This window comes from Balaenoptera borealis, assembly GCF_965194805.1.
Source record: "Balaenoptera borealis genome assembly, chromosome: 4".
Taxonomy (NCBI): Eukaryota; Metazoa; Chordata; class Mammalia; order Artiodactyla; family Balaenopteridae; genus Balaenoptera; species Balaenoptera borealis.
Window position 1 is genome coordinate 37,507,555 of NC_138861.1, and position 72,089 is coordinate 37,579,643.

General features: G+C 38.0%; 2 long non-coding RNA genes across 6 annotated transcripts in view; one reads left to right on the forward strand and one right to left on the reverse strand.

The window, feature by feature from the left end:
* The first annotated feature begins 6,814 nt into the window (after window positions 1–6,814).
* On the forward strand, window positions 6,815–21,439 carry LOC309627250. The gene is made up of 3 exons (XR_014243627.1): window positions 6,815–6,924; window positions 7,058–13,888; window positions 13,920–21,439. It is a non-coding gene; the product is annotated as an uncharacterized lncRNA (long non-coding RNA).
* An 11,941-nt stretch (window positions 21,440–33,380) lies between these two features.
* The window catches only part of LOC309627245, a 200,907-nt gene continuing 162,198 nt past the window's right edge, over window positions 33,381–72,089 (reverse strand). For 4 of the 5 annotated variants that reach the window (XR_014243619.1, XR_014243620.1, XR_014243621.1 and 1 more), the window contains one exon: window positions 33,381–36,501. This is a non-coding gene — a long non-coding RNA (uncharacterized lncRNA). The remainder of the gene's footprint in view (window positions 36,502–72,089) is intronic. The other variant, XR_014243622.1, reaches the window with a different exon arrangement.

The window sequence follows — 72,089 nt, forward strand, 5'->3', positions numbered from 1 at the left end:
CTTAGAATTTTAGAAGAGGGCCCATTATTGCCTAAACCTAACAAACCTGCCAGAGCTTCCTCTCTCTTCTTAGTGAATTAAAGAGGGTTTTTAAAAGATCACTATTTTTACAATGTTGTGTCAAAAATAATGATCTTTTAAAAACCTTCTTTAATTGTAAAGCAACTATACTCCAATAAAAATTAATTTAAAAAAAGAAGATCATTATTTTTGTGTTTTCTCTTGCTTCCAGGAGTTTGAAAATGCAGCTCTCTGCTCCACACCCTTCTTATAAAGTCTGTGTTCTAATAAGGAATGACTCTCTCCCTTGCTGTGACTCTTTTCCTTGATTCTCACTTTCATTTTTCCCTGTCATGCCTCAGGTTTCTTTCAAGGGCAATCCCTTTTATTTCCAACCATACTTTGTAGGTCGCTGGGCTCGTTAAGTCCTGGCCTGCATTGGCTTTTCCCAACCAACACTTGCTCTCGGCTCTAACTCCCTGCCATCCCACTGAGCCCCCAGTAAACAGTCAGGCTCCTTCTCCACCTCGGGCTGCTCCACAGTCTTCCTTCCCACGACTCCATCCTCAAGTTCATGGTCAGCATGGAACTTTTCAAGTAACTTAAAAAAAACTCCTGGGCCTCATCTCTCTCTCCTCCATAAGGGATGGTCGGAGCAGAACCAGTTCACATCTTTTAGAGTTGAGATGGGCAGTAAAAGCCTTTGGATTTGCCTGCTGGAAGATTACCACTTCCTTGCGGTGGAGATCCTGTGCTCTTTGGAGAATCTCTAGTGGGGCTGTCACTCTCCGCCAGGTTCAGAGGGTTTTTTTTTTTTTTATTGTCTCTGTCAGTTAGCAGCCCAAGGTTACTGCCAGCTCTCTGTCAGGGCTTTGATTTTTGTCAGCTATGGTCAGGTCCTTTTAGTTATCTGCTATCTTTTCAGCTTTGTTCAGGCTGAGCTCTACTTGTCTACTAATTAGCTCTTTGGAGATTTCTCTTTAAAAACTCACTATCACAGAGGACAGGAACTGTTCAAAAGTTTTGTGCTTCATAGAAATTCCATATTCATCCATATCTCATACAGCCACATTTTTGAAATTAAAAGTGGCAGGTCAGGCCAATTTAAGGTATAGAAGTAACATCGTCTCTAAAGAGAGACCTTCAGGTTCTTGATCAGGTATGGAGATGAGTGACAGGGAAAGGAAAGGGTTTACATCAAAAAAAACACTGAGGGGTACAAATTAAAAAGAAACTATCACTCTGGATAACATATTCACATTTTCTTTATCTTCTGGTGTGCAAATATTGTGCTAGCTGAATATAAAAGTAGCACAACTTTAGGGTACCAAAAAAAAAAAAAAACCACACTGTAATAACATCAAGAGTGGTCTTACATCAAGGAGGGCCCTGAGGATGTCTTTGTTGTCAACTTCAGAAGAAAAGAGAGGAACAGAAGAGGAAACTGGCAGAAGGAATGGATGCCAAAGAGAACTCAAAGGATTAGGTCCGGGTGAAGTGATCGGTATTCGAAAACAGTCTGCCTTCTGGCTCTGATCTAAGGGAATAGGCTGGCAGCCAAGCCAGAGGGCATAGGAGCACAAACACACCTTCAGCACACTGCTTGAGGGTTGCCTCAGTGCCTTAGAAATTGTGCTGGCAATTAGAAAGGAAGCTCTGTAAGAGCAATAGGCAAAAGACTCTATTTCTAGGTAAATTCCGGCTTTTTCCGTAATTCCTAACATGCCTGTCCCATCCACACAAACATACCTTTTCTTTTTTTCTTTTTTTCTTCTCTTTTGTTGGCTCCCTTCTTTGGCTAGGCTCCCAAGTACATTTTCCTTCTGCTAACTTAGTGCTGTTGTAAGTTGCACTTACACTGCATTTACACAATATTAATGCCTGCAAGATGAAAGTAAAAACCTTTGAATATATTAATGCTATAACACAGATGTCTTACTTTTTACTCTCTCTCTCTTTTTTTTTTTTAGCAAGTTGATGTGGCTAATAATGATGCAGATTGTGTTGGATGGATGTGCAGATGAAACAGGGGAATACAGATTAAATAAAAATTTCTTCAAAGCTTACATTTGCTTCATAATTTAACTTCTGGGCTTGTCTCAGTGGTAGTAGGTGTGACCAGGCATCATAACATTGTTCTAAAATATCTTGGCATCACAGAGCCACAATCATCCAAACAGCACTGCTGTACTTCTTCGAAGCCAGGGGGAAAAAAAAGATAGGGAAAATAAAGACTGTCAGCAGCTCCATACAGAGAAACCTGACCCAGATGCTAATGATGGGGGAGCTGAGAGAAATCAGGGACAAAGGTTCTGGGCTTAAGAAGTAATCTGCTTGTATACTGAACTTGGCTTTTTGTAGCTACATTCAAAGCATCAGTAGCCTGATATTGAATGAGGTGTGTGCCAGAGGTGGTCACATACTCACTCTGGAAACATCCATGGAATGACTTTGTCATTGAGCTCTTTTAAACAATGAATAAAAGGGGGTATTGATGACATAAGACCTTGGAGCAGGTGCAATTTCTCTTTCATGTATCTGTTCATTCAAGGAGCATTTCTCAACATGCCACTCTATGCTAGGGACCTTGCTAGGTCCCTAGGATATAACAAAACCCCTCCCCTCAAGGAACTCATAGTCTAGTGGAGAAGACACGTGCAAGCAGAAAACCAATAATATCATCTTTTAAAGGAATGAAGAAGTGCTGTGGGTTCTCCCAGGAAGGAATGGCCCTGTCTGCCAGACCAAATGGGACAAGACTACATCTGAGTTCTGCACCTTTAAGGCATGAGGAGAAACATACCAGCTGGACAGACGTGATGGAGAAGCATGTGTTGAGGCCTGGAGTCATGGATGAGCAGAGCTTTGGGGAGTGATCAGGACATCAGCATGACCAGAGATTAATCTGTATTCAGGGGAAGGCTACGGTTGGGGGACAGAATGATGGGCAATAAGATTAGGGTTTGAAGCAGCCTCTACAAGGCCTCTTATGCTGAGCTAAGGCATTTAGAATTTACACTACAGGCAACAGAAAGGCAACAGAAAGCTTGGGCAAAGGGAAGGGTGACACGATCTGACATCCCTTCTATGATAACTGATAGTTGTAAGGAAGGGACATGGCCCCTCTAGAAGAGACTGTTTATGACGTGTGCAGTTCTCCAGACTGTGATGACAATAGTTAGCTGAAGAAAAAAGGCTGGATTCAAGAGACACTATTGAGAAACTTAGAGGAGCAGAATTGAGCTTCAGCTCAAAATTTCTGCCAGTAACCACATCATCCCTCTGCCCCTCCAGGATGATCTTACAGTTATCTTGCTGTTCCAAGGTAACTTGCTGGGAAGCCCAGACTCCTTTCCAGGTAAAATGCACTCAGCGCATAAGGGTCTAATAAGATACATGAAAAAAATCTCATTCATCTTCCCTCTTACACCTTGAGCTTTGTGAACACAGACAGCAGCCTTATCCCCTTCGTTACCTCTGATGGCATCTAAATAGAACTTTGAAGAGAACACACATTTATGATGTTTTTCCAAATGAATGACTCAAAATGAGTGACAAAACTGGAGTGTAACCCCCTCCTCCCCATCCAGATTGTAAAAAAGCATTGTGTTTGTTTAAAATAGTTGCTAGATTGTAAAATTTATTTTATTTTTTTTTATTTTGAGAGAGGGAAAGTGATCAATTTATTGTAAACAATAAAAAAGCTATGCTCTGGTGCTTTATGGAAATGAGTGCCCACCTCTTTGTAGAAATAAACTAAGTATAGACTAAGTTATTTAGGTAGTGACCTAGAATGCTGATTTCCCAGATTCCCAAGTGATGCACACAGAACAGGTCTATGTGGTTACATGGTAAACATGCTTCAGGGAGTGACTGTCCAGGCCTGGGCTTTTTGGAGGTAGTGAGTTCCTGATGCTATAAGAGAGGAGATCCATTACCTTCTGCTGATGTTACTAAAGAAGCACTAGGTGAACACAGCTGACAGGGACAGTTGGGTAGGTTGGGCACTGCACCAAGACACCCTGCTGAGGGGCAAGTGGCAACTAAAATCTAAGAGTTGTGTCCATCTTGAGGGTTTTTTTTTAAAATCAAGAGCTGGATGGGAGAATGGGATCCTGGACTCAAGGTAAAAGGACTAGAATGAATGGAAAAGCGTATTGCTGGGACCAGTTTCACAGACAATGCCCCAATCATACCTGTCGCCAGTCTGCGTTGTGTGCTTTCAAAATATCTTCCCCATTTCTTTTCTCAGTGGTTTTCGAGTTTCATTTCAACCCTGATGTTTAGACCTTCTCTCTCACACTCAGCTTGGCTGGTACAGCTTTAAAAGAACCTGAAAGGGAACAGGAGCACACAGTGTCTTTAAACACAATTGACACAGCCATCTGTCAGGCGCCAAGGGCATCTGGGAGAGATGCTCTCCATGCTCATCTGGCCAACTGGTCGACTGCGGGACCCTAATAATTACATTATCAAAACCAGAGCATCGTCCACTGCATGAAACTTCAGACATTACTTATGGATGAAATGAGGTCAGAAGAGGTCAGAAAAGACAAGAGATGAGCTGGCCATGACAGCTGTCCAAGCTGCCCTTGAGATGCAACTCACAGCATTAGAGCCAGGGCTGCATCTTCTCTTGGAGAAAAGGTTCTGTCCACCAGATTCGCTGCTGCTGTGGTGTTTCAACCCTGGGGCAAATCTCCCAGGCAAAGCAACCCTCCTGGAGGAGGATGCAGGAAAGGCAAGCAAACACTGCTTTTAAAATATAAAAAGCATTAATCTCATGTTTGTGCCTGTCTAGTGAGCTTTACTGCCAGACTCGGAGCTCCACAAGAGCAGTCATTAGCGTTGTGGCTAGTCCTTAAGCAACTCTCTGAATGAAAGCATGTATCAGGCATGAATTAACAGACAGCTTGACGACAGCAAAAAACAACACATACACCCTGGTGTAGAGAGTTGAGGAGAGAGCTTTTTAGGAACAAGTGTGATAAACATTGTTGTACATGTCTCTTCTTGACTTGTGGTTTTCTCAGGGTATATGCCCACTAGTGGGATTGCTAGGTCATACGGTAGTTCTATTTTTAGTTTTTTAAGGAACCTCCATACTGTTTTCCATAGTGGCTGTATCAATTTACATTCCCACCAACAATGCAAGAGGGTTCCCTTTTCTCCACATCCTCTCCAGCATTATTCTTTGTAGATTTTAAAAACATTTTTATTGCAGTATAATTGTTTTACAATGGTGTCTTAGTTTCTGCTTTATAACAAAGTGAATCAGCTATACATATACATATTTCCCCATATCTCCTCCCTCTTGCGTCTCCCTCCCACACTCCCTATCCCACCCCTCTAGGTGGTCACAAAGCACCGAGCTGATCTCCCTGTGCTATGTGGCTCTTTCCCACTAGCTATCTATTTTACATTTGGTAGCGTATATAAGTCCATGCCACTCTCTCACTTTGTCCCAGCTTACCCTTCCCCTTCCCCGTGTCCTGAAGTCCATTCTCTATGTCTACATCTTTATTCCTATCCTGCACCTAGGTTCTTCAGAAACATTTTTTTTAATTCCATATATATGTGTTAGCATACGGTATTTGTTTTTCTCTTTCTGACTTAACTTAACTCTGTATGACAGACTCTAGATGCATCCATCTCACTACAAATAACTCAATTTTGTTTCTTTTTATGGTTGAGTAATATTCCATTGTATATATGTGCCACATCTTCTTTACCCATTCATCTGTTGATGGACACTTAGGTTGCTTCCATATCCTGGCTATTGTAAATAGAGCTACAATGAACATTGTGGTACATGACTCTTTTTGAAATATGGTTTTCTCAGGGTATATGCCCAGTAGTGGGATTGCTGGGTCATATGGTAGTTCCATTTTTAGGTTTTTAAGGAACTTCCATACTGTTCTCCATAGTGGCTGTATCAATTTACATTCCCACCAACAGTGCAAGAGGGTTCCCTTTTCTCCACACCCTCTCCAGCATTTATTGTTTCTAGATTTTTTGATGATGGTCATTCTGACTGGTGTGAGGTGATAACACATTGTAGCTTTGATTTGCATTTCTCTAATGATTAGTGATGTTGAGCTTCCTTTCATGTGTTTGTTGGCAATCTGTATACCTTCTTTGGAGAAATGTCTATTTAGGTCTTCTGGCTGTTTTTGGATTGTGTTGTTTGTTTTTTTGATATTGAGCTGCATGAGATGCTTGTAAATTTTGGAGATTAATCCTCTGTCAGTTGCTTCATTTGAAAATATTTTCTCCCATTCTGAGGGTTGATTTTCATCTTGTTTATGTTTCCTTTGCTGGGAAAAAGCTTTTAAGTTTCATTAGGTGCCATTTGTTTATTTTTCTTTTTAATTCCATTTCTCTAGGAGGTAGGTCAAAAAGGATCTTGCTGTGATTTATGTCATGGAGTGTTCTGCCTATGTATTCCTCTAAGAGTTTTATAGTGTCTGGCCTTACATATAGGTCTTTAATCTATTTTGAGTTTATTTTTGTGTATGGTGTTAGGAAGTGTTCTAATTTCATTCTTTTACATGTAGCTGTCCAGTTTTCCCAGCACTGCTTATTGAAGAGGCTGTCTTCTCCATTGTATATTCTTGCCTCCTTTATCAAAAATAAGGTGACCACATGTGTGTGGGTTTATCTCTGGGCTTTCTATCCTGTTCCATTGATCTATATTTCTGTTTTGGGGCCAGTACCATACTGTCTTGATTACTGTAGCTTTGTAGTATAGTCTGAAGTCAGGGAGGCTGATTCCTCCAGCTCCGTTTTTTTTTCTCAAGATTGGTTTAGCTATTCGGGGTCTTTTGTGTTTCCATACAAAGTATGAATTTTTTTGTTCTAGTTTTGTGAAAAATGCCATTGGTAGTTTTATAAGGATTGCATTGAATCTGTAGATAGCTTTGGGTAGTATAGTCATTTTCACAATGTTGATTCTTCCAATCCAAGAACATGGTATATCTCTCCATCTGTTTGTATCATCTTTAATTTCTTTCATCAGTGTCATAGTTTTCTGCATACAGGTCTTTTGTCTCCTTAGGTAGGTTTATTCCTAGGTATTTTCTTCTTTTTGTTGCAGTGGTAAATGGGAGTGTTTCCTTAATTTCTCTTTCAGATTTTTTATCATTAGTGTATAGGAATGCAAGAGATTTCTGTGCATTAACTTTGTATCCTGCTACTTTGCCGAATTCATTGATTAGTTCTGGTAGTTTTCTGGTAGCATCTTTAGGATTCTCTATGTATTGTATCATGTCATCTGCAAACAGTGACAGCTTTACTTCTTGTTTTCTGACTTGGTTTCCTTTTATTTGTTTTTCTTTTCTGATTGCTGTGGCTAAAACCTCCAAAACTATGTTGAATAATAGTGGTAAGAGTGGAAAACCTTGTCTTGTTCCTGCTCTTAGAGAAAAAAGTTTCAATTTTTCACCATTGAGAATGATGTTGGTGGTGGGTTTGTCATATACGGCCTTTATTATGTTCAGGTAAGTTCCCTCTATGCCTACTTTCTGGAGGTTTTTTATCATAAATGGGTGTTGAATTTTGTTGAAAGCTTTTTATGCATCTATTGAGAAGATCATATTGTTTCTCTCCTTCAATTTGTTAACATGGTTTATCACATTGATTGATTTGCATATATTGAAGAATCCTTGCATTCCTGGGAAGAACCCCACTTGATCATGGGGTATGATCCTTTTAATGTGCTGTTGGATTCTGTTTGCTAGTATTTTGTTGAGGATTTTTGCATCTATGTTCATCAGTGAGAATGACCTGTAGTTTTCTTTCTTTGTGACATCTTTGTTTGGTTTCGGTATCAGGGTGATGGTGGCCTCGTAGAATGAGTTTGGGAGTGTTCCTCCCTCTGCTATATTTTGGAAGAGTTTGAGAAGGATAGGTGTTAGCACTTCTCTAAATGTTTGATAGAATTTGCCTGTGAAGCCATCTGGTCTTGGACTTTTGTTTGTTGGGAGATTTTTAATCACAGTGTCAATTTCAGTGCTTGTGATTGGTCTGTTTATATTTCCTATTTCTTCCTGGTTCAGACTCGGAAAGTTGTGCTTTTCTAAGAATTTCTCCATTTCCTCCCAGTTGTCCATTTTATTGCCATAGAGTTGCTTGTAGCAATCTCTCATGATCCTTTGTATTTCTGCAGTGTCAGTTGCTACTTCTCCTTTTTCATTTCTAATTCTGTATTTCTGTCCTCTTCCTTTTTTTCTTGATGAGCCTGGCTAATGGTTTATCAATTTTGTTTATCTTCTCAAAGAACCAGCTTTTAGTTTTATTGATCTTCGCTATCGTTTCCTTTATTTCTTTTTCATTTATTTCTGATCTGATCTTTATGGTTTCTTTCCTTCTGCTAACTTTGGGGTTTTTTTGATTTTCTTTCTCTAGTTGCTTTAGGTTTAGGGTTAGGTTATTTATTTAGATGTTTGTTGTTTCTTGAGGTAGGATTTTATTGCTATAAACTTCCCTCTTAGAAATCCTTTTGCTGCATCCCATAGGTTTTGAGTCATCGTGTTTTCACTGTCATTTGTTTCTAGGTATTTTTTGATTTCTTTGATTTCTTCAGTGATCTCTTGGTTATTAAGTAGTGTATTGTTTAGCCTCCATGTTTTTGTATTTTTTACACTTTTTTTCCTGTAATTGATATCTAGTCTCATAGCATTGTGTTTGGAAAAGTTACTTGATAAGATTTCAATTTTCTTAAAATTACCAGTGCTTGATTTGTGACCCAAGATATGATCTATCCTGGAGAATGTTCCATGAGTACTTGAGAAGAGACTGTATTCTGTTGTTTTTGGATGGAATGTCCTATGAATATCAATTAAGTGCATCTTGTTTAGTGTATCATTTAAAGCTTGTGTTTCCTTATTTATTTTCATTTTGGATGAACTGTCCTTTGGTGAAAGTGGGGTGTTAAAATCCCCTACTACGTTTGTGTTACTGTCAATTTCCCCTTTTATGGCTGTTAGCATTTGCCTTATGTATTGAGGTGCTCCCATGTTGGGAAATATTTACAATTGTTATATCTTCTTCTTGGATTGATCCCTTGATCATTATGTAGTGTTGTTCTTTGTCTCTTTTAATAGACTTTACTTTAAAGTCTATTTTGTCTGATATGAGAATTGCTACTCCAGCTTTCTTTTGATTTCCATTTGCATGGAATATCTTTTTCCATCACTTCACTTTCTGTCTGTATGTGTCCCTAGGACTGATGTTGGCCTCTTGTAGACAGCATATATATGTGTCTTGTTTTGGTATACATCCAGCCAGTCTATGTCTTTTTTTGGAGGACTTAATCCATTTACATTTAAGGTAATTATCAATATGTATATTCCCATTACCATGTTCTTAATTGTTTTTTGTTTGTTATTGTAGGTCTTTTCCTTCTCTTGTGTTTCCTGCCTAGAGAAGTTTCTTTAGCATTTGTTGTAAAGCTGGTTTGGTGGTGCTGAATTCTCTTAGCTTTTGCTTATCTGTAAGGGTTTTAATTTCTCTGTTGAAGCTGAATGAGATCTTTGCTGGGTAGAGAAATCTTGGTTGCAGGTTTTTCCCTTTCATCACTTTAAATATGTCTTGCCACTCCCTTCTGGCTTGCAGAGTTTCTGCTGAAGGATCAGCTGTTAACCTTGTGGGGATTCCCTTGTGTGTTATTTGTTGTTTTTTCCCTTGCTGCTTTAATATTTTTTCTTTGTATTTAATTTTTGATAGTTTGATTAATATGTCTTGGTGTGTTTCTTCTTGGATTTATCCTGTATGGGATTCTATGCTTCCTGGACTTGATTCACTATTTCCTTTCCCATATTAGGGAAGTTTTCAACTATAATCTCTTCAAATACTTTCTCCTACCCTTACGTTTTCTCTTCTTCTTCTGGGACCCCTATAATTCGCTTGTTGGTGTGTTTAATGTTGCCCCAGTGGTCTCTAAGACTGTCCTAAATTCTTTTCATTCTTTTTTCTTTATTCTGCTCTGCAATAGTTATTTCCACCCTTTTAGCTTCCAGGTCACTTATCCATTCTTCTGCCTCAGTTATTCTTCTATTGATTCCTTCTAGAGAATTTTTAATTTCATTTATTGTATTGTTCATTATTGTTCATTTGCTCTTTAGTTCTTTTAGGTCCTTGTTAAACGTTTCTTATATTTTCCCCATTGTATTTCCAAGATTTTGGCTCATCTTTACTATGATTACTCTGAATTTTTTTTCAAGTCAGCTGCGTATTTCCTCTTCATTTGTTTGGTCTGGTGGGTTTTTACCTTGCTCCTTCATCTGCTGTGCGTTTCTCTGTCTTCTCATTTTGCTTAACTTACTGTGTTTGGGGTCTCATTTTCGCAGACTGCACATTCGTAGTTCCTGTTGTTTTTGGTGTCTGCCCCCGTTGCCTAAGGTTGGTTCAGTGTGTTGTGTAGGCTTCCTGGCAGACGGGACTAGTGCCTGTTTTCTGGTAGATGAGGCTGGATCTTGTCTTTCTGGTGGGCAGGACTGCATCTGGTGGTGTGTTTTGGGGTGTCTGTGACCTTATTATGATTTTAGGCAGCCTCTCTGCTAATGGGTGTGGTTGTGTTCCTGTCTTGCTAGTTGTTTGGCATGGGGTATCCAGCACTGTAGCTTGCTGGTTGTTGTGTGGAGCTGGGTCTTAGCATTGAGATGGAGATCTCTGGGAAAGCTTTCATCATTTGATATTACATGGAGCTGGGAGGTCTCTGGTGGATCAATGTCCTGAACTCGGCTCTTCCACCTCAGAGGCACAAGCCTGACATCTGGCCAGAGCACAAAGACCCTGTCAGCCACACAGAAGGCAAGGAAGATACCTCAGGAGAAACCAAATCTTCATCATCTTGACCTTTGACTTCATCCTCCAGGACAGTGAAAAAATAAATTTCTGTTGTTTAAGCCACCCAATCTTCTGGTATTTTATTATGGCAACCCTAGAAGACTGGCAGAAGCATCTATGTGCCACCATCTCTGAGGGCTGCTCCCTGCCTTGGCCCCAGCCCAGTAGCCCCTTGACATCAAGGAAGTGGATTACAAAACCCCAGATCTGCTCCAGCTGCTTGCGGGCACCTCAGAGGCCCCAGCGCTGAGTTGGAGCAGTTTGTAGATTCTTTGATGATGGCCATTCTGACCATTGTGAGCTGTTATCTCATTATGGTTTTGATTTGCATTTTAATGATTAGTGATGTTGAGCATCCTTTCACGTGTTTGTTTTCAATCTGTATATCTTCTTTGGAGAATGTCTATTTAGGTCTTCCTCCCATTTTTGGATTGGGTTGTTTGTTTTTTTGATATTGAGCTTTATAAGCCTCATATATTTTGGAGATAAATCCTTTGCCAGTTGCTTCATTTGCAGATATCTTCTCCGATTCTGAGGGTTGTCTTTTCATCTTGTTTATTGTTTCCTGTGTTGTGCAAAAGCTATTTACAATAGCAACCTAAGTGTCCATCAACAGATGAATGGATAAAAAAGATGTGGCACATATATACAATGGAACATTACTTGGCCATAAATAGAAATGAAATGGAGGTATTTATAATGAGGTGGATGGAGTTAGAGTCTGTCATACAGACTGAAGTAAGTCAGAAAGAGAAAAACAAATACCATATGCTAACACATATATATGGAATCTAAAAAAAAAAAAATTGTTCTGATGGATCTAGGGGCAGGACAGGAATAAAGATGCAGACGCAGAGGATGGACTTGAGGACACAGAGAGGGGGAAGGGGAAGCCGGGACGAAATGAGAGAGTAGCATTGACATATATACACTACCAAATGTAAAATAGATAAGTAGTGGGAAGCAGCTGCACAGGGAGATCAGCTCAGTGCTTTGTTGATGACCTAGAGGGGTGGGATAGGGAATGTAGCAGGGAGGTGCAAGAGGGAGGGGATATGGGGATATATGTATACGTATGGCTGATTCACTTTGTTATACAGCAGAAATTAGCACAACATAGTAAAGCTATTATACTCCAATAAAGATGTTAAAAAAAAGAACAGGTGTCATGGATGAAAAAACATTTTAAGTCTATTTCTTTGGTTGTACAGTCAAATAAAAAGATCTACTCCTGTGAGTGATAGTTCACTGTTGTTTACCTAATTTTCTGGAGTAGAAATATGAAGTTAGAAGTTCACTTGGAGAATTACAACAGGATTTACTCTATCTTATATATGAAGACACAAACAAAACCTTAAAACAAAATCATTTCAGTCTTTTATTAATGGCCCCTTACCTAGGGCCAGAAATATTAATAAAAGGAATAGATCTAGATACTTAAATTTATCCTTCATAAAATTTCTTGTTTCTTGCACAAGAAAATAACATACTGAATTGAGAATTTGTCACTTCATTAAGTGTTGCAAAGAACCTTTTCAATTTTACCTGAATGCTGTCCCAATTATAGCCACCACTTAGAAAGAAATACAAATATAATACACACATTCTTTGTGAAAAATATTAATTAATATTAACCTCAAGGAGCTAAAGGTTAAAAAGAGCAGAGTTCCCATTTCCAAGTGTAATAAATCAGTCCAAGTATGAATCAAGGCTGTAAAAACATGTCTAGAGCTTTATACTGTAAACAGTGAGATTAAGAATTTTTCTTTCTGAAGAAGCAAAAAATGCATTTCTAAACTGCAAGCCCTTCTAGCACATTGCTCAATACCAAATGCAGCTTCCTTCTGTTGTGCTTTATGTTAATGTTTTCTTTTCACAGATGAAAGTTTCATTTTAAAAAAAAAGGATAGAGGAATATGTAGATAGTATTGGAGTGATGGCTGGGAGGAATAACAATAGTATGTGGTCTGGGAATTCTCTTCTATGTCACAATCTCTTCCCCTCCTGTGAGTGTAGCAAAATAATTGGCCAACATAATTAAATATGAATCCACATAACTTCAGACTCTGACCGTGGGATCAGTCCTTTGATAGGCTAAAACAGGTGCTTCATCCAGCCCTGTACTCCGAAAGCAAAGTGGAAAACCTGTACTTCCTTTGATTTGTGAAAAGATACACCTGCTGTAAATAAGAAGCACCTACTTGACATTTCCTTAGGAAGACATCTGAAACCTTAGAATGTATTTATCACAAATGTGGTGGTGACATTATAGTTCCTCGGACCCAGTTTTCCCCACCAGCATTCATATATTCTTAAAGGGAAGATGTTTTCAGCTTACTTGGGAGATAGCAATACTATAGAACTAAAATGAAAGAAAGAAAGAAACAAAAAACCATAATGTAATAGTGATCAACGGTTGGAAAATGATTCAATAATATTTACTGAAGACCTGTGATGGGCAGAGCTCTTTACCAGGTACCATGGAAAGGTATAAATAAAATAGCAAATGAGTTACTTTTCTCAAAAGGCCTATAGTCAAATGGAAGAAACATATATAAACAAATGCATGTGAATCTTTAAAAATCACCACATGCAAAACCAAGCACAAGCGAATACACACAAGTTTGTGCAAAGGCACCTCACTGGCAGGCTGATTTCATATGAAATGGTCTCAAAACTTGGGCTGCCAGGCACAGAAACACACCTGCATGACAGTTCTGTCCATAATAGCAACTTAGTAATTTTCTGTCAAAGCATTTATTTACTGTGAGATAAGGTAGTAGTTCTACTGTTTGATAATATGATAAAGATTTAATAAAATTAATCCAATAATTGATTTACACTCTTCTGTTGATTGTCTTGTACAGACTATGAATTTTACTTTAGCTATTAAAAAGCTATTAGAAACACGCCAAGATAGTTTGTAGGTTTTTAACTTGAAATATTTAAAGAATGTACCAGAAAGAAGATAATTTTTTAGGTTAATTGGAAGGAAATGTGACACACCTCTATGCTAATATAGGGATTTTAAATTTACAAGGCAAAAAAAAAAAAAAAAAAAAATTTACTAGGCAAGGAATAAGAAAGCATCTTAACAGATTTCCCCCCCTTACATTAAGAATCACTAATGGAGACTATCATCTTAATTTTATTATCATCTTAACATTTTAGTAGGATAGAGAAAGAAGAAAGTATCTGGTTCTAAGAAATAATTTCTCATAGAAAATTTTAATAGTTACAACCAAATCTCATAAACATTCTAAAGGAATAAGCAGAAGGTCTACCTGAGTACAGAAATACTTGCTGCTATTTTCTGATAAAGATTCAACCCATAAGACAATGATGATACAATCATATACATGGTAGGATTACAGGCAGGAACATGAGTACAGTAAGAAGTTACTGATCTCTATATTTGGGTTAAGAAATTAGGGAGACAAGTTAATTTTTAACAGGATTCACTCTGACTGAACAGCTATACTTACAGCTGTGTAAGTGAATGGTCAAACAAGTTAGTCACAATTGTAACATCTATGAGTTACCACTTATTTTGAAAAGCAGTGTGGTTAGATTTAAATGATAAAAGCATTATTTCAAATGCATCTGTGCCATAAATTACCTGTTTTTCTAGAGTCTTCTTTAACATTTTGATATACAGTCTATGGGCATATTATAAGAAATAGTATGCATCCAGCAGAATCAAAAACGAAGAACAAAACGATCAATAGAGCCCAGATAAAACTGTCATATGTAAATTGTTTATTTAAATTATATTAATCAGAAAATCCATTTAATTGTGATATTTCTGTCAATAGTTTAACAATAATAATAAATATTGATATTTAGAATTATATATATGGCACCCTTGAAGTACCTTCTGAATCATTAGTTTTGGAGATAGCATATATGTCTTTTGTTTGTTTACAGATATTAATTCATACCAAATTGCTATCGGAAAAAAAAGGGTGGGACGTTTGCAATGGTATAGCATAAACACACACACACACAAGATCTCTAAAATAAAAATACATTACTTAGTGTAGTAGAGATAACAATTTAATTTTTAAAAAATCTTTTTTGAAACTGTGAGAATTGTAGAGAAACATGACAAGTGCCATTGGAATGCAGTGCAACAGAAAGGTCCCTGGCCATGGAGTCAGGAAAGTCCAGTTCCAGGAGCAGGGATGGCTTTTTGTGTGTTTCAGTTTCCTCATCTGTACAAAGCCGAAGCCCTTGATCTCTCCCAGTGCTGATCTTCCTGTGCTCCAATTACGGGGTCGGAAAGACTCTTTCTCTGGCACTTCCCACACATCCTGCATGTGGAGCAGAGGCTGAAGATCTTAAAACCAAGCTGAACATAAATGATAAATTAATGGGGGCATTGCTTAGTGAGTGGTCTTAAATAAACCAAAGAGCAAAAATTTCTGAGATTGGAATACTAAGAGTCAGTTCCCCAAACCATGCTATCTTCATCATTTCATCTGCACCGAAAGCAACATTCACTGTAAACTCATGCATAAAAAATGCATTTTGTTTTAATTAACTTTGAACATGGTAATATGCGAATTTATACAAGTCAAAATTTATTTGCTCATACATTTATAAATCCTGACCTGTGACACATTTTTCATGCTCAATTAGACATTTCTGTTAGATAATCTGTTCTAAAATATGGAACCTTTCAATATTTTTAGAAACTACTTTAGTTATCTTCCAAAGATATTACAAGATGGTGGGAGCAAGGGAAGAAGGGAACCTTAGCCATTTTTATAAAACTGGCAAAACAGAACAGTTTGTAGATTGCCTCACGTTTGACAGGTGTTTGCATTGGGCACAATAGGAATTCCGCCCAGCCCAGTAAACACCGGGGAGCTGAGCTTGAAATGTTGGAGGAAGTTGGGTCCAGCTGGGAATGTTGCACCTTTAATTTCTCATGGTTGAATATGAACGGAATGAAAAACTATAATTAGAAATTATACGGATACAAAAAAAAGCACCTTCTGTGTCATAAAAGCAACGTGGGTTCTACCTGGTCCCTTTTGGGCTAAGTAAGCTGTTTGATCAGCTTCTTTCAGTCTCTGTGGATGTCCTTATATGAGTCTAATTGAAGGACTCCTGTTCTCTTTTTATTTTTGCTCTATGAAAAATGTATCAGAGATGTCATAATGAACTTTGATATGGTGAAATGATAATAATGTCCTAATTATATATAAAAATGTAATTACACTTGCTTCTATTATAGAAAAACTCCCTTTATAATGAAGTGTTATGTTGGAAAAAGATTTTCATTATAGGTGGACTCCTTTACTTGTTAATTTGAGCTCTGATTCATCACTTTAATATTAAAAAAGTTCTTTGTAAGTTACTTTTGATGTGTCTCATTTATGGTTCATTTCGCTTCCTGGACACCACCAGGAGCCCAAATCCAAACTTCTTTAAAAGGCACTTAAAAATACATCTTTCGAAAGAAATTCTTCTTTCTAGATGGTGGAACAGCAGTAATCAAGAAAAATATTACTGACCTTCTCATTTACCTGAGCTCTGAAAACTTTTCTTTTGAAATTTGAAAATAAAAAGAGATGTGTGGCTTCTCAGATGTTTAAAAATCTGTCAGTGCATGAGGTGGTAATATGTAGACTATTTAAAGATAGGTTTTAGCCAAAAATCAATTATATGGGTAAAGTCATGGCACTCAAACAATATAGTTCCTTTTCTACTCCTTTTGGGATTGCTCAGATCATCATTCTACCAAATCAAGTGCAAAATTGAGGAGTGCAACAAATCCTTCTTCCTTGTTCTTTGTAACAAACCAAAGTCTTGGTAGGAAAAATAATTAGATGATTAAAATTAGTTTTGAAATATTCAGTTATTCAGCTGAATCTGTCCACCATCACAGGAGATAAATATTTCAACATTAACATCAGAAAAAAAGAGATTAAGCTATAAATTGTCAGAATCAACAAGAAAATGTAACTGGCATAAAGAAGACATTCAAAAATGTGGCAAGAAAAATCAAAAATTAACCTACAACTACCACAAAGTATTATATTTATTTTAGGACACCCACTTTTAGACTTCCGGTAAGATAAATTTGTTTAAAAATAATTTACTTAGAGTAGTGGGTCCTTCGAAGGGAGACTATGATTTAAACAGGTCTGACTTTTATAACATCAGAGTCCCTATCTCTGTTTATTGTTCTATAATTTTTAAGTAGAATGGGAATCTTGAAAATTTTAGAGAATTCCAACTTCTTTGAAAACCTCTTCCCGAATTCGATGACTCTAGGAATTTCATTATAACTTTAGTTATGGGACTTTAAGGGAGTCATACTTGATTGCTCCCTCTCCACTGCCCAAAACCAACATTCAGCATTTTTAGTGAATCCTCTTGACTCTACCTCCCAAGTGTCTCTCATATCCACCTCCATCCCTCAGTTTAAGCCACTGCCATATCTCATTCAGATTCCTGCAATGGCCTCCTAGTCTTTCTGCTTCCTCCCCAATCTATTCTCCGTAAGTCAGTTAACGACCTAGTAAATCATAAACCAAACCATGCCACCTCCATGTATAAATACTTCCCATGGTTCACCTGTGCACTCAGAATAAAACCCAAGCTCCTTACATGGCACAAGAGGCTGGCCATGGTCTAATGCTGATACATGCCTCCAACCTCACCTCCCACCACTCCACCATCAGTGCTCAACTCCTCAACACACTTGCAGTCTCTTAAAAATACTGTGTTCTGCTCCCTCTGTCTAAGTGATCCTTTCCAAACATTCCATGGCTGGTTCTTTTCAGGTCTGTTTCACTGCTACTGGAAGGGCCTGGAAGCCTGCCCAAGCAGGGCCCCACTTTGGCTGTTCTCTCCCCTAGCACCCTATTTCCCCTTTCATTCTTCCCTCCCTAATCACTCAGGTGTTTGTCCCATGTCTGTATCCGTAATAAGATGTGGCTTTCAAGAACAAGAGTCATGCTAAGTCCCACATCCACTCCCCCATCTCCTGCCTCCAAGAATTGAACTTTCCCTGTTCTCCCAAATTTACCAAGCATTTCCACCCCACCAGGCTCTGCAAATATGCTGCTCTCTGCCTGGGTAGTGCTCTCACAATCTGAAGACTTTCAAAATCTTTCTTGTCTTTCAAGAACCCACTCAACTGCCTTCCCATCTCAGAAGACTTCTTTGATTCTCATATTCAGAATTAATTTCTCCTGGAGTCACAGTACCACTTTATTTATAGTATCAATCCCATCTTGGTGTGAACCAAGGTTAGGTATATAGAGGTCTGTCACCTTCATAACCACACTTCTGTTTGTTTGGGGTATTTTTCTCAGTATGGGTTTTCTAAATTTTGGACAATATTTATTTGATGCCCTGCCTTCACCTCCTTTCAGAAAATAAATTGTATAACTTAATAGACAAAGGATATTTCCACTTATTAAACACAACTGGTAAAGAAGTCAATGGTTTTCTCTACGAGAATTTTCATTGAAATGTCTAAAATCTTTGCTATTTGAGAAAGCAAGTTAATCGTAAAGTAATTCAAATGCCATTTGACAAATAATGGCAACTTAACGAGAACAATTATATTTCCACCTTTACATTTTTACTTTTCTCCAGCTAAAAACAGAGAACAAAGTTTGTCAACAGCCATTGTTAACGCGGATGGTATATCGTAGGAATGTAAACATGATGAGGTCTCACTTAAAACAGCCATTTATAAGTCATTTACAGCAGGCATTTATTGAACTTCATGAGCTGCTTGTATGTTTTAGAGATTAATCCTTTGTCAGTTGCTTCATTTGCAAATATTTTCTCCCATTTTGAGGGTTGTCTTTTCGTCTTGTTTATGGTTTCCTTTGCTGTACAAAAGCTTTTAAGTTTCATTAGGTCCCATTTGTATATTTTTGTTTTTATTTCCATTTCTCTAGGAGGTGGGTCAAAAAGGATCTTGCTGTGATTTATATCATGGTGTCTTCTGCCTATGTTTTCCTCTAAGAGTTCTATAGTGTCTGGTCTTACATTTAGGGTTTTAATCCATTTTGAGTTTATTTTTGTGTGTGGTGTTAGTGTTCTAATTTCATTCTTTTACATGTAGCTTTCCAGTTTTCCCAGCACTGCTTATTGAAGATGCTGTCTTTTCTCCATTGTATATTCTTGCCTCCTTTATCAAAAATAAGGTGACCATATGGGTGTGGGTTTACCTCTGGGCTTTCTATCCTGTTCCATTGATCTATATTTCTGTTTTTGTGCCAGTACCATACTGTCTTGATTACTGTAGTTTTGTAGTATAGTCTGAAGTCCAGGAGCCTGATTCCTCCAGCTCCCTTTTTATTTCTCAAGATTGCTTTGGCTATTTGAGGTCTTTTGTGTTTCCATACAAATTGTGAAATTTTTTATTCTAGTTCTGTGCAAAATGTCATGGGTAGTTTGACAGGGATTGCATTGAATCTGTAGATTGCTTTGAGTAGTATAGTCATTTTCACAATGTTGATTCATTCTTCAAATCCAAGACATGGTATATCTCTCCATCTATTTGTATCATCTTTAATTTCTTTCATCAGTGTCTTATAGTTTTCTGAGTACAGGTCTTTTGTCTCCTTAGGTAGGTTTATTCCTAGGTATTTTAATCTTTTTGTTGCACTGGTAAATGGGAGTGTTTCCTTAATTTCTCTTCCAGATTTTTCATCATTAGTGTATAGGAATGCAAGAGATTTCTGTACATTAATTTTGTATCCTGCTAACTTTACCAAATTCATTGATTAGCTCTAGTAGTTTTCTGGTAGCATCTTTAGGATTCTCTATGTATAGTATCATGTAATCTACAAACAGTGACAGTTTTACTCATTCTTTTCCAATTTGTATTCCTTTTATTTCTTTTTCTTCTCTGATTGCTGTGGCTAAAACTTCCAAAACTATGTTGAATAATAGTGGTGAGAGCGGACAACATTGTTTTGTTCCTGACATTAGAGAAATGGTTTCACTTTTTCACCACTGGGAACAATATTGACTGTGGGTTTGTCATATATGGGTCTTTATTGTGTTGAGGTAGGTTCCCTCTATGCTCACTTTCTGGAGAGTTTTTTATCATAAATGTGTGTTGAATTGTGTCAAAAGCTATTTCTGCATCTATTGAGATGATCATATGGTTTTTATCCTTCAATTTGTTAATATGGTGTAAACATTGAATGATTTGCATATATTGAAGAATCCTTGCATTCCTGGGATAAACCCCACTTGATTATGGTGTATGATCCTTTTAATGTGCTGTTGGATTCTGTTTGCTAGTATTTTGCTGAGGATTTTTGCATCTATGTTCATCAGTGATATTGGCCTGTAGTTTTCTTTCTTTGTGACATCTTTGTCTGGTTTTGGTATCGGGTGATGGTGGCCTCGTAGAATGAGTTTGGAAGTGTTCCTCCCTCTGCTCTATTTTGGAAGAGTTTGAGAAGGATAGGTGTTAGCACTTCTCTAAATGTTTGATAGAATTCGCCTGTGAAGCCATCTGGTCCTGGACTTTTGTTTGTTGGGAGATTTTTCATCACAGTGTCAATTTCAGTGCTTGTGATTGGTCTGTTTGTATTTTCTATTTCTTCCTGGTTCAGTCTCAGGAAAGTTGTGCTTTTCTAAGAATTTGTCCGTTTCCTCCAGGTTTTCCATTTTATTGGCATATAGTTGCTTGTAGTAATCTCTCATGATCCTTTGTATTTCTGCACTGTCAGTTGTTACTTCTCCTTTTTCATTTCTAATTCTGTTGATTCGGGTCTTCTCCCTTTTTTTCTTGATGAGTCTGGCTAATGGTGTATCAATTTTGTTTATCTTCTCAAAGAATCAACTTTATTTTTATTGCTCTTTGCTATTGTTTCATTCATTTCTTTTTCTTTTATTTCTGATATGATCTTTATGATTTCTTTCCTTCTGCTAACCTTGGGGGTTTTTTGTTTGTTTGTTTTTCTTTCTCTAATTGCTTTAGGTGTAAGGTTACATTGTTTATTTGAAATGTTTCTTATTTCTTGAGGTAGGATTGTATTGCTATAAACTCCCCTCTTAGAACTGCTTTTGCTGGATCCCATAGGTTTTGGGTCATCATGTTTTCATTGTCATTTGTTCCTAGGTATTTTTTTAGTTCCTCTTTGATTTCTTCAGTGATCTCTTGGTTATTTAGTAGCATATTGTTTAGCCTCCATGTGTTTGTATTTTTTACACTTTTTTTCTGGTAATTGATATCTAGTCTCATAGCGTTGTGGTTGGAAAAGATACTTGATACGGTTTCAATTTTCGTAAATTTACCAGTGCTTGATTTGTGACCCAAGATATGATCTATCCTGGAGAATGTTCCATGAGGACTTGAGAAGAATGTGTATTCTTTGTTTTTGGATGGAATGTCCTATAAATATCAATTAAGTCCATGTAGTCTAATGTATCATTTAAAGCTTGTGTTTTGTTTTTTATTTTCATTTTGGTTGATCTGTCCATTGGTGAAAGTGGAGTGTTAAAGTCCCCTATGATTGTGTCACTGCTGATTTCCCCTTTTATGGCTGTTAGCATTTGCCTTATGTATTGAGGTGCTCCTATGTTGGGTTCATAAGTATTTACAATTGTTATATCTTCTACTTGGATTGATCCCTTGATCATTATGTAGTGTTCTTCTTTGTCTCTTTTAATAGTCTTTATTTTAAAATCATTTTTTCTGATATGAGAATTGTTACTCCAGCTTTCTTTTGATTTCCGTTTGCATGGAATATCTTTTTCCATCCCCTCACTTTCAGTTTGTATGTGTCCCTAGGTCTGAAGTGGGTCTCTTGTAGACAGCATATATCTGGGTCTTGTTATTGTATCCATTCAGCCAGTCTGTGTCTTTTGGTTGGAGCATTTAATCCATTTACGTTTGAGGTAATTATTGATATGTATGTTCCTATTACCATTTTCTTAATTGTCTTGGGCTTGTTATTGTAGGTCTTTTCCTTCTCTTGTGTTTCCTGCCTAGAGAAGTTCCTTTAGCATTTGTTGTAAAGCTGGTTTAGTGGTGCTGAATTCTCCTAGCTTTTCCTTGTCTGTAAAGTTTTTAATTTCTCTGTCAAGTCTGAATGAGATCCTTGCTGGGTTAAGTAATCTTTGTTGTGGGTTTTTCCTTTTCTTCACTTTAAATATGTCTTGCCACTCCCTTCTCGCTTGCAGAGTTTCTGCCAGAAGATCAGCTCTTAACCTTATATGGATTCCCTTGTATGTTATTTGTTGCTTTTCTCTGGCTGCTTTTAATATTTTTTCTTTGTATTTAATTTTTGATATTTTGATTAATATGTGTCTTAGTGTGTTTCTCCTTGGATTTATCCTGTATGGGACTGTCTGTGCTTCCTGGAGTTGATTGACTATTTCCTTTCCCATGTTAAGAAAGGGAAGTTTTCGACTATAATCTTTTCAAATATTTTCTCAGTCCCTTTCTTTTTCTCTTCTTCTTCTGGGACCCCTATAATTCAAATGTTGGTATGTTTAATGTTGTCCCAGAGGTCTCTGAGACTGTCCTCAATTCTTTTCATTCTTTTTTCTTTATTCTGCTCTGCAGCAGTTATTTCCACTATTTTATCTTCCAGGTCACTTATCCATCCTTCTGCTTCTGTTATTCTGCTCTTGATTCCTTCTAGAGTATTTTTAATTTCCTTTCTTGTGTTGTCATCATTGTTTGTTTGCTCTTTTGTTCTTCTAGGTCCTTGTTAAACATTTCTTCTATTTTCTCCATTCTATTTCTGAGATTTTGTATCATCTTTACTATCATTACTCTGAATTCTTTTTCAGGTAGACTGCCTATTTCCTCTTCACTTGTTTGGTCTGCTGGGTTTTTACTTTGCTCCTTCATCTCTTGTGTGTTTCTCTGTCTTCTCATTTTGCTTAACTTACTGTGTTTGGGGTCTCCTTTTCGCAGGCTGCAGGTTCATAGTTCCTGTTATTTTTGGTGTCTGTCCCCAGTGGGTGAGGTTGGTTCAGTGGTTTGTGTAGGCTTCCTGGTGGAGGCGTGCCTGTGCTCTGGTGGGTGGGGCTGGATCTTGCCCTTCTGGTGGGGTAGGCCACGTCAGGTGGTGTGGTTTTGGGGTGTCTGTGAACTTAGTATGACTTTAGGCATCCTCTCTGCTAATGGGTGGGGTTGTGTTTCTGTCTTGCTAGTTGTTTGGCATGGGGCATCCAGCACTGGAGCTTACTGGCCATTGGGTGGAGCTGTGTCTTAGTGTTAAGATGGAGATCTCTGGGAGAGCTCTTGCCAATTCATATTACGTGGGGCCAGGAGGTCTCTGGTCATCCAGTGTCCTGGATTCAGCTCTCCCACCTCAGAGGTTCAGGCCCGACACATGGCTGGAGCAACAAGGCCCTGCCAGCCACATGGCTCAGAAGAAAAGGAAGAAAAAAAAAAAAGAACAGATAGAACCCCAAACCAAATGGTAAAAGCAAAACTAAACAGACAAAATCACACTAAGAAACATACACATACACAGTCCTAAAAAGAAAAAAACAAACAAACAAAAAGAAAAAAACGAACCCTAGGACAAATGGTAAAAGCAAAGTTAGACACAATCACATAAAGAAACATACACATACACACTCACAAAAGGAGAAAAAAGGAAAAAAAAGGAAAAAAGGAAAAAAATTTTAAAAATAAAAAATATTAAAAAATAGTAAAATTTAAAAAATTAAAAATAAGAATTTTTTTAAAAAAGAAGAGAGCAACCAAACCAATAAACAAATCCACCAATGATAACAAGCACTAAAAACTAAACTAAGATAAACATAAAACCAAAAACAAATCAGATGCAGAAAGCAAACCCCAAGTCTACAGTTGCTCCCAAAGCCCACTGCCTCCTTTTTGGGAACATTCATTGTCTATTCAGGTATTCCACAGATGCAGTGTTATCAAGTTGATGGTGGGGATTTAATCTGCTGCTCCTGAGGCTACATGATGAAATTTCCCTTTCTCTTCTTTGTTCTCACAGCTCCTGGGGTTCAGCTTTGGTTTTGGCCCTGCCTCTATGTGTAAGCCGCCCTCAGGCATCTGTTCCCCACCCAGACAGGGGATTAAAGCAGCAGCTGATTAGGGCTCTCTTGCTCACTCAGACCCGGGCAAGGGAGGGGTATGGTAGTCATAATTGGAATGCGGGGCGAGCCTGCAGCAGCAGAGGCCACCATGACATTGCAACAGCCTGAGGCACTCTGTGTGTTCCCCCAGGGATGTTGTCCCTGGATCACGGACCCTGGCATTGGCTGGCTGCACAGGCTTCCAGGGGGCTGAGGGTAGTGACCTGTGCTTGCTCACAGGATTCTTGGTGGCAGCAGTGGCAGTGAGCGTTAGCAGTTCAGGCCTGTCTCTGGGATCCGAGCTGATAGCTGCTGCTCACGCCCATCTCTGGAGCTCATTTATTCAGTGCTCTGCCTTCTGTGGGCACACAGGGAGGAAATCCCTTCTCCTCGCACACCCCAAAACAATAGTCTCTTGCCTCTCCAGCAGGTCCAGACTTTTTCCCAGACTCCCTCTAGACTAGCTGTGGCGCACTAGCCCCCTTCAAGTTGTGTTCACACAGCCAACCCCAGTCTTCTCACTGGGATCTGACCTCCAAAGCCCGAGCCTCAGCTCCCAGCCCCCACCCATCCCGGTGGGTGAGCAGAAAAGTGTCTCAGGTTGGTGAGTGCTTGTCAGCACCGATCCTCATTGTGGGAATCTCTCCGCTTTGCCCTCTGCATCCCTGTTGCTGTGCTCTCCTCCATGGCTCCAAAGCTTCCCACCCACCCACCCCCCATCCCCCCCAATGAAGGGGCTCCCTAGTGCATGGAAACCTTTCCTCCTTCACAGCTCCCTCCCAGAGGTGCAGGTCCTGCCCCTATTCTTTTGTCTCTGTTTTTTCTTTTTTCTTTTGCCCTACCCAGGTACATGGGGATTTTCTTGCCTTTTGGCAAGTCTGAGGTCTTCTGCCAGCGTTCAGTAGGTATTCTGTAGGAGTTGTTCCACATGTAGATGTATTTTTGATGTATTTGTGGGGAGGAAGGTGATCTCCACGTCTTACTCCTCCACCATCTTGTAGGTCTCTCCCTCATTAGACATTTTGAAATTTTCATTTTTCTACTTGTAAGATCTTTCAAGTTGTCTCATTTTAAATGTTAAAAGGGTGAAAGGATGTATATATGAGTCATCTCTGAAAATAATTTTCCAAGAACATTATTAGTACTGAGAAAATTCTTTTCAAAATTCCTATTTTTTTAAAAATCTTAGCAATGTCTCCTTTCCTAGCAAACTATATCATATTCATTCTTTCAACAACTAGTATTTGAATCCAAAAGGTAAAATCTAAAACACGACTTGGTGTGGTGTTTCTGAAAGAATTATGTTCCACTGCATACAGCAATTCAGTATAAATTGAATCAGATAAGAGGTTTATTATTTTCTTATATGGGGGTTAGGCACTCATTGGCTAATATGGAGATGTCCTAGTCAACAGGGACTTTGTTTCTTCTAGTTTGTGCTCTACTGTTTTTAGTCACAGCTTTTATTCTCAGTATTGACACATGGCCCAACATAGCTGCTGGAGCACCAGCTTAACTACTGAATTCCAGGCAAGAAAAAAGAGGAAGGGGAAGAAGGACAAAAAAGTCATGTTTCTTAGCTGAGTCAATTCTCTTAAAGAGACTTCCCAGAAATCCTGCCCAGTGTGTTAATATCTTCTGCTTATACTTCATTAACCATCCTTACCAAAAGAAGTCAGGAAAAGTAATCTTTATCTAGGCATGTTACTGTTTGGAATAAAATCATGACTGTGTTAGTAAGGAATGAGAGAATGGATATTGGGAAAACCACATTCTGTAATGCTGAAATGACTTATATACTTGAAGATAAATATTTTCAACCTTATCTCATGCCCTCTCTTGTTCACTCACTCTGCTCCAAACATAATAGCTTCCTGGTAGGACCTGTAGAATTCCTACAAGTGCTTTCCTTCTCCATTGAAAGTTTGTCATCTGACTTTTTCCATGGCTGGCTCCTTCTCACTTGTCAGGTAAAATGCCATCTCCTCAGCAAGACCGTCCTCACAACTCTGGTCTGTAAGAGCCTCCATCCCTAGCCCTGTTATTCTCTCCATGATACCCTGCTTCATCTCCCAAACCACTTAACACAGTCAATAATTGCTGCTTTTATGTATTTGTTTATTAGTTTATTACTTGTATATCCTTAAAGAGAGTGTAAACCCCATAAGAGCAGAGGTCAGCCTTCAACACTCTTGTTTTCCCAGAGCTTCCTCTCATGCCTAATGTGTTGTAGGGTTCAATAAACCCTTGTTAAACAAATCAGGAGAAAAACACCAAGAAAGTTGTTGTTATTCAATGAATAAATAAAAACATCACTTTGCCAATACCTTCCTTTTGTGTGACCAGTTAAATCTTAAATCCCCTCTTGCAGTTATGATCTGTTTGAGTCACAAGAATCAGGCTTCATATGTGACAACCGAGGCAGTTCAGTTGGTTGGAATCATTCTGCTGAGCCCAAGAGTTTCTCTCCCTCTGCATGACAAGGTAGGAAAGTTGGATTCATCTGCAAGCTTGGCTATGAAAGTCTCTGAGAGAGAGAAACACCCCATCAAGCACACAACCTTCTCCAAATGATACTTGTAGGAACCTCGTCAGACCACCCAGGTATCTTTTTTTGTTCCTTTAATGCATCAGAAGTTTATGGAGAAAAGTGATTCTCAAGTTTTCCTCCAACTTAGTATTTTACCTGGCATTCTTATGATGTCAATGGAAGGATGGAAGAAATACAAACAATGAAAGAAGAGAGGGTAAGAGGGAGGGAGAAGGAAAAAAAGAGAAAGGAAGAGAGAGAGAAAGTAAGAAAATAGAGCCTTTAGTTCCGGAGGAGAACTTTCCATTGTGGCAGTTTGAGTCCCAGACTTTGGAGAATTGCTGGAAGACATTTTAGCATCTCATTCTTCAAGTAGCTCATTAGGGTGATGAAAACCCTGTGATGAAGGGGCAGTGCCATGTTTGAAGAGCCAGGGGTTCCTGTTATCCTGAATTATTAAGTAGTCAATATTCAGTGGACCACTGCCTGCCCGTCTGTCTTCAGCAGGTGGTGGCTCTCTGCCTTTCTCTGGAAAGCAGCTGCTTCCTCCCAGCCTCCCCAGAGCCTGCAACAGCCATTTGTTTCAATTTAAGACAGACACTGTCATTATTTTGTGCAGAACTTCACAGAAATGTTTCCTACTAAATGCTTGAACCATCTGAGTAGCACCAGGCAGACTGCTGGCTTCATTAATAATGTACCCGTGCTTATCAATAGGTTTAGACAACTGGTATTTAGAAGCTTCTTCGGAAGCTTCGGGGTGGATTTTTTTCACACCAGTTAGCTTCAATCTGTCAGTTCCTTGATGTTGACATTACATCCAACTGTGTTCTGAAAACCAGAGGTGTTAAAACTGTCTGGGCTGTTCTCTCTTGCTTTTGAGTGCTTCTTGATGAAGTTAAGTCATGGTGGTTGGCTTTCCCTACTTTCTGCCCTTCCTTTCAAGTGTACTCTAAAGGAAAAAAATATTTCTAATCACTTCACTTTAAACTTTATTACAGGGAGGATCCTCACAATTAATTTGGGCTGGTTCTTCTTGGCACTCTGCTCTAGCCTCCGTATATTTCAGTAGAATACAGTAGCGCTGAACTCTGTGGCATGTATCCTGTGCATGGAAAGTTACAAAACTATTTTTTAGATCACTTACAGTCAAAAAAGAAGTAATACACCTTCTAAACATTTGGATTTGAATATATTTCAAAGGGCCACTGCAAAATTCAATGTTCTCTTTTTTCTGTAACCTATTTGTCCTTTGCCATAAAGCAATGCCAAAAATAAGGAAGGTACCCTGAGATCCTGTAGGGCATCAGTGACAGAAAGAAAAGCCAGGAAAGTACAACCAAAACATTATTTTTTAGTGCTGGAGTACGGAATATACCAATGTGGTAATTTCTTTTGAAAATAGTGATTTCTCAAGATTTACCTTTTAAAGCTCACCTATCACTGTTACTTATCAAAATACATAGGTATCCAAGTGAAGCTGACAGAGCTCGTATCAGAGTCCCATTTTTAATGGAGAAATTATCCAGAAGGAAGCTTAAGGATTTTTTTTCTAGAGCCATACATATAGAAGTACAATACAGAACTTCCTCGACTTAGGATGAAGTTACATTCTGATCAACCCATCGTAAGTTGAAAATATTGTAAGTCAAAAATACATTTAACATTCCTAACTTACTGAATATCATAGTTTAGCCTCACCTACATTAAAGTGCTCAGAACACTTACATGAGCTTACAATTGGGCAAAATCATCTAACACAAAATCTATTTTATAATAAAGTGTTGAACATCTCATGTAATTTATTGATCACTGTACCAAAAGTGACAAACAGTCACTTTTACACAGTCACAAACAGTGTATGGGTTGTTTATCCCTGTGATTTCACAGTTGACTGGGAGCTGTGGCTGTCACAGTCCAACATCATGAGAGTATCCTACTGTATATCACTAGCTGGGGAAAAGATCAAAATTCAAAATGTGAAGTACAGATTCTACTAAATACATATGGCTTTCACACCATCATGAAGTCAAAAAACTGTAAGTTGAACCATCTAAGTTGGGAATCATCTGTATACATAAAATGACACACATATACATACCTATATATATCTGCACATAGGTAATGTGAATGTAGAATTCAAATTGCATGTACCAATTCATCAAAAATTCTTTGCTATGCTGTATTTTCCCTTGTAAGAGATGAAACAGGTTGTAGGCAGAATACCCATCCACCCCAAGATTTCCATGTCCTAACCCCAGAGCCTGTGAATGAGTTGTGTTACAAGGCAAGAGGAAATTAAGGTTGTAAATGGAACTTAGGTTGCTAATCAGCTAGAGAAATTATTCGGGATTATCCAGGTGAGCCAATGTAAACACAAGGGTTCATAAAAAGGGGATGGAGAGGCAGAAGAATCAGAACCATAGAGATAGTGTTATTAGAAAGACTCAATCAGCCCTTGCTGGCTTTAAAGATGGAGTGGGGGCCACGAGCCAAGGAATGCAGGCAGGCTCTGGAAGCTGGGAAAGGCAGGAAAACTGATTCTCCCCTAGAATTCTACTGATACCTGCATTTTAGCCCCACGAGATCATTTCAAACTGCTGGCCTTGAACTATAAGATGATACTTATAGGATGGTAAATTTGTGGGGTTTTTTTTTTTAAAGCCACTAAATTTGTGGTAATTTGTTATACCAGTAACAGAAAGCTAATATAATGCAATTTCTAGAAAAAGCATAAAAATGATAAATATTGAAATAAACAAGGTTAAGGTAAACAATGTCAATCAAAATGACCACGTAAAAACTGGCCACTCTCCTACACCACTGGCAGCATAGCATTTCTTTAGAATGATTTAGCATTATTTATCGAAAACAGTTAAAAAACTTACCATTTCTCAATGAAGAAATTGTGCTTCTCAGGATCTTTTTTATAATGAAGTAGGTGCAATTTCATACATACTTGCAAGCATATGCAGTTTTTGAAGCACGATTTGAAATACTAAACAGTTAGAAGCAAGCAAAATATGCAACAGTATGGGATTGATTGAAATAAATGATGGTATATGTGTATATTATGTAGCCAGTGAAAATAATAATCTAGGAGAATATCCAATGACATAGAAAGATCTCACAATGTATTATATAAAAAAAGGTTTACAAAATAGTATGATTTCTTTTATGTATGATAGAATACACACATTTATACACATTTAAATGTATTTGTAAGACTAGAGTAAAAAAAGAAAAATAATAACAATGATCATTTCTGGGTATGATGATTACTTATTTCTTTTTCAATATTTTCCAAAATGAAAATGTATCATTTCCATATTCAGAAAAAGTATACAACAAACTCTATTTTTAATATGGCCTTAGAGAAATGCCTTTCCCTAGTTCAATACATATTGCTTTCACACCATGGTCTCAATGGAGATTGAGACCATTTCCCTCCCTAGGCACTCATATCTTTTGTTCAAAAATGAATGACTGTAAGTTATCCAAAGTAGCGAGAATTCTGAGCTGAAAGTATCGCATATGCGCAGAGAAGTGAATTGAAATAGGTCACATGACATCAACCACTGACAGCCTGAATTAACCCAAAATAAGAAAGATGCCTGAGAGTTGTTTGTTCATGAGGCAAAGCAGCATATTTGGAAGCCAATGAGTAGGTTGGAGAAAAATTCCTCGTTTGGCACTGTCTGATGTTCTTTTTTCAGGTTTTATGGAGTATCAGTGTGAACGAGCCACAGAAGACTCATCAGACAGAGCTTTTCTGGCTTAATTGAATGCTTTCCCTGCTTTAGAAGCCTCTGAAGCCTTTGTTAATTGATTTGTGATTTTCTAGAAGCCAATATATTTCTGGCTCACAGATGGGCAAAGGAATAAGGCTTTTGTTTATTTTAAACCATCTAATACATTAAAATCTTATGTTTTGGAAAGATTTTAGAATTTTCCGAAGTTTGGTTATCTGTAGCAAAATATTTGGAATTTAAACTTCTAAGGCATTGAAACAAATTTACATTTTATTGAGCACAACAACCCTATGGTATTTCAGTGTTGCCATAGTGGAATTGACTAGTAAATTAGGTTCACTTCTTACAGTTTTAGACGAATTTTTAAAAAGAGAGAAAGAAAATTGTAATAATACCTTACTCCTTTTTTTTCCATAGGGAATGGAATTCAAGAATTTATCAAAATTTAACAATTGACATTTTAATTCTGTCTACATGATTTTTCATAAATTGGCATCAATTTATTCTCCCAATTTTACTTCCTTTTTCCTGACAGGAATACAAGTCCTCCTCTAACAGAAGAATCCCCTGAAATACACTGTCTTTGTTACTATTTGCATAGCAGAATGCATATATTTTATCAGTTAACACAAGAGTTTCCCTGATTGTTTAGGAAAATTCCATGATGGATGGCAGCCTTGCGTGAGGAAGTTGGGTCTTAACTTAATCCAAGAGGATGGCCTGGAGGAGAGAGTAGTAAACCAACAAATAATTGGATTGTTTCATTCACACAGTTAATGAGGATTGGAGATGGGAGTAAAATGGAGGAAAAGGAGAACAAAACAGAACCAAAAAAGAGAGCAGCATGTTAAGAAGCTGGATCTGACAGAGAAATGACTGCAGAAAGATTGACAGGGGTCAGGTGCTTAAAAAGACTATTAGAAACAGGACTTATTAATAATCAACTGAAAAACACTTGCCTACTTTAATATAAACCATCTCTGTGACTCGAATCCATCAGAAAATTTACATCAAGGCTGGTATTGGTATTTTGGTCAGTGAACGAGTCCAGGTGTTGTTCACTATGGGACAGAATGGAAAAACTGGGACAGTTAGATGATCCAGGACTTGGGACCAGAGGAGACCTGGATAATCCCAACCTTCCTCACCCACCCCAAGCCCATCCCATGAGGACACTCAGAGGTTCTCAGGGAGGCCAGGTCTTCCACTGCAGGTGAGATGGAGGTTTGAACCAATTTTTCTTAAATCACAAAAGCCTGGATGACCCATGCTAATATCTGGCTTGTATGTGGTTTCATGGGGTCATAGAGTTCTCAGATAGTTTCTGAAAATCTTATGTAGACTTGGGGATTTTTATCAAGACTTTTATTGTGTCTATTGTTTGCCTAAAATATGAGTCATTTACTCATTGGGAACTTGCAATCTCATGGGAGGTGATAAAGCAGGCATACATGAAGTTATAAGCAAGCCACAACTCATCATGTGTGTGGCAATACATACATCGGCATTTTTAAACTATTATAGCAAAGTCAAAAATCATGCCGTGCAATAAAAATGGACAAGTAAAGAAGTTAACAATGAAAACAATAGTAAACTCCATTGCCACTGCCAATTCTCTGTCATTAGACTATGGTAAAAGTCTCCTGGCTCCCCGTCTTCAGTGCCCTTATCACTAAAATTTATTCTTTAGTTTGCTATGAAATTAATCATAATTAGGCAGAGTTCTGTCTGGCACAATGCATGGCACAAGATAGGGTCTCAAGAAACACTTGTTAAATGAACAAATCCATCGATGATTCTTTTCCATCCTACACAAAAATGTAGTGTCTCATTATTTTCTTTTTATCTTTCTAACACTATATCTCATTGTTTCATTATTGCTTATTATGTTTCTATGTTCCAGCTTTACTCCTATTTTTATATCTTATTCTATGCTCTTCCTTCATCTGGTGTGCCATTTCCCCCATTCCAGAAGTTTTCAAAGCCTTTCTCAAGAATCAATAGCTCTTTCTCTCAGAACACCCAAGCAAGAAATAATAACTCTTTCTCCCATCTTTCTTACAAATTTATATTCCCCTTTCCATAGCACTAGTTATTATTTACTTGATATTAAAATAATCTGTGCCCACAACATCTGCCACTTGCATAGTGTAAAGGTCAGAGTACTTCGATGCAGACAACAGAATCCACTCCAGCTAGCTTACACAGAATGGCATTTATTACAGATTATTACATATAGAATTATATATGTAATATATACATATATATTAGTTTATAGAATTACTATAAACATATAGTTTATAGAATTACTGGGAAGGCCAGGGAATCAAGCATAAGTCATTTACATCCAGGAGCAATGCAGCCAAAGGGACTGTTTGCATAGAAATTCCATTTCTACTGCCTCCTCTCAATTCATGGTAACTACCAAGGACAAAACATAGAGTCTAAAATTGATGCCTTGGGAAAACCAAATACTTCCACCACAACCTTCAATCTCCCCACACGTGACCCCAAGCTCATGTTACTTTACTTCCATTTTCAAAGCATTTATTTAGTGAAACCTAGTGCCTGCATGGAATTCTAGCTACAAGGGAATCTGAGAAATGTTATTCCTAGGTGTCCATCTTCTATAATACAGAAAGGCATGACAGAACTGGGACAGGGAAGATTAATCCAACCTACAAGATCTACCAGGTCTAGTAGGCGTACTGAGGACATAACTCATGTTTGTTCAGCTTTGTGTTTCCCATTTGCCCATAGGCAGTTGCTCAGTGACTGTGTATTGAATGAATGAATGTCTGAGTGAATGTATATTACAGGTATGGTATAGAAAACAGGGGCAAAGGAGAGTTAAGAAAAGGGACCCGGAGTCAGTAAAAACCTCGATGTTTCATTTAAGAGTTCTAGTTCTATTTAAATCATCAAACTACCACCCTTTAAAATAAGTTACCTTGTTTACCAAAAGCTGTGAAGAAAGAAGCAAGTGGGAGAGAAAGAGGGTCCTCGACATCAACTGCCTCCTTTTTCTTTTACCACTGATGAAAAATTGCTTGGATGTTCTGGCTGCAAGGAAAATAGCAATTTGTTCATTTTGCCTCCCAAAATAAAAAAAAGATGTGTTTTTTTTTTCAGAAAGTTTATAGGCCAAGAATGAAACCTTAAACAACTGATGATATATGTAATATATACACAAGTAAGGAATGGATTTTGATAACATTCTTAAAATGTTACCTTCTAAGAAAAATCCAAGAAAAAAATCCAAGAAAGTAAAAAAACGGGTGTTTTGTATTAATGATAATTTAGACATAAACTATTAACAATTAAATAGTGAATTAAAAATCAACAATATTAAATAACATTTAGATAACTCACTTCACTGATAAAACCACGAAGGCTATCATGGACCAAAGGCAAAGTATTTCACATCCTATTCATAATATTGGCCATTGAGTGTTGCCATCCCTAAGTTCACGGCTACCAACAAGCTTTAGTCCCTTCTGCCTTCCCTAATGAATTAATGGCAGCCCATCACTCAAATACCAGGATTATTAAGAGATTCAAAAACAGCTTCTAGGGTCACATTTAATGGAAATAAAGGTGGATAAAACTCTCCCATTTTAATAAACACAAATGAGGGGCTACCCTCGTGGTGCAGTGCTTAAGAATCTGCCTGCCAATGCAAGGGACACGGGTTCAAGCCTTGGTCCAGGAAGATCCCAAATGTCGCAGAGCAACTAAGCCCGTGCGTCACAACTACTGAGCCCGCATGCCACAACTACTGAGTCCGTGTCCCACAACTACTGAAGCCCACATGCCTAGAGCCCGTGCTCCACAACAAGAGAAGCCACCGCAATGAGAAGCATGCGCACAGCAACAAAGAGTAGCCCCTGCTCACCACAACTAGAGAAAGCCAACGTGCAGCAACAAAGACCCAATGCAGCCATAAATAAATAAATAAATAAATAAATAAATAAATAAATAAATAAATAAATAAATAAATAAATTTATATAAAAAACACAAATGAAATATTTCAAGAAACCATAAAAGTATATTTTTGCTTAGTGAAATATTGCTTTGTTAGAGAAGGTAGAGGTAAGATAGCTGTTTTTCTAAGCTCCATGGTAATTCACTGTAGTAAAAAAAGATTCTGGAAGAAAGGAACCTAGCTTTATATCTGCTTGCACAAACATGTTCCTAACCACGTAAAACTCTGTATCACTTTCAAAATTTTCCTTTTAGTTTTCCCATAACTCTGAACAGGCTATTAGTAGAAACCGATATTCAGGGAAGCTATGATATGCAGCTATGATTCCAAAGGAAATAGAAAGCAATAATATAAAATACCATTACATAACCCACCTCATCTGAGGAACCCTACATCATTTGAAATTAAGAATATACACCTACTGAAAAGGGCCGGCTTTCTCCTTACACGCCACAGGTTCTTGTGTGGTCTGTTTTTATTGTTGTTTGGGTTTGTTTTAATTTTGTGAAAAAGGTGGTTTTAGGATACAATACACAGGTACACACACACACTGTGAACATTTAAGATAGTTTTTTTTTTAAATTTATTTATTTAGTTATTTTATTTTTGGCTGTTTTGGGTCTTCGTTTCTGTGCAAGGGGTTTCTCTAGTTGCGGCGAGCGGGGGGCCACTCTTCATCGCGGTGCGCGGGCCTCTCACTATCACGGCCTCTCTTGTTGCGGAGCACAGGCTCCAGACGCGCAGTCTCAGTAGTTGTGGCGCACGGCCTTAGTTGCTCCGCGGCATGTGGGATCTTCCCAAACCAGGGCTCGAACCTGTGTCCCCTGCATTGGCAGGCAGATTCTCAACCACTGCGCCACCAGGGAAGCCCCTTAAGATAGTTTTTAAATGTCCATTTGAGTTATGGAGTTGGAGAATGATCAGCTTCTGTTAACAAGCACAAGACCATAGTCAATAGGGCAAGTTGCTTCCTAATCGCTTGATGTGTTTAAAAGAGCCAATGGAAGGCTGCCTTGTGAAAGAAGGGACTGAAGGCAGAAGATAGAGGGTTTCTCTGGAGGGACCAAAGTGCTGAGGAGAAAAATGCAGGAATTCAGAGCTTACTTGCCTCCTTTGTGCTCCGTCATAGGAAAGACCCCCCACTACCCCCTCACTCCTCAATTAAATGCTTGCTCTTTGGCAGTGGAGAACGTTCTTTTCCACTAAACATAAAGTTACACGAATTCACACCTTCCCTCTCCGTGCATCATTTTAGGTGGTGGTTGTGTACAGTGAAGAAAAGAAGAATCCAATAACATAAAACTACTTTAATAATTTTAAAAGGAAGTTTAAATGATCCATACTCAATTGGGGTGGGTGAAAACGGCTCTGGTGTCGAAGGGCAACAGGTTGCTAATAAATACAATAGTTTAGGAAAGTGCTGTTTCTGTCATGGAAAAACTATATTCTGGGAAAAATAATACCTCTGTAATTCATTTTTGAAAGCTATGGAGACTTCTCGGATGAAGAATGTAGTTATTAAAGGCAAAAATACACAATATGTTGTAATGAAATGTTTGTGCTTAGCACTTCATTAAGTGTTTTGTGGGCCTCTGGGGAAATTCTCTCCCACACACAGAAATAATGTTTATACATGGTGGGATCACTAGAGGGAGTGCAGAGAGCAATGCTGAAAGGAAGAACCTGCTACAACTTCCTTAGGTTCAATTTAAAGCACGAAACGAGACGTTGAAAAAACGCCTAAGACTGATGAAAGAGCACACAAAATTTTACTGTGACTTTGGTTGTCTTTATATTTAATCCAAATGCTATTTTTTCTTAATTTTAAAATACAAAATTGGGGGTTTTGCTTGAAGATGGGATGATGGAGAAAACTGATTCTTCGAATTAGTTGGATTAACTGAAAAAGCATCTGATTACAAATTCTGCTGCCTAAGGTAACCAATAACACATTTAGGACTCTGAGAATTCAGAAGATTGGCAGTTTGGAGGTCTGTTGGCTATGTTAACTTAGAGTATGTTGAAAGTGAAAATGTAAAATAGTGGTAAAGTTGCAAAGAAATTCACAAAAAATAAAATTATTGGGAGGTGGGAAAATCTATTCAGAGGAAATATACAAAAATATGAGTAACTTAAGAAAGTCTCATGAGCAAAGGATCTTTAATCAAGAAAAGTAAATCATGTGACAAAAAGCAAACTATGGAAGTTCTTGCCTGTATACACTTTTGTTTTGTACACTCTGTGGGCTCCATCTTCTCAGCAGTGCTTTTTTTAGGAAGAATGTGTACGTTTGTCTAGTCTAAAAGTACATACTGATGCAACATTTCTAAGGAAAACAAAACAAGGAAATGTAAAAGGGAATCACACTCCAAAAAAAAAAAAAAATCAGGAGATAAATATTAAAGACCACCAGGTAAAGAGTGCTAACATCAAGATTCTTTTAAAAATACTGTATGAGATTTTCAAGGAAGCATTCCTTTGCCTCAAGAATTTTTTTTCCCCTCCAGAAGTATGTTAACCTTAATGGCTTTCCCTAGAGCTAGAATTTCAATTAGTTGCTTTACTACTGCGACTCTAGTCACATTAAAAAGTGGTTTCTCTCCAAGATTCGTGTTCCAAGCCATATTGGAACATCTGAGTTGAATTTAATTTTTTTTTTTAATTTCCAAGCTTCTGTATAATAGTAAGATGCTAGTTATAGGAAAGATACGACTTAAACTTGGAAAAACATAGCCTTGAGTTTCCCTCTTGTTAATAAAAATACATGTTATATAAATAGGTTCATTAATTGAAGTCAAAAATGTTACTAAAAATACAAGAAATATATCAGAACTCAGAAAGTATGATGCCAACGTGTGACAAAACTCTCAGTTTCTATAATCATTTTTATCTGCTGAATTTTATAATTTAATGCATTATACTATATTAGGAGTTATGACAATATAATAACAAAATTATATTATATTATGCTCTATTATACATAATAGGCATTATGATAATAAGTTTGAAAAACTAAAAAAAATAAGCCTTTTGAAGCATTCACATACTGAAGATAACAAATGGTACAATATCAAATAGTGTGTTCCTAATCAATATTTTTCAGAATAATGATCATCATGACAATAATATTGTCAATATTAAGTGACAATAATATGTAAATGGGCCTTTTCACAGTTCTCTTGAAATACACAAGAACATCATCCCTGAGGACATTCAGAATAAAACACAAGTGACAGATAAATAACTAATGAAAACTTCAAAGATCTGTAAAAGAGCTAAGAAAGTGACAAGAGTTCAAATAGAGTTTATTCTCTTGACTGCAACTTGTACTTCAGTTCTTTAGGTAATTTTAACACCTTTTTGTTTCTTTAAAAGACATATAAGGTCTAATTTCAGATTACCTAAATTACCTAAACAAAGGTCAAAATATTTTTTTTAAATAATTCTTTTCATCACAAGAAAAAATATTTTTTGTAACTATGTGAGGTGATGGATGTTAGCTAAATTTATTGTGGTTATTATTTTGTAATATAGACATCTATCAAATCATTAGGTTGTACCTCTAAAACTAATACAGTGTTACATGTCAATTATATCTCAGTAAAACTGAGAAAAAAATTAGAATCCTATTACAAAATTGTCCCTCAACATATGAGCTATTAAGGCTGCAGTATGGTGTCTCGTCACCCTTTCCTCCCAAGCAGTTTCTATCTTCTTTCTTAACTTTATTTGTATATTAAGCCTGGGGAGGTGTTGGTGTTAGTGGTTGGACTTCTTGATATATGCATCAATCTGGGTTCAGTTAGGAAGACAGAAATCACTCTAGGTGTTTCCAGTGGAGAATTTAATGTAAGACATTCACTACACAGGTGATAGAAAGTAACCAACAAGGGGGTGGTGAGACAACTCAGCAATTAGTAACAGCCACAAGCTGTTATCAGCCTTAGAGATAAAAGGACAAAGAGAAGAGGTAGTGCTGTCAGAAGCCAGAAGGTGGGACCTTTGAGCAAGAACTATAACATGGCAGAGGCTGTCCAGTAGGAACTGGGGTCATGTAGGGAGAGGTTGTCCAGCTGATTTGGAGCCATGGAGGACATGCAGCTATTGCTGAAGATGCAGCAGTGTCAAGAAAGAAGAAATACCCTGGATTTTCCCTTTCTCTAAATCTCAGCTGTTGTCTCCCATTGCCCATGGCTACTTGGAAGCCAGAAGGAAGGAAATCTGAGAAATGTAATTCTTGACCACAAGAACAGAGAATAAGGATGATCAGGGCAAGGAACAGATCTGAGAGCACAAATGGCAAGAATGTTTCCAAACCAGCCTGGTAACTAACTGCCTATTGCAAATGTCCTGGTTCACGTCATCACTTTTACCTGGTATCTGTCAAAAAAACTCTGTAGAGTTCTTTTTGTCTTTAGTTTTTGCCTCCTTCCAATCGCTCCATACTTTGCCCAGAATAGTTTTTCTAAGAGGGAAACCTGATACAGGGCACTCTCTGGCTCTACCTTGTTCAATGATCCCCATGGTCAATAGACTAATATCTAAACTCCGTTAGATGATGTCCTTCTCCCTAATTAACTCTCACCTTCAATTATGTAATTTACATCCAGAATACTGAACTGCTTGTGATTTACAGAACATTCCATACTGTCATGCCTTCCCATATTTGTCTCCTAGGGAAACAACTACTTAACCAATGTGAGGTAGTGGTTATGAGCAGACTGCCTTGGTTTGAACCCAGGCACCAGTGCTTACTAGCTATATGAACTTGGTCAAGTTACTTAAACTTCCTGTGACTTAGCTTCCTCACCTGTAAATTGAGGATAATAATAGAACCTACTTCATACAGTTGCCTTGAAGACTAAAGGAAAGTTAATATATGTAAAGCACTTATAACTGTGACTGGCATAAATATATGTTATTATGATTATTATCATTTTATTATTCTTTAAGACCCAACTTAATTAGTACCACTTCTGTGAATGCCTCTCTTAGAAAGAGATAAGTAATATTTTCTTCTTCTCCTCTGGACTTACTGCACATCTCTAATCATTTTATGGTCTGTGTGTATGTTGGTCTTCAACAGCAGTGGATAGACAGTTTGAGGGCAGGGTCTGAGCCCTTCTATCTTGGTACACCAGGTCTTCTGCAGGGCCTGATCCAAGTAGACATTAATAATAATGATAACAACAGACATACATCTGTCATGGAAAGGAAATTTCTAAACAATATAATCTGAATAAAACAGGATAAGAATAAACTTAAATTTAATGAAAATAGTGTCTTGGGATCTTTAGATAAATAGAAACAGTGGAACTTTTGTCTTTATGATTCTCCAGAAAAAAAAGTAAATATTCCTTTATGGCAGGTTTTGCAATACTCATATCAGACAAAGTAAACTTTAAACCAAAGGCTATAACAAAAGACAAAGAAGGCCATTATATAATGTTATAGCGATCAACATAAGAAGAGGATATTACACTTGTTAACATATATGCACCCAATACAGGATCACCTAAATACATAAAGCAAATACTAACAGGGAGAAATTGACAATAATACAATGATAGTAGGGGACTTTAACACTGTACTTATATCACTGGATAGATCATCCAGATAGAAAATCAATAAGGCAACATTGGTCTTAAGTGACACAATAGACCAGTTGGACTTAATATATATCTACAATATATTACATCCCCAAACAGTAAAATACACATTCTTTTCAAGTACACATGGAGCATTCTCCAGTATAGATCACACACTAAGCCACAAAACAAGTCTCAGTAAACTTAAGAGGATAGAAATTATATCAACCATTTTTTCTAACCACAATGGTATAAAGCTAGAAATCAATTACAGAAGGGAAAATGGGAAAAGAACAAACACATGGAGAATAAACAACATGCTACTAAAAAACTAAAAAATAGTCAATGAATAAATCAAAGAGGATATCAGAAAATACCTTGAGACAAATGAAAATGGAAACACAACAGTCCAAAATCTATGGGATGCAACAAAATTCTAAAAGTGAAATTTACAGTGTTACAGGTCTTCCCCAAGAAACAAGAAAAATCTCAAATAGACAAGACAACCTACAAATCTAAAGGAATACGAAAAAGAAAAACAAACAGAACCAAAGTCAGCAGAGTAAGGAAATAATACATATCAGAGAGGAAATAAATAAAATAGAGATTAAAAAAAAAAAGAAAAGATCAATGAAACCAAGAGCAGGTTTTTTTGAAAAGATAAACAAAACTGATTAACCTTTAGCTAGGCTCACCAAGAAGAGAGGACCCAAATAAACAATAAGAAATGAAAGAGGAGAAATAGCAACCAATACCACAGAGATATAAAATATCATAAGAGAATACTATGAAAAGTTTTATGCCAACAAATTGGACAAACTAGAAGATATGGACAAATTTCTAGAAACATGCAAACTTCCAAGATTGAATCAAGAAGAAACAGGCAATTTGAACAGACTGATCACTAGTAGTGAAACTGAATTTGTAATAATAAAAAAAAACTCCCAGCAAACAAAAATCTAGGACTGGATGACTTCACATGGGAATTCTACAAAATTATGAAGAAGAGCTACTACCTATCCTTCTCAAACTATTCCAAAAAATTGAAGAGGGCAGAACACTCCTAATGCATTTTATGAGGCCACCATTATCCTGATGCCAAAACCAGAAAAAGATATTACAAAAAAGGGAAAAATTACAGGCCAATGTCTTCGATAAATATTGATGCAAAAGTCCCCACCAGATATTAGCAAACCAAATCCAACAATATGTAAAGGGGATTATACATAATGATCAAGTTGGATTTATTCCAGGGACACAAGAATGGTTCAATATTTGCAAATCAATCTACATGAAACATCACATAAACAAAAGGAAGTATAAAAATCACATGATCATCCCAATAAATGCAGAAAATGCATCTGACAAAATTCAACATCCATTCATGATAAAAAAATCTCAAAAATGTGAGTACAGAGGGAACAAATCTCAACATAATAAAAGCCATTTATGACAAACACACTGGTAACATCATACTCAACAGTGAAAAGCTGATAACCCTTTCCCTAAATTCAGGAATAAGACAAGGATGCCCACTCTCACCACTTCTATTCAATTGGAAGTCCCAGCCACAGCAATCAGACAAGAAAAATAATAAAAGGCATCCAAATTGGAAGGGAAGAACTAACACTGTTAATATTTGCAGATGACATGATACTTTATATAGAAAACACTACAGTCTACACCCAAAAATTATTAGAACTAGTAAATAAATTCAGCAAAGTTGCAGAATTCAAGATTAATAGAGAAATTTGTTGCTTTTCTATACACTAATAATGAACAATCAGAAATAGAAAGTAAAAAAAAATCCTGTTTAAAATCTCATCAAAAATAAAACACCCAGGAATAAACTCAACCAAGGAGGTGAAAGACTTATACCCTAAAAACTATAAAACATTAATGAAGGAAATTGAAGCTGATTCAAAGAAATTGAAAAGATATCTTGTGCTCTTGAATTGGAAGAACTAATATTGTTTAAAAGGCCATACTACCCCAAAAACACTACAGATTTAATTCAATCTCTATCAAAATACCCATTTTTCAGAGAACTGAAACAAATACTCCTAAAATGTATATGGCAACACACACAAAAAACCCAAACTGCCAAAGCAATCTTGAGGAAAAAAGAACAAAGCTGGAGGTATCACCCTCCCTGACTTCCTTCTATACTACAAAGCTACAGTAATCAAAACAGTATGGTACTGGTGCAAAAACAGACACATAGATCAATAGAACAGAATAGAAATCCCAGAAATAACCTCATGTACCTATGGCCAATTAATCTATGACAAAGGAAGCGAGAATATACAATGGAGAAAAGAGAGTCTCTTCAATAAGCAGTACTGGGAAAACAGGACAGCTACATGTGAAACAGTGAGTTTCGAACATTTCCTCACAATATATACAAAAATAAAATCAAAATGGATTAAAGACCTAAATGTAAGACCTGAAACCATAAAACTCCTAGAAGAGAACATAGGTGGAGCACACTTTGACATAAATTGCAACAATATATTTTTTGGATCTGTTCCAAAGGCAAAAGAAATAAAAACAAAAATAAATGAATGGGACCTAATTAAACTTAAAAGTTTTTTCACAGCAAATGAAACCATCAACAAAATGAAAAGACAACCTACTGAATAGGAGAAAGTAGTTGCAAATGATATGACAAAAAAGGGGTTAATATCAAAATTGAACAATCAGTTAATACCACTGAACATCGAAAAAACAAACATCCCAATCAAAAAATGTGCAGAAGACATAAGTACACAGTTGTCCACAGAAGACATACAGATGGCTAACAGGCACAAGAAAATATGCTCAACATTGCTAATTAGTAGAGAAATGAAAATCAAAACAGCGAGGTATCACCTTACATCAGTCAGAATGACTATCATCAAAAAGTCTACAAATAACAAGTGTTGACGAGGATGTGGAGAAAATGGAAACTTTTTACACTGCAGGTGGAAATGTAAATTGGTATAGCCACTATGGAGAACAGCATGGAGGTTCCTCAAAAAACTAAAAATTGAACTACCAGGGGCGAGACCTTCAAAACGGCAGAGGAGTAAGACGTGGAGATCACCTTCCTCCACACAAATACATTGGAAATACATCTACATGTGGAACAACTCCTACAGAACACCTACTGAATGCTGGCAGAAGATCTCAGACTTCCCAAAAGTCAAGAAACTCCCCACGTACCTGGGTAGGGCAAAAGAGAAAAGAAAAAACAGAGACAAAAGAATAGGGATGGGACCCGCACCTCTGGGAGGGAGCTGTGAGGAGGAAAAGTTTCCACACAGTAGGAAGCCCCTTCACTGGTGGAGAGAGGAGGTCACAGGGGGGATGCTTCGGAGCCACGGAGGACAGCGCAGCAACAGGGGTGTATAGGGCAAAGCGGAGAGATTCCCGCACAGAGGATCAGTGCTGACCAGCACTCACCAGCCTGAGAGGCTTGTCTGCTCACCCGCCAGGACAGGTGGGGGCTGGGAGCTGAGGCTCTGGCTTCGGAGGTCAGATCCCAGGGAGAGGACTGGGGTTGGCTGCGTGAACAGAGCCTGAAGGGGGCTAGTGCACCACAGCTAGCCAGGAGGGAGTCGGGGAAAAGTCTGGAACTGCCTAAGAGGCAAGAGATCATTGTTTCCGGGTGCACGAGGAGAGGGGATTCAGAGCACCGCCTAAATGGGCTCCAGAGACAGGCATGAGATGCTAAGGCTGCTGCTGCAGCCACAAAGAAGGCTGTCTGCAAGCGCAGGACACTATCCACACCTCCCCTCCTAGGAACCTGTGCAGCCCGCCACTGCCAAGGTCCTGTGATCCAAGGACAACTTCCCCAGGAGAACACACGGCGCACCTCAGGCTGTTGCAATGTCACGCTGGCCTCTGCCACTGCAGGTTCACCCCGCATTCTGTACCCCTCCCTCCCCCCAGCCTGAGTGAGCCAGAGCCCCCTAATCAGCTGCTACTTTAACCACATCCTGTCTGAGTGGGAACAGATGCCTTCAAGCGACCTGCACATTGAAGCAGGGCCAAATCAAAAGCTGAACCCCAGGAGCTGTGTGAACAAAGAAGAGAAAGGGAAATTTCTCCCAGCAGCCTCAGGAGCAGCAGATTAAATCTCCACAATCAACTTGATGTACCTGCATCTGTGGAATACCTGAATAGACAATGAATAATCCCAAAAATGAGGTAGTGGACTTTGGGAGTAACGGTAGACTTGGGGTTTGCTTTCTGCACCTAATTTTTTTCAGGTTTTATGTTTATCTTAGTTTAGTATTTAGAGTATATTATCATTGGTAGATTTGTTTATTGATTTGGTTGCTGTCTTCCTCATTTTTTTTAATATGGATATATATTTTTTTTCCTTTTTCTCTTTTTGTGATTATGTATGGGTATGCTTCTTTGTGTGATTTTGTCTGTATAGCTTTGCTTTTACCATTTGTGCTAGGGTTCTGTCTGTCCATTTGTTTGTTTGTTTGTCTGTTTTTGTTTTTTATTTTGTTTTAGTACAGTTTTAACTGCTTGTTATCATTGGTGGATTTGTTTTGTGGTTTGGTTGCTCTCTTCTTTCTTTCTTTCTTTCCTTTTTTTATTTTTTTTAATTACCTCTGAATTTTTTTATTTCTAATAATTATTTTTTATCTTAATAACTTTATTTTACTTTATTTCATTAATTTATTATTATTATTTTTTCTCCCTTTTCTTCTGAGCTGTGTGGCTACAGAGTCTTGGTGCTCCAGACGGGTGTCAGGTCTGTGCCTCTGAGGTGGGATAGACGAGGTCAGGACATTGGTCCACCAGAGATCTCCTGGCTCCATGTAACATCAAATGACGAAAACTCTCCCAGAGATCTCCATCTCAACGCTAAGACCCAGCTCCACACAATAACCAGCAAACTACAGTGCTGGACACCCTATGCCAAACAAGTAGCAATACAGGAACACAACCACACCCATTAGCAGAGAGGCTGCCTAAAATCATAATAAGGTCACAGACACCCCAAAACACACCACCAGATGCAGTCCTGCCCACCAGAAAGACAAGATCCAGCCTCATCCACCACAACACAAGCAGTAGTCTGCTCCACCAGGAAGCCTACAAAAACCGCTGAACAAACCTTAGCCACTGGGGGCAGACTCCAAAAACAAGAAGAACTATGAACCTGCAGCCTGCGAAAAGGAGTCCCCAAACACAGTAAGGTAAGCAAAATGAGAAGACAGAGAAGCACACAGCAGATGAAGGAGCAAGGTAAAAACCCAGCAGACTAAACAAATGAAGAGGAAATACATACTCGACCTGAAAAAAAAATCAAACAAATGATAGTAAAGATGAGCCAAAATCTTGGAAATAGCATGGAGAAAATATAAGAAGCATTTAACAAGGACCTAAAAGAACTAAACAGTAAACAAACAATGATGAACAACACAATAAATGAAATTAAAAATTCTCTAGAAGGAATCAAGAGCAGAATAACTGAGGCAGAGAATGGATAAGTGACAGGGAAGCTAAAAGGGTAGAAATAACTAATGCAGAGCAGAATAAAGAAAAAAGAATGAAAAGAATTGAGGACAGTCTCAGAGACCTTTGGGACAACATTAAACACACCAACATTCGAATTATAGGGGTCCCAGAAGAAGAAGAGAAAAAGTAAGGGTATGAGAAAATATTTGAAGAGATTATAGTTGACAACTTCCCTAATATGGGAAAGGAAATAGTCAGTCAAGTCCAGGAAGCCCAGAGAGTCCCATATAAGCTAAATCCAAGGAAAAACATGCCAAGACAAATATAAACCAAACTATCAAAAATTAAATACAAAGAAAAAATATTAAAAGCAGCAAGGGAAAAAACAACAAATAACATACAAGGAAATCCCCATAAGGTTAACAGCTGATCTTTCAGCAGGAACTCTGCAAGTGAGAAGAGAGTGGGAAGACATATTTAAAGTAATGAAAGGGAAAAACCTACAACCAAAATTTCTCTACCCAGCAAGGATCTCATTCAGATTCAATGGAGAAATTAAAACTTTTACAGACAAGCAAAAGTTAAGAGAATTCAGCACCACCAAACCAGCTTTACAACAAATGCTAAGGGAACTTCTCTAGGCAGGAAACACAAGAGAAGGAAAAGACCTACAATAACAAACCCAAGACAATTAAGAAAATGGTAATAGGAACATACATATCGACAATTACTTTAAATGTAAATGGATTAAATGCTCCAACCAAAAGACATAGACTGGCTGAATGGACACAAAAACAAGACCCATAAATATGCTCTTTACAAGAGACCCACTTCAGACTTAGGGACATATACAGACTGAAAGTGAAGGGATGGAAAAAGATATTCCATGCAAATGGAAATCAAAAGAAAGCTGGAATAGAAATTCTCATATAAGACAAAACAGACTTTAAAATAAAGACTATTACAAGAGACAAAGAAGGACATTACATAATGATCAAGGGATCAATCCAAGAAGAAGATATAACAATTGTAAATATTTATGCACCCAACATGGGAGCACCTCAATACATAAGGCAAATGCTAACAGCCATAAAAGGGGAAATTGACAGTAAGACAATCATAGTAGGGGACTTTAACACTCCACTTTCATCAATGGACAGATCATACAAAATGAAAATAAATAAGGAAACCAAGCTTTAAATGATATTTTAAACACAATGGACTTAATTGATATTTATAGGACATTCCATCCAAAAACAACAGAATACACTTTCTTCTCAAGTGCTCATGGAACATTCTCCAGGATAGATCATACCTTGGGTCACAAACTAAGCATTGATAAATTTAAGAAAATTGAAATAGTATCAAGTATCTTTTCTTACCACAACGCTATGGGACTAGATATCAATTACAGGAAAAAATCTGCAAAAAATACAAACACATGGAGGCTAAACAATACACTACGTAATAACCAAGAAATCAAAGGTGAAATCAAAAAATACCTAGAAACAAATGACATTGAAAACATGACGACCCAAAACCTATGGGATGTAGCAAAAGCAGTTCTAAGAGGGAAGTTTATAGCAATACAATCCTATCTCAAGGAACGAGAAACATCTCAAATAAACAACCTAACCTTACACCTAAAGCAATTAGAAAAAGAAGAATAAAGAAACCACAAAATTAGCAGAAGGAAAGAAATCATAAAGATCAGATCAGAAATAAATGAAAAAGAAATGAAGGAAACAATAGCAAAGATCAATAAAACTAAAAGCTGGTTCTTTGAGAAGATAAACAAAATTGACAAACCATTAGCCAGACTCATCAAGAAAAAAAGAGAGAAGACTCAAAACAATAGAATTACAAATGAAAAAGGAGAAGTAACAACAGACACTGCAGAAATACAAAGGATCATGAGAGATTACTACAAGCAAATTGATGCCAATAAAATGGACAACCTGGAAAAAATGGACAAATTCTTAGAAAAGCACAACCTTCTGAGATTGAACTAGGAAGAAATAGAAAATATAAACAGACCAATCACAAGCACTGAAATTGAGACTGTGATGAAAAATCTCCCAACAAACAAAAGCCCAGGACCAGATGGCTTCACAGGCAAATTCTATCAAACATTGAGAGAAGAGCTAACACCTATCCTTCTCAAACTCTTCCAAAATATAGCAGAGGGAGGAACACTCCCCAACTCATTCTATGAGGCCACAATCACCCTGATTCCAAAACCAAAGATGTCACAAAGAAGGAAAGCTACAGGACAATATCACTGTTGATCATAGATGCAAAACTCCTCAACAAAATACTAGCAAACAGAATCCAACAGCACATTAAAAGGATCAAACACCATGATCAAGGGGGGTTTAATCCCAGGAATGCAAGGATTCTTCAATATATGCAAGTCAATAAATGTGAGAAACCATATTAACAAATTGAAGGAGAAAAACCATATGATCATCTCAATAGTGGCAGAAAAAGTTTTTGACAAAATTCGACACCCATTTATGATAAAAACCCTCCAGAAAGTAGGCATAGAAGGAACTTACCGCAACATAATAAAGGCCATATATGACAAACCCACAGCCAACATCATTCTCAATGGTGAAAAATTGAAACCATTTCCTGTAAGATCAGGAACAAAACAAGGTTGTCCACTTTCACGACTACTATTCAACATAGTTTCGGAAGTTTTAGCCACAGCAATCAGAGAAGAAAAAGAAATAAAAGGCATCAAAATTGGAAAAGAAGAAGTAAAACTGTCACTGTTTGCAGATGACATGATACTATACGTAGCGAACCCTAAAGATGCTACCAGTAAACTACTAGAGCTTATCAATGAATTTGGTAAAGTTAGCAGGATACAAAATTAATATACAGAAATCTCTTGCATTCCTATACACTAATGATGAAAATCTGAAAAAGAAATTAAGGAAACACTCCCATTTACCATTGCAACATAAAGAATAAAATATCTAGGAATAAACCTATCTAAGGAGACAAAAGACCTGTACTCAGAAAACTATAAGACACTGATGAAAGAAATTAAACATGATACAAACAGATGGAGACATATACTATGTCCTTGAATTGGAAGAATCGACATTGTGAAAATGAGTATACTACCCAAAGCAATCTACACATTCAGTGCAATCCCTATAAAACTACCAATGGCATTTTTCACAGAACTAGAACAAAAAATTTCACAATTTCTATGGAAACACAAAAGACCCCGAGTAGCCGAAGTAATCTTCAGAAAGAAAAAGGGAGCTGGAGGAATCAGGCTCCCAGACTTCAGACTATACTACAAACTTACAGTATCAAGACAGTATGGTACTGGCACAAAAACAGAAGTATAGATCAATCGAAGAGGATAGAAAGCCCAGTGATAAACCCATGCACATATGGTCACTTTATCTTTGATAAAGGAGGCAAGAATATACTATGGAGAAAAGACAGCCTCTTCAATAAGTGGTGCTGGGAAAACTGGACTGCTACATGTAAAAGAATGAAATTAGGAGACTCCCATCAAGCCTCTTAGATAGCCTCAACCACCAGAGGGCAGACAGCAGAAGCAAGAAAAACTACAATCCTGCAGCATGTGGACCACAAACCACAGTTACAGAAAGATAGACAAGATGAAAAGGCAGAGGGCTATATACCAGATGAAGGAACAAGAAAAAACCCCAGAAAAACAGCTAAATGAAGTGGAGATAGGCAACCTTCCAGAAAAAGAATTCAGAATAATGATAGTGAAGATGATCCAGGACCTCGGAATAAGAATGGAGGCAAAGATTGAAAAGATGCAAGAAATTATTAACAAAGACCTAGAAGAATTAAAGAACAAACAAACAGAGATGACCAATACAATAACTGAAATGAAAACTACACTAGAAGGAATCAATAGCAGAATAACTGAGGCAGAAGAACGGATAAGTGACCTGGAAGACAGAATGGTGGAATTCACTGCTGCAGAACAGACTAAAGAAAAAAGAATGAAAAGAAATGAAGACAGCCTAAGAGACCTCTGGGACAACATTAAACGCAACAACATTTGCATTATAGGGGTCCCAGAAGGTGAAGAGAGAGAGAAAGGACCAGAGAAAATATTTGAAGATATTATAGTCAAAAACTTCCCTAACATGGGAAAGGAAATAGCCACCCAAGTCCAGGAAGCACAGAGAGTCCCATACAGGATAAACCGAAGGAGAAACATGCCGAGACACATAGTAATCAAAGTGGCAAAAATTAAAGACAAAGAAAAATTATTGAAAGCAGCAAGGGAAAAACGACAAATAACATACAAGGGAACTCCCATAAGGTTAACAGCTGATTTCTCAGCAGAAACTCTACAAGCCAGAAGGGAGTGGCATGATATACTTAAAGTGATGAAAGGGAAGGACCTACAATGAAAATTGTTCTACCCGGCAAGGATCTCATTTAGATTTGATGGAGAAATCAAAAGCTTTACAGACAAGCAAAAGCTAAGAGAATTCAGCACCACCAAACCAGCTCTACAACAAATGCTAAGGGAACTTCTGTAAGTGGGAAACACAAGAGAAGAAAAGAACCTACAAAAACAAACACAAAACAATTAAGAAAATGGTCATAGGAACATACATATTGATAATTACCTTAAACGTGAATGGATTAAATGCTCCAACCAAAAGACACAGACTGGCTGAATGGATACAAAAACAAGACCCATAAATATGCTGTCTACAAGAGACCCACTTTAGACCTAGGGACTCATACAGACTGAAAGTGAGGGGATGGAAAAAGATATTCCATGCAAATGGAAATCAAAAGAAAGCTGGAGTAGCTATACTCATATCAGATAAAATAGACTTTAAAGCACAGAATGTTACAAGAGACAAAGAAGGACACTACATAATGATCAAGGGATCAATCCAAGAAGAAGATATAACAATTATAAATATATATGCACCCAACATAGGAGCACCTCAGTACATAAGGCAACTGCTAACAGCTATAAAAGAGGAAATCGACAGTAACACAATAATAGTGGGGGACTTTAACACCTCACTTACACCAATGGACAGATCATCCAAAATGAAAATAAATAAGGAAACAGAAGCTTTAAATGACACAATAGACCAGATAGATTTAATTGATATTTATAGGACATTCCATCCAAAAACAGCTGATTACACTTTCTTCTCAGGTGCGCACGGAACATTCTCCAGGATAGATCACATCTTGGGTCACAAATCAAGCCTCAGTAAATTTAAGAAAATTGAAATCATATCAAGCATCTTTTCTGACCACAACGTTATGAGATTAGAAATGAATTACCGGGGAAAAAACGTAAAAAACACATACACATGGAGGCTAAACAATACGTAACTAAATAACCAAGAGATCACTGAAGAAATCAAAGAGGAAATCAAAAAATACCTAGAGACAAATGACAATAAAACATGACGATCCAAAACCTATGGGATGCAGCAAAAGCAGTTCTAAGAGGGAAGTTTATAGCTATAAAGCCTACCTAAAGAAACAAGAAAAATCTCAAGTAAACAATCTAATCTTTCACCTAAAGCAACTAGAGAAAGAAGAACAAACAAAACCCAAAGTTAGCAGAAGGAAAGAAATCATGAAGATCAGAGTGGAAATAAATGAAATAGAAACAAAGAAAACAATAGCAAAGATCAATAAAACTAAAAGCTGGTTCTTTGAGAAGATAAACAAAATTGATAAGCCATTAGCCAGACTCATCAAGAAAAAGAGGGAGAGGACTCAAATCAATAAAATCAGAAATGAAAAAGGAGAAGTTACAACAGACACCACAGAAATACAAAGCATTCTAAGAGACTGCTACAAGCAACTCTATGCCAATAAAATGGACAACCTGGAAGAAATGGACAAATTCTTAGAAAGGTATAATCTTCCAAGACTGAACCAGGAAGAAACAGAAAATATGAGCAGACCAATCACAGGTAATGAAATTGAAACTGTGATTAAAAATCTTCCAACAAACAAAAGCCCAGGACCAGATGGCTTCACAGGTGAATTCTATCAAACATTTAGAGAAGAGCTAACACCCACCCTTCTGAAACTCTTCCAAAAAATTGCAGAGGAAGGAACACTCCCAAACTCATTCTATGAGGTCACCATCACCCTGATACCAAAACCAGACAAAGATACTACAAAAAAAGAAAATTACAGACCAATATCACTGATGAATATAGATGCAAAAATCCTCAACAAAATACTAGCAAACAGAATCCAACAACACATTATAAAAGGATCATACCCCACGATCAAGTGGGATTTATCCCAGGGATGCAGGGATTCCTCAACATACACAAGTCAATCAATGTGATACACCATATTAACAAATTGAAGAATAAAAACCATATGATCATCTCAATAGATGCAGAGAAAGCTTTTGACAAAATTCAACACCCATTTATGATAAAAACTCTCTAGAAAGTGGGCATAGAGGGAACCTACCTCAACATAATAAAGGCCATATAAGACAAACCCACAGCAAACATCATTCTTAATGGTGAAAAACTGAAAGCATTTCCTCTAAGATCAGGAACGAGACAACGATATCCACTCTCACCGTTATTATTCAACATAGTTTTGGAAGTCCTAGCCATGGCAATCAGAGAAGAAAAAGAAATAAAAGGAATACAAATTGGAAAAGAAGAAGTAAAACTGTCACTGTTTGCAGATGACATGATACTATACATAGAGAATCCTAAAACTGCCACCAGAAAACTGCTAGAGCTAATTAATGAATTTGGTAAAGTTGCAGGATACAAAACTAATGCACAGAAATCTCTTGCATTCCTATACACTAATGATGAAAAATCTGAAAGAGAAATTAAGGAAACACTCCCATTTACCATTGCAACAAAAAGAATAAAATACCTAGGAATAAACCTACCTAAGGAGACAAAAGACTTGTATGCAGAAAACTATAAGACACTGATGAACGAAATTAAAGATGATACCAACAAATGGAGAGATATACCTTGTTCTTGGATTGGAAGAATCAATATTGTGAAAATGACTATATTACCCAAAGCAATCTACAGATTCAATGCAATCCCTATCAAATTATCAATGGCATTTTTTACGGAACTAGAACAAATCATCTTAAAATTTGTATGGAGACACAAAAGACCCCGAATAGCCAAAGCAGTCTTGAGGGAAAAAAATGGAGCTGGAGGAATTAGACTCCCTGACTTCAGACTGTACTACAAAGCTACAGTAATCAAGACAATATGGTACTGGCACAAAAACAGAAACATAGATCAATGGAACAAGATAGAAAGCCCAGAGATAAACCCACACACCTATGGTCAACTAATCTATGACAAAGGAGGCAAAGATATACAATGGAGAAAAGACAGTCTCTCCAATAAGTGGTGTTGGGAAAACTGGACAGCTCCATGTAAAAGAATGAAATTAGAATAGTCCCTAACACCATACACAAAAATAAACTCAAAATGGATTAGAGACCTAAATGTAAGACCGGACACTATAAAACTCTTAGAGGAAAACATAAGCAGAACACTCTTTGACATAAATCACAGCAGGATCTTTTTTGATCCACCTCCTAGAGAAATGGAAATAAAAATAAAAATAAACAAATGGGACCTAATGAAATGTCAAAGCTTTTGCACAGCAAAGGAAACCATTAACAAGACGAAAAGACAACCCTCAGAATGGGAGAAAATATTTGCAAACTAATCAACGGACAAAGGATTAATCTCCAAAATATATAAACAGCACATTCAGCTCAATATTAAAGAAACAAACAACCCCATCCAAAAATGGGCAGAAGACCTAAATAGACATTTCTCCAAAGGAGACATACAGACGGCCACGAAGCACATGAAAAGATGCTCAACATCACTAATTATTAGAGAAATGCAAATCAAAGCTACAATGAGGTATCACGTCACACCAGTTAGAATGGGCATCATCAGAAAATCTACAAGCAACAAATGCTGGAGAGGGTGTGGAGAAAAGGGAACCCTCTTGCACTGTTGTTGGGAATGTAAATTGATACAGCCACTATGGAGAACAATATGGAGGTTCCTTAAAAAACTAAAAATAGAATTACCATATGACCCAGCAATCCCACTACTGGGCATATACCCAGAGAAAACCGTAATTCAAAAAGACACATGCACCCCAATGTTCATTGCAGCACTATTTACAATAGCCAGGTCGTGGAAGCAAACTGAATGCCAATTGACAGATGAATGGATAAAGAAGAGTGGTACATATATACAATGGAATATTACTCAGCCGTAAAAAGGAACGAAATTGAGTCATTTGTTGAGACGTGGATGGATCTAGAGACTGTCATACAGAGTGAAGTAAGTCAGAAAGAGAAAAACAAATATCGTATATTAACGCATGTATGTGGATCCTAGAAAAATGGGACAGATGAACCAGGTTGCAGGGCAGAAGTTGAGACACAGATGTAGAGAACAAACGTATGGACACCAAGGAGGGAAAACTATGGTGGGGTGGGGATGGTGGTGTGCTGAATTGGGCGATTGGGATTGACATGTATACAGTGATGTGTATAAAAAAAAAAAAGAAAGAATGAATGAAATTAGAACACTCCCTAACACCACACACAAAAATAAACTCAAAACGGATTAAAGCCCTAAATGTAAGACCAGACACTATAAAACTCTTAGAGGAAAACATAGGCAGAACACTCTATGACATAAATCACTGCAAGATCCTTTTTGACCCACCTCCTAGAGAAATGGAAATAAAAACAAAAATAAACAAATGGGACCTAATGAAACTTAAAAGCTTTTGCACAGTAAATGAAAACATAAACAAGATGAAAAGACTACACACAGAATGGGAGAAAATATTTGCAAATGAAGCAACTGACAAAGGATTAATCTCCAAAATATACAAGCAGCTCATGAAGCTCAATATCAAAAAACAAAAAACCCAATCCAAAAATGCGCAGAAGACCTAAATAGACATTTCTATAAGAAGATATACAGATTGCCAACAAACACATGAAAGAATGTTCAACATCACTAATCATTAGAGAAATGCAAATCAAAACCACAATGAGATATCACCTCACACCAGTCAGAATGGCCTTCATCAAAAAATCTATAAACAATAAATGCTGGAGAGGGTGTGGAGAAAAGGGAACCCTTCTGCGCTGTTGGTGGGAATGTAAATTGATACAGCCACTATGGAGAACAGTATGGACGTTCCTTAAAAAACTAAAAATAGAACTACCATACAACCCAGCAATTCCACTACTGGGCATATACCCGGAGAAAACCATAATTCTAAAAGAGTCATGTACCACAATGTTCATTGCAGCTCTATTTATAATAGCCAGGCATGGAAGCAACCTTAGTGTCCATCAACAGACGAATGGATTAAGAAGATGTGGCACATATATCCAATGAAATATTACTCAGCCATAAAAAGAAACGAAATTGAGTTATTTGCAGTGAGGTAGATGGACCTAGAATCTGTCATACAGAGTGAAGTAAGTCAGAAAGAGAAAAACAAATACTGTATGCTAACACATATATATGGAATCTAAAAAAAAGAAAAAATGGTTCTGAAGAACCTAGGGGCTGGACAGGGATAAAGACACAGACGTAGAAATGGACTTGAGGACATGGGGAGGGGGAAGGGTAAACTGGGATGAAATGAGAGAGTGGCATGGACATATATACACTACCAAATGTAAAGTAGCTAGCTAGTGGGAAGCAGCGCATAGAACAGGGAGATCAGCTCAGTGCTTTGTGACCACTTAGAGGGATGGGATAGGGAGGGTGGGAGGTAGGCTCAAGAAGGAGGGGATATGGGGATATATGTATACGTATAGCTGATTCACTTTGTTATACAGCAGAAACTAACACCCATTGTAAACAATTATACTCCAATAAAGATGTTAAAAAAATTTTTTTTAAATAGAACTAGCATATGATCCACTCTTGGGTTTATATATGGAAAAAGGAAAACACTCATTCAAAAGGATATATGCACCCCAATGTTCATAGCAGCACTACTTACAACAGCCAGGATATGGAAGCAAACCAAGTGTCCATCAACAGACAAGTGGATAAAGAAGATGTGGTGTGCATTTGCAATGGAATATTACTCAGCCATAAGAAAGAATGGAATCCTGCCATTTTTGGCAATGTGGAAGGATTTAGAAAATATTTTCTTTATTACAATAAGTCAGATAGAAAAAGACAGATACTATGTGATATCACTTATATATGTGGAATATAAAAAATAAAAGAAATGAATGTACATAGCAAAACAGAAATAGACTCACAGATACAGAAAACAAACTAATAGTTAACAGTAGGGAGAGAATATGGGGGAGGAGGAAAATAGGGGTACAGGATTAACAAACTACTATGTATAAAATATATAAGCTATGAGGACATATTGTATAGCACAATGAATTATAGCCATTATCTTGTAATAACTTTTAATGTAGTAAAATCTGTAAAAATCCTGAATCACTATACTGTACTCCAGAAACTGACATATTGTAAATCAACTACGCTCCAATAAATAATAATCATCACCATTCCCCATTTTCTTCCATGTTCTTTCAGATGTCACCATCTCCATGAAGTTCTCCTTGATATATGCAGCTAGAAGATGGCCATTCTGTCACCTCTACTCATGTTACTAATTCTTGCGACACATCACTTCGCATCCCCAGCACTGAGCCACCTTTAAAATACTAAATCTGAATTCCTCACCCTGACCACAGGTTGCTAATGTCCCAGACTATCAATGCTGTCCTGCTGTAACACCCTGACTTTGCTGAAATTCCAGCTTTGACCCCTTCCCTTTTCTCTCAGTCGATCACCGCCCCCCAACCCCCGGGCACACTTTCTTTCCCCATCTTGTTTCTCACTGCAGAGCTCCAACAGAGATCTCAGAAAAGACTGCAAACTACCTTCCACCCTTTTCAACAGCTTGTTATATTAGATAAATTGGGACTTTTTTTAAATCCAACATTGTACACTAAGCCTCATCTAAGAAGATGCTTCTGTGTTCCTTAAAAATCCTGGTAGTTGAGTGATGATGTCACTGTGTGAAGGCAGATGGTGTTAATGGAACGTGTCAACTCCTCTCAGGTGCATTTGGTAAGTATTAGGGACGGTAGTGTTCAGCGGTCGCGTAATGTGGAAAAGAGACTGCTGTGCCTTCAGCGAGTATCTTCCTGCTGTCTTCAGTGTAACAGTCCATCACTTTCTGGCTTTCTTCCCCATTCCAAGGTAACCATGATAAGCTTCCCAACATGATCCAATTCTAACATTGCTTTTCTTCACTCAGAACTAGAGAAAAATCTCAAACCACATTCCGGTGACAGGACTCTAAATTTAAGGTTCCCAATCTTACCTCAACCCTTAATACCGCTTATAAATTGTTCACATGTCTTCCATCAACCTCTTCTCCCACTTCCCAAAGCAGCAATTCCAACTTCCACTGCACCTCGCACAATCTTCATTGTTCAAATTCACTGTTAACTTCTTTAATAAAGAAGTTAATTCAGTAGAGTAAAGTCTAGCATCAATTACCCATATACTCTCCTATAGCAAACAAGTGGTTCCCAGGAGGCCTTACATTTTTGTAAGCATCACTTTAGTGAAGCACTAATGCAATGAAAGTTGATGATGGAGAAAAGTGCTGGCTGCTGAGCATGTGCAGTGGTCATCTGTTTCTTTATCCTGATCAGTATCCATTCTTCCTCTCTGAGAGCAGCACACCACACTCTCCTAGGACTCGCCAATCAAAGACGTGCTTGTCTCCACCTACGCCGCATGCTGGTCATAGTAACTGGCTTGGGATAGATAGATGACTTTATCAGTAATAAAGTGATTCACATGGGAGGGATTTGACTGAAAAGGTTGGGAAAGGGAGCATCTCTCTTTTATTTCTGGAGTAGCTAAGTGCTTAGAATATAAGCCTGGAGCTAGGGTTGGGCATTTCTTTCCCATTAAGGGAAAATCAGTAGAATGAAGCCTAAATAGAAAAGCAGAATCAAGAAATTTTAAAAAATTAAGTCTGATACCTGATGATATTTTTTGAGGAGCTGGGGCCAGTCATATCTGATCATCAGTTTTGGGAACCAGTACCTTTCCATCTTCCATAAAACAACATGAAAGAGTTGGAGTCAGATTTTGATTATTTATTAACAAAAGAATCCCAACTAATATAGCATCTTTCCCTAGTCAAGAGGGCAGAAAGAAGAAATAAATAGTCTGTAAATAAATCTAAGCTAAAAAAAAATGGAAGACTTAGACAAAGAAATTGTCTTCTAGGAAGATATAACTTACCAAAATTAACTTAAGAAGAAAGAGAAACAACCTAAAAATACCAATGATGACTAAAGAAATTGAATCAGTAGATAAAAATATACCTTCCAACCCACACAAACACAAAGAATAATATCAAAAGGTCAAGGCCAAGTAATTCTATTAGCAATTTATGCCAAACTTAAAAAAAAATAAAGAACATCTCAAGTAATTTTATAAGATTAATATAAGTTTAAGTCAAAATCAGAAGAGTACAAAAAACAATTATAAGCCAATTTTACTTTTAATATAGAATGAGGCTGGACCAGAAAGGTTTGATTTAAGTTCAAAGACCAGTAGGAATCATGGCAAATCTAATTGATGGTGAGCTTCATTTCAGTTTCCTGATGAACCAGTAAGAAGATAAAACACAAAATATATGAGATAAAGACAGAAGTGAGAAAGTAGATACAGCTTCCCAGTTCTTGCCCAGTTTCCCAGAGAAGTGTTTCCTAAGTTTTGTTTTGAAAGAAGAGAGGGCAGGATGAGAAACACATCACATCAAAAAAGCTTAAGTCACCAGCTTGCTTCCATTTGTACATTAGAAATGGAGAGGGGTCCTATCATCATTCAAGGGTTTCTCTACTACTATATAAAGCAATTCCTTTCTATACTACAGTGACACAATTTGTGTCAATATATTGGTGTTTTTATTGCATCACTAGGACAACAGTAGTCTTAACCATAGCCTATTACAAATATACACAAAACTTCTAAAAATGTGTATCTGCAAATTAAAATCTGCAATGTATTTAAAAAAATTAAAAACAGAAGAAATAAATAGTCTGTGTTCATAAGGGGCTCAAAGAGCAACAAAGAGGGGCCATGTGATAAGAAGTGGGTTGGAAATCTGAGTTCTTATGGAAATTTCTAATTTTTGTTATTATTTTTACAAAACTGAATAATGTTAAGTTCTTGTTAATCTGTTTACCCAATTTCATGCTTCATTAGCTGAAATATATATTGTAGAATGTTGTATATTGTCCTGAATGCCTGCAAAAAATGTGTTCCTTCTGAAATGCCCACAGTCTGCTTGAATTCCTCTTCCTCTGGCAGTAGTTCATACTTTCTGTTGGTATTGCTATGATTCCTCTGTGTCTGCCTTTAGGCTTGTGTGTGTTCCAGTGAATTCTTCATTCTTTTCATCTGTTTCCTTTTAAAGCTGTTTTAAGGTTCATTGCTCCTTAACCTATTCAGCCTCGCAGCTCTTCCAGTCCAATCTAATTCCCCAATTGGGGCTTATGCTATGCTGTCAACAACTTTTTGTTTTTCTTTCACTAACTTTTGGTGACTCCTTGATCACATTCAGGGTGCAAAAATGCTAGAAGTGAACAGTCAACCAATCCACAACCCTTACAAGCAGCACACATGACAGAACCTATTTGGAATCCTTTTCCATGATGTACTAGCTAAGGCAGCTAAACTCTGTAGCATCCATTCACCCTCTGGAAGAAACCCAAATAGCAACACAAGACAGGGTCAAGGATTAACTGATGCTAATAGAAATGTTCACAGTGATAGCCCAGACAAAACAGGGCATCCCAACTGATGAAGGCCTGCATATCAATCATTACAACAGTATGGTGAGGTATGCTTTCCTGGGAAGGAAAAAAACCCTTTTGTTTGTAATGGAGCTTAATAGTCCACATCTTGTCTGCTAGTGGCATTGACTGTGGTAAGAACTACATACCACAAGAAGAGTTCATAATGGCAGCGTGAGCCACAAATATGAAGTTTATTCCATGTCTAAGCTAATAAGCTCAATGCAGTACTTCATGGCTCTTCATCTTTTTCCATATTATATTAGGCTGATCCTTTCAGCAGGAGTTTTAATGCATTGTAAACCTATTTGGTGGCCAGCTTTAAAAGCATTTAATAAAAGGAACGTAGAGGAAACATCATCAATGAGCAAGGTTGGCCTTAACGATTCCTTTATCTGTTTATTATTAGCTCCTGCTTCCTAGAGATGATGAGTCAGCAGTTCTACAAATCAAGCTGAAAAAAAACCTGAGACTTTTAGGAGCCAAAGGCCCTTCACCCCTGCAGGATAATGCAGCCTACTAGCCTTCCATAATGGGCAGGTTGTGGTTTATTCTGTTTCTTTGAAGGGACTTTCTGCAAGGAATTTTATGGCTCACACAGGATTTGTGTGAGCATTAAGCAATCTGTAGCATGTGTGGGAAGAGAAAGCACTTGCCCTGAAAGCTGTGACGCCAATTTTCCCTCCTACTTGCTGCCCAGGAGTCTCCATTAGACCCAACGTCTCTTTGGAGAAAGCACTGGAAAAGCAGTAGACTACATTCATTCATGGGACGTGCAACTCAGGCATTCTTGGGGGACAGCCTGAACTTCACTGCTCACTAAATCACTGAGGTGGAGAGATCTAACCTGAATAGAAGAGTTTAGGAAAAGTACTTCTGCTTCCTGAATAGGGGCCAGCCTTGCTTTGAGGGTATCTGGGGAGGTGATGCTCGTTCCCATCTTTGTTCTTAGTTGACCCAGTCTTTCCCTTTGGTAAACACACATTTCTCCAGACAGAAGCATTATGTTGACTTCCACTGGAATGATCTACAAGCAAAGGTGAAGCAGAACTATATGGAGAAAATGAAAATAGAACCCGTGGGATAACCTGCCACTTTACAGAAGTAAATATGACAAACTTCGACCCATGGGAAACCATTTTATGGCAGAGGGTTTGTCCTTTCAAAGAAAGGACTGGGCATTTTATTTTTCAAAATGAAACCTTAGATTAGTGAAACTATTGCCAGGTGCCTGGTGGAAATGATTTTATCCATAGGGACTTCATGGGGCCCTCTCGTGGAAAGAAAAATTAACCTTCAATAAATAAGAAAACTTTAAATTTCATGTTGGTAAAATTAGTCTTACATTTGAGTTCTCATCAAGGACTAATATATATATAACACTTGAAGTTTTTCCATTAAACCGTTTTTGAGTTATGAGTGACAAAAAAAAATGTTTGAACAAATTGAAGGAAAAAAATGAAAAGACAGAGCTCTCATGTCCCTGAGCTGGAAAGTATGTTATTTACATCTCTGACAATTCTCTAAGCATCGTCCCCCACCCCCATGTAGCTCTGGGCAGGTGCCATTATTTACAAGTTTTAGGTAGAAAACCTTTTACCTTCAGCATTTACTTTAATTCAACAAATATGTGTACCTACTAAGGGCAAAACTGTGTATGAAGCACCCAAAACGTGTGATTGTGATACAGCATTTGGATTTTTTCTTTATAAAAGAGCAAGCTTTGTGTAATGAGGAATAATGACTATTTAAATTTTGGAAATGTCAAATTCGAAATGTCTGCAAAGGAGGGAGGATGTTTGTCAGGCAGCTGGGAATTTGGTCAGGAAACAGATGAAATTGGGTACATTGGGGTGGTAGTCTTACATATCACATGATATAATACATTTCCAGTGGAAAATTATTAAATTATTTTAATTTTAACACATATTTAAAATCTTCTAAGTTGAAGGTATACAGCAGGGTTGTTTGATTTCACATGTATTGTAAAATGATAACCACAATAGGCTTAGTTAACATCCATCTTCTCATATAGATGAAAGAAAAAGAAAAGACAAAAATCTCCGTGTGATGAGAACTCTCTTAACAACTTTCCTAGGTATCATACAGCAGTGTTAGCTATGGTTGTCATGTTGTACATTACATCCCTAGCACTTATTTACCTTGTAACTGGAAGTTTGCACCTTTTGACCACCTGCCTCTAATTTCCCCTTCCTCATCCCCCTCCTCTGGTAACCAGAAATCTGATTTCTTTTTCTGTGAGTTTGGTGTGGATTGTTTGTTTGTTTATTTTGTTTTTGATTCCATGTATAAGTGAAATCATACACTATTTGTCTTTCTTTGTCTGACTTATTTCACTTAGTATAATGTCTTCAAGGTCCATCCATGTTGTCACTATGGTAGGATTTCCTCCTTTTTATGACTGAATTATATATGTATATATATCTCACAACTTCTTTATTTCTTTATTTAGATTGTTTCTATGTCTTGGCAATTGCAAATAATGCTGCTATGAATGTGGGGGTGCAGATATCTTTTTGAGATAGTGCTTTTGTTTCCTTTGGATATATTCCCAGAAGTTGAATTGTTGGATCATATGGTAGTAAATACACTTTCCCTTGAAGCATTTCACAGTGAATATGTTCAGTTCTCCCCACTGCCAGCCAGCTAAGTGAAGGTCTCAGGGAACTACATTAACTCTTTGAGGCTACCTACCCAGGACCATGAGGAATGATATTGGGTCCAATAACACGGTAGTGCCTGGGAAGGAGGAGAGGGCGGAGTGGGGAGCTGGGCTATAGAACTGGTAAGGGAGAATTTTCTAAAGAGTTGGTAAATATCAGAGAATTTCCCATAAAGAGTAAAAAATTTTCAAAAAAAAAAAGGCAGCAAAGTCGGAATTGGTTACTAACCCACTTAAAATTTATCATATTTTTTTTTAATCCTTAAAAATATCTCCCCTCTGAAATTTACTCAGAAGTCATTTCTAACATTGGGAATTGTGCTGAAGTCCAAACAACTCAGACAGGATTTGCTACTATCCTGCAATGTTAATTGTCAGCCTATATCAAATTTTTGGTGTCCCATTCATTCATTCACCCCTTTATTATTTAAGTTTTTTTCATGCACAATTACTGATATCATTTTCCTAAGGCAGAAACCCTACACAAAATGCCCATTAGGCTGTAAAACACTTTTCTTAAGGGAAGAAAACAGCTGATATCAAGCAAAATCCTTCAGAGACATTTGAATGAATCTGGTTCTGGTATGTACTTTAGCCAGTAATTTATTTTTCATTTAAATAAATGCCTTAGTTTCTCCTTTTATAAAAATGAAGTAAAAAAAAAAAAATGAAGTAACACTGTACACCTGAAACTAACACAACACTGTAAATCAACTATACTACAGTAAAAATTATCAAAATAAAAAACCAAACAATAAAAAGAAGTAACACTAGGCAGGAGAAAGATTTGTATTTGCTTTAGAGGCTTAGCTAGCTGATGCATTACTACAAGCTGGAGCTACTGATGCTATTAGATAACATTGGACGTCATGTCCTCCACAAATTATCTCGTAACAAACCAGACCTTAAAAGAGACAAAATGGGAGCATCTTGTTCCAATAAGGAATGATCCATCATACTGTATCTGGTAAATTCAATTAATCAGTAAGAGGTTAGTTTGTGTCACACCAAATATCAAGGTGATTGATTAAAAGTGTTTTTCACTTTTCATAACTTTGGCATCTTATTGTCTGCTTGCCATACAGCTCTGCATTCAGATCATGGGTGATAGAGTCAGACAGACCTGGGATTGGAGTCCCGTCCCACTACTAATAGCTACCTCACTTTGGCAAGTTAGTTCACCTCTCTGACCCTCAGGATCTGTAAAACGAGGATTTATAATAATTCCCACCTCAAGAGTTATTATGAGATTTAAAGGAGGCAATACATGAAAGGCTTTGAACGGTGTCTGGAGAGTAATAGATATTCTCTCTATATTTTTAGTTTTAGTGTTAGTAATCTGATTCGAATGTACAAAGTTCAAACAAGTTGAAAAAATTAAAGACAAAAATGATTATGATAATTAGAATTACCTTGTCCCTGAGTGTTTGGGGATGGAAGACGGTACAAAATCCCTCTCTTTTTCCCTCTCTCCTCCTTTTTTTAAAAGAGGCTATTTCATTCTCTTCCTTTTTTACTCTGTCAAAGCACTCACCTGCTAAGGACCCTTTTTCCCTCCTCAGAGCACATACCAAGTCAGATCCCCAATAGCCTTTGAACCCTTATAGAAGTCATACAGCCAAGCGAGGCAGCAAAGACTAGACTTTTGCTACGTCAATTATGATATTTTGGCAACATGATATCTTGGCAGCCCTTTTTCATTACACTGCTGGCAATGGGCTGACAAAATGAAGTTGTACGGGAAAAACATAAAAGCCTGGAATGCAAATTGGTTTAGTCTCGAGTTCTTGGGATGGAAAGAGTTGCTTTGCAAGATGCCTCCCATGGAAGGAAAATAGTTCTGCTGGATGTCAATTTGGGTATCAGGTAACATGGTCTGGTAGTGTTCCATACTACTGAGGACCAAAGCAAAATTCTTTCCTTGAACCTACTTGGAATTATACATTTGGTTTCTGTTGAAACTCATAATAGAAACTGAAGTTCACACAAAGATGGATACAGTTTAGAGTGGATCTGAATTTAGACAATTACATTTTTAAAGAACCATTTGTTAAGTCGTAGGATTTTTAGAAACAAAAATAGCATTTGAAGGTATAAAGATTTGACTGGAACTATTTAAAACAATAAGCCAGTATTCATATATACTAGTGCTCATTCATTTTTTAGTGAGAAAATGATTATTGTCTCATGAATTGTAGCTTTCTTGTCTGGCCCTAAATAATGCAACTTTAGTGAGGAAAATCTGGCCTCTAAGACACATCACAAACAGTTACAAGTAGAGCAGTTAAATTACTCTATTCCTTAGTAGCAGAAGTTTTCATTATAAATACAGATATTAAAAGGTTCATCATTCGTATATGTCCATGCTCTAATCTGATTCTTGACAAACATAGAAATGAACTCTTCCATATGTGGGTGAAGATGTTTTCTTTTCTTTCTTTTCAATTTTTCTAGAGATACAAAAAGCTCATTTTGTGAAAGCATCTTTCTCGCGGACCAATACCCTTTTAACATATTCCCTGATCTTTCAGGGTAAAGATGGAGACAGGAGTGAATCCCACTCCTGTATAGCATCTGTTTTTGGTTTTTAATTGCACAAATCCTATGTGAATATATTATTTTTGTAGGAAAATTAAACAATACAGATTAATTTCCACCAGGCTTTTTCACTGGAGCTTCAGCCAAAAAATTTTGGATTTCTTGTTTGAGGAAATCTTCCTGGTTATAGAGCATGCTGAATATGTTTGAAGAGCAGATTGGACAATTAACTCTTCTGTACACAGACTCTTGGTAAGCTCCCTGTTTTCTGGCCTATGTCTCGTGGTTGCCCTCTATTACAACTGGTGATTAAAGTCCTGAGCCTACCCAAGATTATTATCCAGAGTTCTCTAATGTGGTTCCCAAACCAGCAACATCAGTACCACTTGAGAACTTATCAGGAATGCAAATTCTCTGGCTCTGAATTCTCTGACTGACTGAATCAGAAACAGTGGGATGAGGGACTAGCAATCTGCATTTTAGCAAGCATGACAGGCAATTCTGATGCCCGCTGGCATATGGGCACCATAGATTTGGAGCAAATTGGCTCCTTTGGAGGACAGATCTGCTGTCTATGCTCTAGGCTCTGGTTTCTCTGCCCTGCTGCACTGATAACCACCCTTCCACCTGCTCTCAAGCTTTCTAATACGTGTTAGAAAGTCCATGGTCTATACCATAGGTGATCATAGACTTTCTAATACATGTTAGAAAGTCTATGGTCCCCTAATGACCTCATTCCTATTCTCTTTATTTGTGTGTTCTTATAGCATTTTAATTTCTTTTCTACTGTATCTATTCATTGTAGTTTGGCCATGTTTAGAATTTGGAGTTCAAAACCATTTTCTTCCTGAACTTTGATGTCCCTAGGTTGTATATTTTATTCATTTTGTTTGACTCTGAGTGGGACTGTACAGATAAATATTCCATCTTGAGGATTTATTAATTTTTACAATCATAATTTCCTATATTGTTAATTACTTAACAGAAATTACTTTTGTTTTGTAAATGCCCTAATGAGATTATCTTGTCCTGATAAAGATATTAATAATACTTATGCAGTGTACTTATGTTTGTTTTGTTAATTTGATTTTCTCAGCTGTTAAACACTCTTGTTGCTTGTTGAAATTGGTACCTTTTGATTCAAGTTTCCATGCTGGCTCATCTATGAATGCGATTTCTATGTAGAGCAATCTACTACAGTATTGTTTTGAATGGGAAGGGAGGAGAGAGGAAGGAGACACCATGTGACAACAGCTGATTTTCTGGATGTGAGTTCACACCTGTTCCTCCTGGATCCACAAGACGCCTGGAGCACCGCCTACCTCCCAAGTTCATGCACCCACACCCTCTGTCCTGTCTGGGGGCAGATGGTTTCTTTCCATATTATCCTCGTCACCACACTCTGAGCCAGTTAAGGCACATTCTTCTCACTCTAAATTTGGGGGGAACTGAAGCACAGTGGAGTAAAGTGATTTGTTCTAGCGTTCCACTAAGCAGTGTTGGAGCCAAGATCAAAAGGAATCTCCAGACTCCTGCCTGGGTCTAAACCTATTTCCTGGATCATGCCAAGCAGATCTTTTGTCTTGGCCTGAGTTGATTAATTGCCATTAAATGACTGACCAACTGGAGAAAAGAGTGTTAAAGTGTAAAAGCATCTCATTGGAGTGGGGGGCAAAATTGACTATTCTTTAAAACAAGAAAAAATGGGGAGTTCCCTGGTGGTCTAGTGGTTAGGATTCGACGCTTTCATTGCCGTGGTCCGGGTTCAATCCCTGGTTGGGGAACTGAGATCCCATAAGCCACGCAACGCGACGCTGCCAAATAAAGAAAAAACTGTATATTTTTTCCCATAAAATGATATTGGACTGAAAGAATCATGGAAAACAACATTTTTCAGGGTGAATGTTAAAGTCAGTGGCCACCAAGGTTAGCCAAGGTGTTCTCTTCTGCTTCTGCCAGTTCTGCTGCCACCATCACCACGCACGTTGAGCAATTTGGGCCTCTGATCTGACCAAGGATATAGCTAAGCTGTAAAAATTTGATGGAATCCTCATTGAGCTGAGGCACTCGTGTGGAAGGTGACCCAACACAAGCAATTGCTCAATGACGCCAGTGTCGTAAAAGGGAATTCTGCACGTCTGGGCATACATGCTAGAAAGACAGTGTAGTTTGGTCAGAATATCTATGTCATCTCAGAAATTGTAAGAATAACATCTCCGACTGGAATTTTAGGCCAAGGGTAAGTAATAGACTAATTCTTAAGTGCTGAGCTATTTTAGGATGATAGGACCATGGGATGATTTTATTTTAAAGGTTCTTTATGATTTCCAGACATCAAATAATAATGTTGTATCAGATAGCTCTGGCTGCATAACAAACTACCCTAAAACATATTGGCATAAACACAAATAAACTATTTCATTCACAGATATGCAGTTAGCAGTTTGGGCCACTTTGACTGATCTGACGTGAGTTCTCTCTTGTGTCTGCAGTCAGATGTGAGATCAGCAGAGGCAGGCTGGCCTTGAACAGGGACACCTCAGTGTCTTCCCTATATCAAGGAGTGAATTTACACTGCTGCTATCATGATTTTAGGATGCGTTCGTTGTTGAGGATGAACCATGAATCCTCTCCTTGTCTTGTTAAAAATACACTTGTAATTATTCAGCTTAAAAAATTCACTAAAGAAAATAATATATTGGTTTATTTGAGGTCTCCTGTCCTTGAGTTCTAGGAATGGAAATTTTTTATTTTCCAGTCATTTCTATCAGTTGTGCTGCCAGCTCTCTTCCCGTTAACAATCTCTCAATCCAATCTCATGGCTTTGCTGTCATCTTCAGTTATTCACACGTGGTCCAGACCAACCTCCCGTTAGAGTCAAGGCTTTTCCCCTGAGATGCATGAAGTTTGCTCAGCCTTTGGTTCCAGTGGCTTGCTCTGCTCCTTCCTCCTTGTATTTTTCCTCTAGTGTTAGTGCGGGGAAGAGGGAGGGAGATCTGTCTCCCAACATGCATGGCAAATAAGCTGTCCTCTTCTTTCTTGGCCCAAACTACTCTTCCTTGATGTGAGCGACCACACTTCAGCAGTGCAAAATTTCCTGTTGCTTTTCTGTGGCCAGCTTCCTTCGTCAAGCTGTGATCTCTGAAGAAGAAGTGGGTAGGAAGACGTCCCAAGACCCTGTTGGCACTGGACTCAACTCCAAGGGATTTCCTTTAGAAATCTGAATGCATCTTCAAAAGTCAAGCATCACCTGGCAACCCTATCACATCCCAGCCTGTAGTGGTCCCCAGCAAGCTCAGAGCCACCCCTCCCCACCTCCTCTCTACTCTGCATCTTTTCCCAGCCCATTCATGGGAACCCTGAAATAAGAGATCCAATTCATGCCTCCTCCATCCGGCTTTATTATCCCACCATCTTTCCTCAGTGCACCAGCCCCTGAACACCAGAGCAAGCCAGCAAGCCCCGTTACTTAGGAGACATCACGTGGGGAAGAGTGTCTATTTCTTGCTAACATCTACAAACATTATGAGGAAGTCTTTTATCTCCCAATCCCTTTGGCTTCAGAGGAGAAACCAGTAAGTGCCTGCATGTCTTTCCTTTAGGGAAGTCACAGGAGGTCAGGGCCTCTAAAAGTTATCTCCTGGCCCTTTTCCAGTTTTCTTTATATAAAGAGAGGCTAAGTGGACAGTGGGATGAGAGAGGTTGGAAAAAGTGTTTATCTCTGATTCTGCTGAAATGGTACCTTTCAGCAAGCCCTTCAGGAGGGTGATTGGCACCCCAACCTGAAGTTCTCTCTGAATTTAGAATGCAGAACACATAGTGGCCTTTGCTCTCAGCTGTGAGTTCTAGGAGCCAACACTGGGAAGTTAAAAAAGATCGCACAAGGTGTTTTACACTATCATGCTATACTGCTAAGCCTGTAATTATAGGTAAACATTAAAAAGAGTCCCAGTTGCAACTTCATTGTCATTGTGAATGGAAATCTCTTACTCCAACACCTGTGGCCCATTTTCCTTTATCCTTTTTGTAGACCACTCTTCTTTTTTTTTTCTGCAAGTCAAAACAATTTATTGTAGGAGTTTAAGAGTGTCTTTACAGGCATCGATTAGTTTAAATATCACCGCTCATTCCCTTCCCTTCAGCACCAAGAAAATTGATGTGATGGGCTGTCTTAAGTTGGTTTTCTCTATCAGTCTTTTATCTGACAAGACACCTTTGGCAAAGTAATGACAAAGGCTCATCAATATGCTCCTTTCCATCTGCCTGACACTGAAATCAATGGACTGCTGAGGAAGTCCCTCTATCAGCATTGTCGGAAATGATCACCGTGCCGGACAGAGCCTGCTGCCTGATTTCTCTGAGCACTCATTCATTCCTGAAAGCTTTCTCTTGGCTGTTACAACAATGACCCTGCGTAGAGGTCAGAGACAGAGATGCTGTACAATCAAGGGGTGCTCAGTAAGTCTGGGAAGGGGAGAGTGTCTCAGAGTGTGAGATGATATAATGGTCTGCAGAGCTGGCCCCTGGGAGGAAGCACATTGTCCATCTCTGGGACATGTGACCTGCAGGATCTGTGTTTGTGGGCCTGGAAGCCCTAATTTGTCATAAGTGACAGCTGGGATTAGAGGGTTACACTCAGCCCCAAGGAAGGGATTTACCCAAGCAAAAGTGGTTGGATGGGCATCATTGATTTTCCGAAGAAAATTTAAAGAATTCATCAAAAAAATTAAAGTAATAAAATATAGATATGATCCCCAAAATATTTTGTTATGATTAGTTGATGATAATAATTCAGTAGACAAAAACAATTTGTCAGGTATCTTTGAACATATTGAGATAATTTTCGTTTCTCAGTGATAACAGGAATTATCACGTAGAACACTGAGTTCCACTAGCCATCGGAAACCTCAAGAATTAGGCTTCCCGGGCTTCCCTGGTGGCGCAGTGGTTGAGAATCTGCCTGCCAATGCAGGGGTCACGGGTTCGAGCCCTGGTCTGGGAAGATCCCACATGCCGCGGAGCAACTGGGCCCGTGAGCCACAATTACTGAGCCTGCGCGTCTGGAGCCTGTGCTCCGCAACAAGAGAGGACTCGAGAGTGAGAGGCCCGTGCACCGCGATGAAAAGTGGCCCCCACTTGCCACAACTAGAGAAAGCCCTCGCACAGAAACGAAGACCCAACACAGCCAAAAATAAATAAATAGATAATTTTTAAAAAAAGAATTAGGCTTCCCTGACTTGAAAGCTGCTGGGCTTGTCCTTATCCTGAAAGAATAATGTTCTGGGAACCCACAGCCTTCACTTGGAACTCTAACCTAAGGTAGAGGAAAAACTGAAGAGCGTTGATTTCAGGGAGTGACATCCAAATTATTCTGACTGGTGAATATCTAAATCATCAGGGCAGTTGAAGATACAAAAAATCATGCCCTAAAAGGCAAGAAGTTTCTTCCCCCCCAAAACCAAATTTTGCTTATTTAGAGGGAACTTTCTTTTGTTCCACATACTGGCCAGCAGTTATATACTTTTTTCCCCAGAAAACAATTGCTCATTCTAAAGTAGCAATGTTGACTCTTTTGAGATATTTTCCCCCTCCGTTCCTTGTCCCCACTGGTGGTGAAATCCCACAAGCGTTGACAATATAGTTCAAATCCTGGGAAGCTGTAAAGATACATTGGTAAGTAATACATTCAGTGACAACTGTCAAGAATTCCTCTGAGGAGGTAGGTAGTGTGTACTTCAGTGACATCTTGCTAATGGGGTGGCCAAGAAAAAAAAAAGCAAACTAAAATTGCCTGAAAAGAGGATGTGTGGGTGCTTAAGGGAAACCCTGCAGGAACACTGATCATGATGCCAGTGGCCAGGGTACATCCTTAGAGGTAAATATCCTGTAAAAGCCCAAAAAGCATAGTCAAAACATGGCTAAAAATCCCAAAGGATGAGGGGAAGAGAAACTACAGCACATATAGGTCTAAGGAGAGAAGCAAGACCTCAAAGGAGTCGAGTGGTCGGAGCTAAAGAGATTAGAATTAAGTCAGGAAATGGTGTAGAAGACGAGTTCACTGTTTCTGAGATTATGGACAAGGGATTCACCTTAATGCAACAGTGAAAGGAGAATAAAAATTAGATGGAATTTAATGTTAGCCGATACATCAAGTAGGCATTAATTTCTACTTCTAGCTAGGAGGACAATAGCCAAGAATTCAATGACCTGAAAGCCTTGATGTTGCCTCCAAGATTATGTAAATTACTCCTAGAAAATAATTTTGATGTGAGACAAAAATGTTTATTGTCACCCAAAGCCACTGCTTTGCTAACAGCCAGGGCTGGTTTCATTGGTAGTGTCACAAGGCCCCACGTTTAGAAGGGCCCTGCACTTGGTTTAACACTCTGTTGTCAAGTGGTGCATCTTGAAATTCTCCATAGTTTTCAACAAAGTGCTCCACATTTTTATTTCACACTGAGCGCCACAGATTCCCCCAAACATTCTCCGCCCTCCAGGTGGCCCGGTCCTCCTGGAGAGTCTGGGTCCCTCTGTAGCATAGAGGACATTTTTATCCATCTGAGCCATACACTTTAGTCTCACTCCAATTGCCAGGAAATTGGTTTAGATCTAGGTAGAAGATGCCATTCAAACAGATGAGAACCAAGAAGAGGTAAGCTGGGAAGTTCCTGGAAAACCTTTCCTCAAACTTAAAAAGGGACAGTGGAGGAATGTTCCTTTTGTTCTGATCTCAGGATATTGATGAGTGAGTCTACTGGAGTATATCCTGAATCTGATCTTCTCCTTCCCCCCTCTATTATAACCCAGTCACCTCTCACCTGGGCTGCTTCAACAGCCTATAAGCACCCTCTGTATTTCCCCTCTCACCCCTTCACAGTTAATTCTCCATGAAGCAGGAAGAATCTATCCTTTACAAACACACATCATGTCGCCTACCTGCTCAAAACTCTCCCCAAACTTCCCACTTTCTGATAAAATTCAATATTCTAACCACGGCCTGTCAAGCCCTTATGATCTGACATTTGCCTACCTTGGTCCTATAAATCGTCTCCCTACTCACTACTTTCCAGCCACATTGGCCTCCCTGCTGTCTCTCAAACATGTCAACCATGCTCCTACCCTAGAGGCACTTACTTGGAAACACTTTCCTGAGAAGTTCCCATACACACTCCCTTCCTTCATGTAAGTCTTTCCTTGTAGCCAAGGAAAACTCCCTGGACAATCATTTACAAAGTAGCCCCTCCAATATCCTGTATTACCAAGCCCAGCTTCATTGCTCTTCACTATTCAACTACTTGAAATATATATTTATTCCCTCACCCCCACTTCTTTTTGGTCTCAGTTCCCATTAGAATGTAAACTTGATAAAAGCACAGAAACTTATCTGATAATATAGTAGGACATCTACCTGGAAACTTATGGGCAACTTATTCCACTGGGTCCACATAGTCCTATCATATCCCCAGTACCTAGAACCTTCGCACCAATATTCACTTGACAAATAACTGTGGAATAAATGAATATACATTATGCCTAGAGCTGCTACAACCAACCTGTGATGCTAAAGGAATTTCTTGACTTGTGACGGAAGGTGGTACAGAAAGAATTCGGATTCGCTGTGACATCCCTGAGCTGTAGAATCCATCAATCAAGCTCAACCTACCTCCTTCTTGTCCTGTGAGACAGTAAGATGTTTAAGTCACTTTAATTTGAATTTGCTGCTTACT